At 30.6% G+C, this 55,226-nt stretch overlaps 6 protein-coding genes across 7 annotated transcripts; 4 read left to right on the top strand and 2 right to left on the bottom strand.

The window, feature by feature from the left end:
• The first annotated feature begins 5,483 nt into the window (after positions 1–5,483).
• On the top strand, positions 5,484–11,291 carry LOC126839124 (zinc transporter ZIP1-like). Its single transcript, XM_050574188.1, has 2 exons — positions 5,484–6,856; positions 10,311–11,291. The coding sequence occupies exons 1-2, from the start codon at positions 6,170–6,172 to the stop codon at positions 10,680–10,682; spliced, it is 1,059 nt and encodes a 352-aa protein (XP_050430145.1). The 5' UTR covers positions 5,484–6,169; the 3' UTR covers positions 10,683–11,291.
• Positions 11,292–13,366: 2,075 nt separating this feature from the next.
• Positions 13,367–17,114, top strand: LOC126839119 (menin). The gene is made up of 6 exons (XM_050574182.1): positions 13,367–14,309; positions 14,392–14,544; positions 14,624–14,869; positions 14,949–15,156; positions 15,363–15,648; positions 15,704–17,114. Exons 1-6 carry the CDS (start codon positions 13,865–13,867, stop codon positions 16,196–16,198), a joined length of 1,833 nt encoding a protein of 610 aa, XP_050430139.1. The 5' UTR covers positions 13,367–13,864; the 3' UTR covers positions 16,199–17,114.
• Positions 17,115–20,035: 2,921 nt separating this feature from the next.
• On the bottom strand, positions 20,036–22,455 carry LOC126839127 (metaxin-2-like). Of its 2 annotated transcripts, none has more exons than XM_050574193.1 (6): positions 22,185–22,455; positions 21,595–21,670; positions 20,852–21,099; positions 20,685–20,777; positions 20,362–20,603; positions 20,036–20,287 (listed from the first exon to the last, which is right to left on the bottom strand). In XM_050574193.1, the coding sequence occupies exons 2-6, from the start codon at positions 21,656–21,658 to the stop codon at positions 20,128–20,130; spliced, it is 807 nt and encodes a 268-aa protein (XP_050430150.1). In that variant the 5' UTR covers positions 21,659–21,670; positions 22,185–22,455; the 3' UTR covers positions 20,036–20,127. The 2 variants fall into 2 exon arrangements, with proteins under 2 accessions (XP_050430150.1, XP_050430149.1); XM_050574192.1 differs by having other exon boundaries at positions 22,199–22,454.
• A 2,718-nt stretch (positions 22,456–25,173) lies between these two features.
• Positions 25,174–27,087, top strand: LOC126839136 (eukaryotic translation initiation factor 3 subunit K). The gene is made up of 4 exons (XM_050574218.1): positions 25,174–25,394; positions 25,485–25,701; positions 26,518–26,737; positions 26,811–27,087. The coding sequence occupies exons 1-4, from the start codon at positions 25,342–25,344 to the stop codon at positions 26,966–26,968; spliced, it is 648 nt and encodes a 215-aa protein (XP_050430175.1). The 5' UTR covers positions 25,174–25,341; the 3' UTR covers positions 26,969–27,087.
• LOC126839120 (phosphopentomutase) lies at positions 27,002–30,487 on the bottom strand. Its single transcript, XM_050574183.1, has 10 exons — positions 30,141–30,487; positions 29,546–29,805; positions 29,289–29,481; positions 28,916–29,185; positions 28,632–28,813; positions 28,323–28,506; positions 28,023–28,246; positions 27,859–27,952; positions 27,525–27,754; positions 27,002–27,430 (listed from the first exon to the last, which is right to left on the bottom strand). Exons 1-10 carry the CDS (start codon positions 30,204–30,206, stop codon positions 27,328–27,330), a joined length of 1,806 nt encoding a protein of 601 aa, XP_050430140.1. The 5' UTR covers positions 30,207–30,487; the 3' UTR covers positions 27,002–27,327.
• Positions 30,488–30,736: 249 nt separating this feature from the next.
• LOC126839137 (39S ribosomal protein L18, mitochondrial) lies at positions 30,737–32,042 on the top strand. The gene is made up of 4 exons (XM_050574219.1): positions 30,737–31,022; positions 31,099–31,212; positions 31,300–31,411; positions 31,800–32,042. The coding sequence occupies exons 1-4, from the start codon at positions 30,814–30,816 to the stop codon at positions 31,917–31,919; spliced, it is 555 nt and encodes a 184-aa protein (XP_050430176.1). The 5' UTR covers positions 30,737–30,813; the 3' UTR covers positions 31,920–32,042.
• Positions 32,043–55,226: the final 23,184 nt, after the last annotated feature.

Below are 55,226 nucleotides of genomic sequence, written 5' to 3'. Positions count from 1 at the left end.
AATTGAAGTTACCGTTTTCCGCCATCTTTGTGGGTATTCGAATCTTATCACACGTTTACAACTGTTATCACTGATTATAAGTTAAGTTGATAGCACAGAATCACAGATATACATATATAGACACACATAAATCTCACAAAAATGGCCGACGTCGACTTTGATCCTTATCACTAGACACTAGTTAGCAATCCAGTTTATTATGTATACATATTATATTGTCTGTGTATAATATAGATTTCAGACACGTCCAAGTCGAACGTAAGTAACTGAATAATAATCGTTATTTATTTTGTAAACAACCAACTACTAGTGTTTGAATTTGCCGTATTAAATGTTAATGACCCCGACTTGGTGACATTTGGCTAAAGTCAAACGATAATAATTTTGTATTCAACGCGAGGGCGTCGGCCAAAACTGTGTCAGAGAGCGGCAAATCTTCTAAAATTAACCGTTTAACTCGACTGTGTGTCCGCTGGGGTCGATCTTGCAAGAACAACGTGTAACAGAAAAATAATTAATTTCGAAAATAGCGTCTTGAGCAGTTACACAGTCAGTCGGGCGTGGAGACTCAAAACCGAAATCTGTGATTACATATGTGGTTACATATGTGTGATTTATCGATAATCAGAACCATAAGGCATAGGTAACATAGGTTAGTACTAATTTAATAATAAGTGAAAACATCACTTGCCCATGTGGCCTGACCACGGGCGCCCAACTCTAAGCAGATTTTTTAATATCGACGTATTAATTATACATTTAGCTGTTACACAACAGATTAAAAAAAAAAACATCTGAATTAAACGCCTTTCACATTTTTTAGTTTTTTCGTTCGTTGACCCCACGGCGCGTACACAAATCATAAAAAATTACCTATTAAAAATCGTTATCAACAAACAACAACTGTCGTTTTTTAACATCAAGAAGCGTACGTAGCAAGAAGTATACATTAGAAAAAAATAGAAATCACACCTTAAAAGTACTTTATTGGCCCAAGAAAACAAACTACTGTTTTCCTGTTGTATTCATATTGTAACAAGTGATATATTTACTAAGGTTGGAAGTAGGAACAAAGACTTAGATTTCCGTCCAAGTAAACTGGTTCAATATGTAGACAGGTTTTATTTGTTGACATTACATTATGGCATTTACATAGTTCCTTTATTATATCATGTGTTTTTTAAGGCTTATGTTGGAAAACTTCTTTTTCCTTATTACATAGCGACCATTCACACTGAGTTAACGAATTGTTTTTGTTGGGATTTAATTTCACTTCAAACAAATGAAGATTTGAAATTTAAATAAATGGTTTGTCGTAGCCATATAGCAAGTGAACTTTTAACAACTTTTTTATTAAGTATTTTTTAAACAAATAATTTAAAAATTAGTTTAGTTTACATTTATCTTTATAATAACTTTTTTTTGTACAAAAATAGATCTTACGTGCGTAATAAAAGTTGAAAAAAAAAATATAAAATTAAATACTTCTTTCCTATGGTAATAAGTATGTATACAAATGTTTGCTTAATGTTAAGTTTTAGCAAATAATTGCCTATACAATGCGCCTTAATAAATGCTAGTGTAGAGGTCCCTTAAGATTTATTCTATCCTAACAACCCTCTCAAAACGTTTTTTTTAAAAGTTTTATAATTTTGTTGTTTACATTAGGTTAAAGTTTAAAAACAAAAAAAAATATACAGTTATAACACAAATATTGGCTTGATTTTTCAAATAACCCAAAAAATCTTGGAAAGCGCTCATTTAAAGTTCTTATTTATTATATTTTGGTAAAACTGCTCTTACAAAATATAAAAGTGCTATTATTTCAGAAAAACGAATTCTAAATACTTTACTAATAAATATGTATTATAATTTAACTCTAGATTTAATTATTTGTAGTAAGCAATTGAAGTAAGAAATAAAATAAAATAAAAAATAATTGAAAATATAAGTATTAAAATTCAACAATTTGATTGTAAAATTATACTCAATATCAAGTACTACTGGCATGCTTTCCATAATAGATTACCAATTACTATTCTAGAATCTAGAAGCAAAACAGTGTTTTCAAACCACTCTCATGCGATTATACTAATCCAAAAACTTATTTAGGTGTATACAATTATTATGAGTTTAACAAGACAAAAACAGATTAAATTGCATGTTTTATAAATATGTAATCACCTATAAAACACACCAATTAAACTTTAAAAATAAGTAGGTATTACATACTTATAAGTTGGGTAATTAAGATAGTCTGATGAATAACATGCGTTGCAAATAAGGTTGCAATAATTTCGATTTTGCAACATTTAATGTTTATACGTCATGTTATTTAGTATTAACTACTTAGCGGTGTATCAATCAGTATGATGGTTATGTTTACCAGGGATGGGCAAATACTTAAAATTTATATTGTATTGTCTTTTGTTTTTAACGATGAAATAATATGTGAAATTTATCGTTCGAAAGTTAAAATTTGTTTTATCTTTTTGACTTATTCTCTATGTTTGTGGATGAATTATATATAGCTGTATAATTTTATAGCCAGACTTAAACGCTTTAGATCTTATAACTATAAAATGTCATAAAAAATTACAGCCTAAATTAAAAAATTCTTCACTAAGCATGTCGTCTAAGATCTATATCTCCATGCTAAACGGATGTGTATCATAAAATTAAAAATTATGCCCATATTTTTTTTTTTCTATTTGCAATTATTATTGATGTCAATTGATATGGTAATTTTCAAAAAAAAGTTTACTGTATGAACAGTTGTGTACTGCGACATCAGTAGTAAAACTGTTTTTAAGCAAATCCGGTTGAACAGCTGTTGTTGTTGGCATCGATTACTTTTTTTTTTTGTAAAATCATTGTATTGAATTTTACTCGTTTTGAGTTTGTAAAATCAAACTATCATATTAATATTGTGTTACCCGTCGCCAATATTTTGTTACCGTGTATTGAACATACCTAAAATGTGAACGGTATAATCGAATAAGTACTTGAATACTTTTAAAAAGTCTTCTGACAATTTAATGGTTGTCTAGTAACCGTTTTGAAGCAATTATTGTTTTATTTTAGTCATTGATTAAAGTCTAGTTGATGCCACTTCTCCTCCACTTCTGCTCCTTTGTTGCTCCAATTCTAATTATTAGGCTCTCCTTTTCTATTGAAAATTATGAACTTATCAGCTTTATCCTATGTCCTACTAGAAGGATTGAAAACAGTCGGTTTTTTAGACGTAAACGCCTTACAAAACTAAAATAGATACGGGTCGCATGTAAACTCCGCCAGAAATAAAAACCAGGTAAATTTGAGTATATTATATGCCCAGATGTTAAGACCATATTGGTGTTATTTTTAATAATCATATTTTAAAAAGTATGTAAAATATGCAAATATGTGTGTAGAACAAAATATGTATGTGCAACAAAAATAAAAATTAGTGCCCGTTTCTTGTACCACCAAAATGGCTTTTGCAAATAATCCTGAAAATACATTGACACGGTCGAAAAGCCCTTGTTTTTTTGAATATTGCCTATATAAAACCCCTTAGGTATAATAAACGTTTTAAAATTGCAGATTTTTAGTAAATATATTGTTAAAAAAAAACAGAGAACCAAGACGGGTTAAGATACCCTGACCGTCTTGGCTTTGCCAAGGGTATATCTGTTGCTGATGGAAAAAATTTGATTTTGTAATTATATTTGTGTTTTTTTTTTCGTTTTCATCCAAGTATAATAATATACTATTTAAATTGATCTTAGATTTTAGCATATTAAAAGTCATTTGTTAATCTTTAGGTGTAAAATATTTGTGTTTTTTTTTTTTTTTAAATAAGTTTAATATCAAATTAATGTATGTTTTTCATAGTTATACCATTGATTATAAATATTTATAATCAATGGTTATACATACTCTCTTGTCCCCTCGGAGCTTATTTTACTATACATTCGATTTTTAAGTACACCAATAGGAATTTTGCAAAATCATCAATGGACGACAACAACAATAAGAGATAATATTATTTTGGAAAACCAAGTCATTTGGTCGGCTTGTCTGACGTTTATAGTACTTTGCCCGAGCAATTTGTCGACCGTTTATCATTATTTTTCTTGTTTGTTTGTTTTTTTTCTTTCTTAAGAATCACTTATCTATGTATGTCTGCTTGTTTATCGCCAGAGTACACCAACAGTGAATTCATTCAGACAGCTACATTTCATCAATCGTCTCGTTTGTACATCAAACTACGACGAATGCTAAAAATTAAAATATTATTTGATTAGTGTGGAATCGTGGCCTAGAAAGAGCTACCTGGTCGATATCATTGTCGATGACAGTTATGGCAACGTTTTTTATTTTTATCGTCCACGTTCTAAGATAACAATTATCTATCATGAAAAAAACATACCTACTCGAAAAACAAACTGCAAAAGACGCCGCCGACTCATACTAATAACTGAAATACCTTACCTAAAGGGATAAATCAAGTCTTATTATTTTGGGAAATAAAGACAGGCACTCTACTAAATAATATCCAATTTATTTGTCTGATACCTTCTTATTTGAAAGTACAAGTGGTTATTACTCAAAATGGACCGCTAAATCTCTTAAAAATATGTCAACAAAGATTTTGTCTCCAATTCACCAATTGCGAATAAAATATGATTTTACCAACAATATAATATTATGTTGCTGGTTTGCCTTATAGTAAAAATAGCAACGAATTACAAGGATAGGCAGATATAATATAACAGTAGATTAGTAGGATTGAGTGCTACTCTAAAAGCACAACAACCCTCAACTATAATTTATAACATATAATATTAGTTATATAGTCTTGAGTAGTCTGTAATAAATCGGTGTAGCGGTTAAAAAATGATCACTTTATTATAAAAACAAGCAAAAAAACACATATCACTATAAAATCAACACCTTCTCAGAAAAATTGTTGTGAAGTGGAGATAAAGGTGTTAATTAAAATTATCAGAACTTTTCGTACAATAAAAAAAAAACAAAAAAAATTCACTAAAAACCTTCAATCTTCCCTTCAGCTGTATTTGTGCATCTGCCCTTAGGAAATTAAAGTTCAAACATACCCAAAATGTTTGCTTTAGACACAATGTACAGTAAGTGTATAGTTTTATAGTACTGAAATAGAACGATGGACATAAAACGTCTACTTTGTTGCGCATTCATTTTAAAATCGCTGTCAAAGATGCTGCCAAAAAAAGAGTCCTAATAATTTAACACATAACAGTTTAACCGTTAAATTAAGATTTTGCTAAAAAAATACCTACACTTTACTGATGATATTATTTCAACAAGTTTTAACTTGAAAGTTACATGTAAAAAGGAAAGGTCGTACATAAAAAAGAACATTATCGATTTTTGGTAACGCGGTCAAACAATAATGATAACGTATGATTGTTATCACAATCGACGGCCGATAAACGGTTTATTCAACTTAAAGGCCATTCGTACACGTTCCGTCGATTAAAATTCCGTCGACTCTCGGCCGGTGCCCGGTATACCCGCATTGTGTATATAATATATTGTGTGCGTTTAGTTTTTAGGCTTTTTGTCATTGGTTTTTTACTGTTTCAAGTCTAATGGTTTATAGTGTGTTCGACTAATCGCGTGCGTTTCTCAACGTTAATATGAGTAATAAAAACAATATCAATACCAAGTAGGATACGCGATCGTGACAAAACGTTACAAAGAAAACGTCGTTTGTGCGTGTGTGTATGTTCCGATCCAATGTCTCCGACGGACGGCATCGAAAGGCGAAAAAAATCCACGTCCAACGAGTCGACCGTCGACGACAGCGGTCCGACCGACACGGGCGATCAGATCAGACGCGGCATACGTAGCATGATGTATACTATACATATGTGTAGGTATTCCGCGGGCCTCGTACACGCGTCGTCATTAATGTAATATATATTGTATAATAATAGGTAAAACAAATTATTATCACAGCCGTAGCGAACGAAAATCTATCTACTCGCTGTCGCTATCTGCACGGGTTTTTTGTTTTTTCGTTTTCGAGTGTTCGTCGTCGTGTTTGTTCAACACTCGACACCGTACGGGCGACGCGCGGTAAAAGCGCGGCGACGGCGTCGCGAGCCCGGCAGAAGCGCCGGCGGCTTGGTTCGTTACTGACATGGCGTTAGACGCGACGACAGACATGACGGCCGGCGACGGGGCCCTGCGGTCCAAGTTCTTGGCCATGCTGTTTTTGGGCGCGTCCTCGCTGATCGCCGGCAGCGTGCCCGTGTGCGTGTTCGACCGGTTGGTGGGCCGCGGCCGGCCGCGCGTCAGCGGCGCCCTGGTCGATTCCGTGCTCCGGGTGGTGCTCAACTTTGGCGGTGGAGTGCTGCTGTGCACCACGTTCCTGCACCTGTTGCCCGAGGTCCGGGAGGGCGTCGAGCAGCTGGCCCGGCAGAACATACTCGACGCCGGCCAACACAGCACCGAAATGCTGGCCGAGCTCATCATGTGCGTGGGTTTCTTTTTCATATACTCCGTCGAAGAGCTGGTGCACGCGTTCGCCGACGGCCACCATCACGGCCACAGCCTGCACGGGTCGTTCGCCAGCGCCGGCATCGCCAACCCCGCCTACGAGAGGAACGGCGAGAGCCGCGCCAGCCCGGCGTCCACCGCCGGCAAGATGTCCAACTACAATTCGTTCGCGCCGGCCACCGGGCCGCCGCCGCCCAGGAAGCCCCGGACGCCGGCCTTGCAGACGGGCGGCGCGTCGTTCTTCAGAGGACTGCTGATCGTGGGCGCCCTGAGCATTCACGAGCTGTTCGAAGGGTTGGCCGTCGGCTTGGAGAAAAACGCCACCCAGGTCAGTGTAAATAGTATTAATTAATTAATACAATTGTATTAATATAATACTTGAGGAGCAATAATAAACATGTTGCATTTTTGCTATAATTGGCATCGAAGGGTTAAGCAATTTATATAAATGTTAGTCCAATTAATTAAAGATTTTTCGGCTTGTGGATCTTTGAAATATATTTGATAATACATAATTTGGCTGTGTTAACATTTTAAAATATTACACATATTAATTTTATAAAAAAAAAATTCCTTCACCCTTTAAAACGCTCAGCAGTGTCATGACGGTTTCTTCTGACATTTAAAAATGGTGTGCTTATTTTACAATAATTATGCAGACAACTATCGATTAATAAATACATGGTGTACAAAGTGTACAGTTCATCACTGCATTAGTTTTGAAACATAAATTATAATATACATGAGTAGGTATTAGGTATATTGGGTAATACCTGCAGACTTCAATTATAATGTAAACAATGATAACACGTTCAATAAATAAACACAGTTTTTAATTAGAGACAATAGAACAACCGATTTTTATACAATACACAATTTTTTGCATGATAAAACTGCATTCAGACAGATTTTTTCTGTATACCCTATAGTTTAATCCTTAATAAATGGTCGGGTCCTCGTTTTTTCGACGATTGCCTGAAAAAATATTGATTACTTAGAACGGCCCAAATTTAATTCTGTAAAGACAAGACGGGTTTTTTTTTTACTACTTAACTGGGTTAGGTTGAAAACGGACTTTTAACTATTTTGATGTAAAATAATTAAATTTTAATATTGTAAAATGTTCAGGCATGCAATTCTTATTTACAAAAAAAAAACAGAATTTCGGTTTCGAACTCAACTCGGAAATAGGCTAACAATTAATGTTGATATCTTTTTTACAAAATTAAAATTGGACCAGCCAAGGTCTTACAATTTTTTAAAAGCATTTGTTTACCACAAAAATGGCTTTTACTAGTATAAAATATTGTACAAAGCTCGAATCTTATGGAAATTAACCTGAAAACAAGTTGACATGGTAGAAATTAATTAAAACCAATTTTTTCTTAAATATTGCATTCAATCGCCATAAAGATACAATAATATTGTAATTTACCTTTTGGCACAAACAATGAGAGTTATCTGTTTTGAAAACGGTTCGTTTAACGGTTGGCTTTGTTTACACAAGTGTGAACTTAGTTTTTGTTTTTCTGCTCCAAATCTTACCATATATTTCTTTTTTTTGTGTATATAAAGTCTCAAAAGTCGATGACGAATTTACGAACACATGTAAAATAGTCCAAACACTTTTTGGTTTGATAATAATAATATATAAATCATGGCAATATCGATCATCTTTATAAATCTGCGATCCTGGCCATAAGTTGTTGAAATAGATCTTTAACCGTCTTTAAATGTAGTATCTTACTACACTAGTATATTTTTTGTACAGTGTCATTCCTATTGATAATTTAAAAAAAAAAAATTGTTTTATTGTAATATCCCAACTATAGTAATCAGTAGGGGTTGGTAGTCATAACTCGTATAACTGTATAATACTTGGATTTTCAACTCTATAGTCTCATTCACAAGTATACCTATTATTAATCATACATGTAATAAACATAAGTAAACGAGAAGGTTTCAGCCAAAAACCGCACACAAATGATTTCAACCCCAAAAAGGCCGGTAGGCAAAAACCACACACGCTTTATCGGTTGCCAGACAGGTACATTATGTAGCCAAATACCGCACACTTATATTGGGTAAAAATAGGTAGGTACGTCATTATAAAATGTGCGGTTTTTGGAGTCGACGGTAAACGAGAAACCATAAGATAACCATTTTTGTACATCATTTTGGTTTGAGTAAATTTAAGTCGCAGAGTAATAATATAAAGAGATGATCAGCTAACATGTACTAGCTTGTATGCAAGAGCGAAGTAGGACTAAAACCAGTATGACCACATAAAGGCAAAAAAAGTCTTTATTGTTGAACAAATAAAACAACTAGGCATTGTTGTTAATTAATACAAATAAATAGCTAAAATGTATATAACTTATGTACAAATTAATAATAATAAATTTAATATATTTTATCGAATTTAAAAACATTATTTTTTCAAAATACTGTTATCATTGATGGACTTTAGCAATTCTTTTTGCAACACGTTAAAACTACTATAGCCATCCGCTGATACTAAAAAACTGATCAAGCCTTTTCATTCAAGCATATCAATCGGCATTTTTTTTTTTTTGCATGTACTACTAGATTCTATTGCCTGCCCTCTTACGATCGAAATTTAATTGGATATTCGATTAGTCGACCATATTATACAAATTCAATCATTCATCAGTCACTAAAACACATCGTTCATAACAATTATTCATAAAAGTTATTCGAATGATTTTTAAACATATCATTTAAAAAGACTTTTTACTATTTACTACAATTTTTATTGCCTAAGCACGTATACAATACTTTTATAGTGGGAATAAAAACATTATCATTGTGTTTACATGGTTTACATGGCAAAACGGTTAAGCGCGTGACACGACTCGTTCGAATGTGACAAAACGTTTGCATAAGAACGTTATAAATATAAAAAAAAAAAAGTTTTATCATTTCAATGAAAAGTACAAAAGTCGATTTTATTAGGTCAATCCGATCCATTGATTTGTCTGTCGATTGCCGTCATCCGTTATACTTATTTACTATTATTATTATTATTATTATTATTATCAGTCTACATGTACTTTATATGGAACGTTTGAATATGTATATAATATATAGCTGCTATGAAATGTGTTATTTGCATTACCCAGATGAAACCACGTGAAGATTAGTCTCCCAAAAAATTATCTAGGCCGTTTATTTTTGGTGTATATACCAGAAGCAGAAGTAAATGATATTTTAACAAAAGAGAGATTTAAAACGATTATGAACCTGTTAGTGTATAATAAATAATAATATGTCTGTTATGAATGCATTCAACGATGGTCGTGTGCATTTGTTCGGTCCACGTGAAAAGATGAAATTTATAGATTTATATTATCTCGAGCACTTTACCGTTAAGCAACAAGCTGTATAGTAGATTATGCACATAAGAAATAATATTATTATGTCTTGAGTTTCAACAATTATTCTGCAATCAACATATAATTTTTTATTGATACAAAAATAATAAATCAATAAAGTTAAATAATTAAACGGTTAATATTCTTAAATGACTATTTATTATTTATACCTACCTCAAAAGTTATTTTAAAAAAGTAGAGATTACATTTTTAAGCATTATACAGTGAAATACACATTTCTTTTTTAAATTCAAAATCTGAGTTTACCATAATAAACAGATTCATATTGTACTACTTAGTTTTATTTAAAAAAAAAAAAAAAACTGTTTTTGGTTTTTGATTTATTTGCAAACAACTGTAAAGTATCGGTAGTATTTTCTTTTTTAGGTATGGTCGCTGGCCGTGGCCGTGGCCTGTCACAAGATCGTGATCGCGTTCTACGTGGGCCTGCAGATCATTTCGGACAACACGAAAGCGTGGTTGGCCCACGGAATGGTGTTCGTGTTCGCCGTCGCCTCGCCACTGGGCATAGGCGCCGGCGCCCTGATCTCCAACCTCGACAGCACCAACGAGATGGTGGTCATGTCCGTGCTGCTGCAGGGCCTGGCCACCGGCACCCTTACCTACGTGGTGTTCTTCGAGGTGCTCAAGCCGTCTCCGGGCCACCTGGGCGTCGGCCACAGGCTACTGAAACTGTTCTCGGTCGCCGTCGGTTTCGTCACAATGTTGGCCGTCATGCTCACCATGTCCGCCGAATAAAACCAATACTATGTACCTACTCACCTTTATGTATTACTATTGCAAACACATTTTGAACATGTCATAACACTTTTTTTTAAAACCGATTGCTTTTGAGTAGGATAATAACAATTATTGACTTTTATTTCGGCTGTTTTTCTTTATTGTCTGTAAAGAAAGTATGAACTTGATGAAAAATTGTAAAAAAAAAAATGATATTTCGACCAAAAAACAGCGACAGTAGATACACTGTGATATTATGATTGTCTTTAGGGCGTGCGTGATCGTCGAATCGTATTAATTTATGTGTGTTTAAGAATAATAACAATTTAATTTTTACCAAACCAGAATGTATATGTGTTTTTTTTTCTATATCGACCAACGATGATACGAGGGAGAGTATTTTGTTTATATTATTATTAATTATCAGTATTAATAAGAAATTCATACTGTAAGTATACATAATATAGCCGTTAAATTGGTATTCGACACATATTATCATCCTGAGTGTGTAAAACGTGAATAATTATTTATTCTTTATATATATTATGATTTTTGTCAATTGTCACCCATATATTATACATACTATGTTTTTATGATTTGTAATTGACGATATTTTATTATTAAAAAAAAAAAAAAATGATAATAATAAAGGACATAACCTGTTGTTTTTTGTGAAAATGTGTGATTTTTTAATAGCGCATTGTATTATGCGCTGTTAAGTTCCTAAAAAATGACTCTCGAGAGAAGAAAAAACTGCATTCCGTTAGTGAAACAATTAAACGAAACCGATTTTAATAATATAGGATTTAATATATGAAGATAAAACATAATAATCTACTTAATAGTAAATATTATATTAATTGTATTCGACTACATACTTTAAGAAAATTACTCCAACGCGAATAATAGAGATAATTTTTGAAGAAGTATAGGTACTTGTGAAAAAATAAAACTGCAAATCATAAACCATATTAGACCATATTGTTTGTGCTTGTTAATATGTGTAATTGTTTTTTATCAAAAGTCCTCGAACGAATGGCAAATGGCCATCATTCACTTAACGTTTGTATTTAAAATTGTGATGCAAATGTTTATTTTTTTTAGAGTTTTTTGTATTGCCAGACCCTAAACCCATTGCATGGTCTCATTTAAATTATAGACCATATTATTACAACGTGAGTAATGCCAATATAAATATGAACGCTGTGGTTTACTTGTACCTATAACCAACATGTAGCTTACGTGTTGTACCATGTTGTAACCTTTCTGAAAAGAGCAATATTTTCGTATAAGTGTTAAAATTTCAATTTTTCAAATAAGTCCACTCGAATCGCGTTCGAAAAGGATTAACTCCGTTTGAAAAGATAACACAAAACAAATAAAAAAAAAAAAAGGCCAGAAGATTAGGTGTATTGGTCTATTAAATTTAATGATAATTACTTCAAGTGTCAAACTTAACGACTTAATCACTTTACACTACTACAAAGCAGTGATATTGCTTACATCATAAATAGTTTAAATAAATCAAAAGGACGTTGTCTCAAAAACTTATTTTTTATACTCAGGGCACTCATAACGGACTTTAACGGTTGTCACTTGTCTGAATAATTCAACAAAATTGGAATATTTTCAATTATCAAGTTTAAAGTTTAAAAAAAAAAAAAAAAAAGGTTTATTACCTACTGTTGTAATTATAATAGTTTCATACAGCCGTTAAAATATATATTATTGAACTCAAAATACCATTTTTTAGTCTCGTCAATGGTTTTTTTTTTTAATAAATAGTTTTTAGAGAAAGTAAACAAAAAAAAACTGATGCTAAAAAATAAATGGGCGTTTAGATAGATGCGGATAAGAGTACTTTGAATTTTCAGCGCAGAGGAATGTGTACTTAACTACCGTTTACCCCAAATAAAACATATCCTTTATAAAATATACTATTTATTTACATATGATAAAATATTTGGATTTATCTTTTTTCTTTTTTCACACATATATTATAGTTGTAGGCAAGACCCAAGCCCCATTTATTTCTGATAAATATACACTTTTTAGTTTTAACTTGAAACTAGATTTTGCATAGAAATAATAGAATAGATGTACAACTAAATTCGAGCTTCTAGATGAGTATTTGTTTTTCCATAACATATAACTAGGTTTGATCAATTTGTACCGTGTTCTTTATTTTATTTGTTCATGGCCGCTTGAACAGCCTTTGCATAAAAAACATTATATTTGGACAAATAGAGGTATGTGTAGTGTGTTATTGAGATGAAAAATAAATAAACCACATAAAAGCCATTGCAAAGGATGTAAACATTTATTTTTCTTTGCATTTTTCGTGCGTCATCAACAGTCTTCATTGGCTTAATATGTATTTTTCTGTGTATTTTACATTATTGAACAATATTTAGGAGAGGCGAACAGCAGGCTTCAGCAGACACTGATAAAAATTAACACGGTAAGAATACTGGCAAAACATCTTTGGGGGGTGGGATGCCCTTCTCAAAAATCAACACCTCCCCAAAATCATTTCTCCCTGTTTATTTACTATTTTGTCACTACCAATTTTTTTTTTTTAAAGCACAGAGCCACTTAAAATTCAAAAAACATATTAACAACCAGCTGTGGGGATTTTTTACACTTATTTTCTTCTTAACCTAATTCATTCAGCCTTCTCGGTCGTGAATCGGTATAATCAATAATGTTGAATCTACACGTTAGTAGATATTATTATAATTATTATTACGGATTTTGTTTACGCTGGAAGTGACCCTTCCGTTTTGATCTATTCCGTGTTGCTGCTCCAGACGTCGTGACGAACAACAACACTCAACGGCACGCGGTCAGCGGACAACAATGGAACCGATGCGCAACGCTACCCGAAACGTTGCGCGACAATCGAATACGTTGCGGTCCGGTGTTATTGTCATGTTATAGCCGATTGTACTTGCCTATTATTGTGCGGCCGCGGCTCGGATGGTAAAACGCGGTAAAATCACAACAACAACAACAACCACCACAACAACGACGACGGCGGTCAAGTCCTTTCGGTCGTCCTGCTGCAAAGTGGCGGCCCGACCGTTACTGAACGATTGACCGGCGAAGCGGCTGACCGAAGCCAGCGGCAAAGTTGTGTTTTGTTTTTTTTATTTTCTTTATTTTCCGCTGCACTGTACGCGTGTGCCCCGGACGACGCCATGCCGCTAAAGGTGTTCAAGGAACACTCCGAGTCGTTTCCCATTGGCGACATACCCGCCGTGGTGGACGTGTTCCGGCGGGAACTGGCCAAGCGCGAGCCGGATCTGTTGCTGTTGTCGCTGGTGGCCGGCGCCATCGAGAACACCATGACCTGCGTCCGGCCGAGCATCGAAGTGCCGGCGGTGGCCACGGTCGAGACCAGCTTCGACCTGGAGCGGACGCCGCTCAGGCTGCCCGACATCGAGCTGCACGTCATCCAAGCGCTGTACACCAAGTTCTACTCGGTCATCAAAGGCAACGTCGACCCGTTGCAGTTCGACGAGCGCGACGGCTACGCTACGCGCGAGCTGGTCAAAAAGGTGTCGGACGTCATTTGGAACACGTTGACCAGGAGCTACTACAAAGACAGAGCTCACCTGCAGACCATGTACAGCTACTTAACAGGTCGGTTCAACTGTTTCGCCGAGGTGTCGTTCGTGTTGTCGTTACCTTTGATTTTTTTGGTGACTCTCTTTGCGTTTTCCAGGTTCAAAACTGGACTGTTTCGGTGTCGCGTTTGCCGTAGTCGCGGGCTGCCAAATACTCGGCTATAACGATGTTCATTTGGCGTTATCTGAAGATCATGCTTGGGTTGTTTTTGGCCCTAATGGCAATGATAACGCTGAAGTTACGTGGCATGGTAAATTATTATCGACACTCATCCGACCATCCAAGTTATAAATGTTGTTTTTTTATAATAAACAACCATTCGTTTACAGGAAAAGGCAATGAAGATAAACGAGGGCAGAAAATTAAAGAATCTGAACCGGGACACGGGTCTTGGCTTTATGTCAATGGCCACCCGGTAATTTGTAATAGACACATGGAAGTTTCTGCACTAGTCAGTTCTATTAACCCTAGTATTAATCAAGCCAATGATGCTTTAGAAGTTGCTACACTTCAAAAAAACCTTTTATGGTTACTTTACGATGAAGGTCATTTATCGAAATTCCCGTTAGCTCTAGGTATATTATATACTATACCCACCATAACATTAGTGTACGTTAATAATGTATGTTATTTTTATTCGAAATATCTTTAAAGGTAATCTAGGTGACTTGGAAGAACTCAGTGCAACACCAGGACGACCACCTTGTACAGCTTTGTTTGAAGAAGCTATATTAGCAGCACAAACATATTATAACGATATGTTTGTATATCCATACACTTATCAAGGTGGCTATTTTTACAGGCATAACATGATAAAAGATGCTTTTTCCAGTTGGGCTAAAGCCAGTCAAGTTATAAGCAAGTAAGAATTTCTGTACAATATAATAAATAGTATATTTAATATTATGTATCCAGAAAACAAATTTTCTCGTCCATTTGCTCGCACAATACTTCTTTCATTCAAAAGTTTCATTTAAATATTTACCTCTACATATCAATCCTGTTTGTGATATCGACCATATATTTTTTGACTGCTCTCTGTAAAATACCATTTATTTGTGGTTTTAGGTACAGTTTTAGTAAAGACGACGAAGAGCTTTACAAAGAAATGATGGACATTGCCTATGAATTAATTCCATATTCATTAAAAGAAATGACTTGTGGTAAAAGTAGATCAATACTGAACAATCCGCAATGTTATGCTTATGTTCTATCAATTTACGATGGTCTTTGCCTTTGGGAAGAAGACGGAATGACGCCCGTGTTGCACATTAAATGGGCAAAACACTTTATTAATTCCATATCTAAATTTGACGATAGCGTGAGGACAAGACTTATCATCTTAGAACCAAATGTAAGACCATTACATGTCTGTTAGAATTGTTGTTAATGTTAAACATACGTTTTAGGACTTGGAAAATGACACAGATTCAAAACGAAATTACCATGACGCCAACATCAATAATAACAATCAACCTATGTCCAAGGACGTAGCAAACAACACTGCGGTGCTCGGTGCCGACGACGAAGTGAAATCGGAACTTCATCCGGGCATTAAAGCGTTAACAGCGGCTTGTAGTGAACGAATCTTGAATAGAGATTTTTTGCTGCAAGGAGGTGGAGAACCGTTTGTGGGCAATACGGACGCAATACTTCCGTCCGTTGTCGATACTCCATTACTACCGCACGCCATCGAACCGACATTGGTCGACGATGAGCCTGAAACCTCGATTGTATTGAAAAGCAAAAAAATGCGCGGCATGAAGGACTTGCTAGTGGCAAAGAAGTTGAATACGCAAGCAATCAGCTTACAAATGAGTGCTCAGTCGCAAGGAGGAAAACGACACGCGCCCAGAGATGCTTCGGAACCAGTGTCTAGGAGAAGTAGAAGAAGTATCAACTAAACAAATGTATACTCTATTTATACATTGAACGTAAGTGCAATTTTTTGTTTTTTTTTTTCAAATTATCTTTTCTGTTTTATTTAACATAACTCATGGTATGTTACTTACTTGTTAGTAATTTAAGATGATTATTAGATAGATCTTAAATTAGAATTATATATATTATGTGACATAGAATCTCTTTTTCGAGATGTTCAATATGTATGGGTGATGGTAGCTAACATTGATTTAGTTAACATCTCAATAGTATTTATAAATAATTTTTTTTTTTGAAGAATAAGAAAATTCTATATAAAAACTATTAATGTATAATTATTTGTTTTATCGTCTTAACACACAATACATAAAATATAGTTCCTTTATTTTATTTTAAAAAATATTATCGACAATGCCGTTTTATTACTAGAATTGGTAATAATAATTAACAAGTCAGCAATTGTTCTTATTTATTGTATCTTTTGCAATATTTAATTAATTTTGCTTTATACTATTATCGTATACGAGATTTTTGTTACTAGTATGCAGGTTCTTTAAGTATGAATATATATTTTTCTAAATAATCAACACAAAGCTTTACTGTTTAAGATGATAAATAAAGAAATGTTGGCATTTTAATGCTTATAAAGATTTGTCAGTATAAAATCCATTATATCATATTGTTTTCTTCTTTTTAACAGACTGCCCGATTATGTGTATTATTTTTAATATAAAGGCGCTCTTAAGACTAGGCTTTATTGCCGACAACATCCATACAACCATATAACTAATATAAATTAAATGTTTTATTATTACACTATATGAAACTTGATAATGATATTTGGTCTATTTTCAAAAATCAATAATTTGTATTTGAGTTTGAAAAAAAAAATATATAGATGTATAATATATATAAAAATATATTAGAGTTATAGAAACTGATTCCATTGATTATTGATGATTATAATATATTTATATAATACCTAAATATTCTGTTAAAAAGTTATCTTTAAATTTTAATATAATCAAATATTTTAATATTAATTTGTTAAAGTTGTTAAAGTGATTAATTAGTGTTACCATTTTTTTTTTTTTTAAATATTACGAATATACTAAATTTGTGATTTAAAATTTAGCAGTTTTTTTTTTTTTTACCTCAATCATTGCATCTTTGTGCTGTTATAAAGTAAAATTTAAGTGTCATAATGTTAATATTATATTACATTACTTAAATGTGTAATTTCCCGATAATTATCAATAACGTTGAAAAAGCTATTATGTTTATGTAGATTTTTTTGTAAGAAATATATGTTGCTACGGTTATTACCAACCGATATTTTTATTCTTGTGAATAGTAACACGGTTATTAAAGAAAATAATATACTAATAATTTTAGTGTTTATATCCCATTTTTTTTTTTTTTATCATAGATACTTATGTGAATAAAATCTAAATCGTTTCTCTTTTTCTCAATAACCAAATTTATATTACCAAATTGTTTGTGTCATTGTCAGTGTACTATTTTTGCATTGTAGTAGAAATACGTAATTATTTGTTAAGCAACTCTTTAATCGTTTACCATTTTAAGTATTACCTTTTAAAAAACAATGTAATAATTTGTTTCGTAAACATTCGATCATTCCAAATAAGTATTATTAAATGTATAATGTATTGATAGAAATGTGTAATATTGCGAATAGCGTTTTTTTTTTTTAAGTAACCGATTAAAAATGAATAGGTGCTACTTAAAACTCGTTAATTTTTACAGTTTATGTTAGCAGCTATTAGATTTTTTTTCCCCAAATCGGCTAACTTTAAATATTATCATTATAATTACAGGGTCGACGTTGCCATATTACTAAATGTTAATATTAAATAAGTAATCTACTTCTCAGTATTGTTGTATACTAAATTTTATGTATAGGACACGTTTGAAAAAAATAAAATCATTTGGCAATAATAAAAAAAAATCCTGTTCATCATATAGAGGTCAATGTCTTTAATAAAGTTTTATTAGAAATTTGTGATACTGTTAATGATATAATAATTTGTATTTAACAAATTAATATATTAATTTAATAACTGATAATAAACTATACTATTAACGTTTTAATGTTAGTGTACATAATTTTAATTTATATCACGTATGTCGTCGTATATTATTTTTTTTAATCTTTATTATTATACAAACAGTTATAGTTGTTACGATAGTGGTTTTTTTTTTTTTAATTTGATCGATCTATAATAAACTATGTATCATTCAACTTATATTGGACAATACTCGTAATGTATCGATATGTATTTTTTTTTTCAAAATAGTTTTACCGCTATGTTGTACGGACATTCTAATGACAATATAATGTTACGACCGATACAAAAGTGTCGCTGATTTTAAATATTCTATTTGTGTTAATACGTAATAGTATTTTTTCATTATTCTATCAAAACATGTTCATTTTTATGGAAAATAATTAAAAACTATAATAATAGTGAATATAAAAATGTTTTATGAAATGTTTACTATAGTTTTACTTACAAAAAAGCCTTATTATTATTAACATATTAGAATACAGTTTATTTTCTAATAGACAATGATTTACCACATTAAAATTGATAATTTTTGAAAAAATTTATATTCTCTTTTTAAGGATCAATAATTAATTAAAAGTAATCAAGGGCTTTTATAACTATAATAAGCATCAAATGTTTTATATTAAGTTACGAAATAAATTTGATTATCATTTTTATCGTTACAATTTTTGAATTTTACGATATTGTTGGACAAATGGTTTGTTACTTTTGACTTTGCATAACATGATAAAATTATTAATTAGTATATTTATTACAATCGGACACTATATCTTTGAATTCAATAAAACCTATTAATATGTGTTAAGAAAAAACAAACTTAAAAGCTAAGTTAAAGAGTAATTATAATTCCGTTACGGTCAAAACATTATTAAATATTGTAATTCAATTGAACAAAATAATATGTACTTGCTTTAACTATTATTATCGTAATTTTTTTTTTATCAATTTATTGTATTACAATTTATTCATTTTCAAATAGCAAAACATTTTTATCCTAAAATAATGGTACGATAAAGTACTTTGGTCGTCAATTCTATTGACCAATAAAGCGTTGTTATATTTCAAATTAAAATCATCTTCCTTTGGTAATAATAAAATCATTTTTTTATTTTAAACATAACCAAAACAATAATAGCTTCTACTTATTTATTTACTCTTGTTTATGTATATCTAATAAGAAATTCAATTAAACGGAAACGATTTTGAAATATTTTGTTTAGAAAAAAAAAAAAGAAATCTTAATGATGTTATGTTTTTTTAGTTGTATGTACACATCACAGAATACCACCTTATTAATTTATTTAAGCCTTTTATTAGTTGTAAGAGTATAAAAATATAATTCAGACGTATTTGGAAAGTATTAAAGTATTTTGTTTCAGTGCGTTTTTATTATGTTTAAAAATTGCATTACTGCACTTGTTTAATTGGGTGCGAGTAATTATTTTTAACCTGTTCTATTTTTCAACTATGTTAAAGTATGATTCAATTATGAATGTTAAATTTTGTTAGTTATAAATATTTATCAAAGTTAAAATAAATGCAATGCTTTTAATTAGTACTACACTTGTATGTTTAATTATTATTTGCCCTCTGCCGCTGATATTATTGAATAGCTTGTCGATAACAAACTGGTATCCTTAGCCCAAACTAGCCAATGCTTCCAGTCATCTAATAATGAATGTGGAGCTTGCCCTTTAAAATATACTATAATTCACTCACAGTGTCGAGTAATTTGAAATTATAATAACTTCTAAATGTAAAACGCTAAACTTCCATACAATACTTCTGTTCTCTTTTTTTATTTTACAAATTCGGTACTCGAAAAATAACAATTGTATTCTAAGCAAACTATAATATTATTATTACAAAGTTCTAGACTGAAAAAATTCTGTTTCAATACGAACACACAGTTTCACTAAATTATCGTAATTTCTTACAGTAGTGGCGAAACGGTTGTTCAATAACGGTGTTGTAATGATTGTAAACAAATGTCCAAACACTAATGCGTCTAATTCAGTCGGTCTGCAAAAACGATCAAGACGAAAAAAGATTTGAAATTTCATAATGCAATAAATTAATATATAATATTTTCATACTTTTCGTCGAAAAAGTACTTCTTATTTCCCAAAACGCTCGACAATGACTCGCAAATTTTGTCTACGTCTTTGAACACTTCGTCTAATGTTTTCTTTTTCCAATTTAAAACTTCCAAAAGCGATAGCATGGACTGTCGTTTATAGTACGTAGCTAAATGGTTCAAGGGAAATGGATAAACTGAACTATACCTCTGCTTTGTTATTTCTTTATAAGTTGACTCGTGATTCCATGTTACATAAATCTATATATATAAAAAAAAAATGATAATTTAAAAACGCTGTATAATTAACGACACGAGTAAATCTGTGTAATAATAAATTACCTCGGCATTTAGAAGAATGTTGTATACTAGTGACATGTAAACCCGCAAATCCCACTTTTGGGTTTCACTTAAGTGAGTAGACAGCGAATAACCCTATAGATAAATGTGTAATATTAAATACTATTAATAAAAAAAATATACATCAAAGTATAAACAATAATTTTTACTTTGGTTTGGGCAAAGTTAACAATTGGCTCGAAACCAGCAATTAAAAATTGGCCAGCTTTAATGAACGGTACTTTGCCTCGATGTGGTGACATATATTCGGCATTTTCTCTGGCCTCCACGATAAAATCCAAATTTAACATTTTTAAAAACGTTTTCACCGCCAGACATTCGGAACTCTCGGGCATCAATATTTGTTCTGTTTCGTAGGGCTGATATAATACAGTATTTTTTGGCCATTCACCTTCACCTTAAAAATACATTTTTATTTTATTTTATAATTAGGTACACGAAATTATATACGTGTATAGAAAACTGTGCGTCCCAGTTCTCGGCTCTATAAAAAAAGAGGCTGATTTACCAGATTAGCTGATTTATCAAATTCACTAGAAAAAATCTTTAAAAGGCAAAACAATAATTAATAGTTAAAACTAAATATACTATGTATTGGTAAAATATTCATTTTGAAACCAGTCAGATTTAGGTGCTTCTAAAAAAAGTAAAAATATCCCTTTCAGCATCGTCTAATTAACACGTTAACAGTGGGATGACATCAATTGGCGACAATTAGCATATTTAAAAATATGATAGTCAGTGAACGTGTTAACTTCTCTGATAAAAATAATAGAAAATTTAGATTATTTTATCAACGACAAGAACAGAGGCACAGTTAACCAGAAAATAGGTTGTGTAAGAGATGAAGATGAGTGTTATGTTGGTTATAATATTAATAATTAAATATTACCACAAATCTGAGTTCTCAGGCATTCTCTTGTCAGTATTCCGGTTGCATTTTCGAAATTTGTCATTTTTATTATTATCTAAACAACACAAATGTTATTATCCATAGTAACAAAAATAGAAGTAGTTTTTACTTTAGTCTAAATATAATAACAACCTAAATATTACAAATTTTTATAAAACAATTAAATAAAATATAAAATGTAGACTTTTAATTAATTGCTCTAACATCTACTAATTTTTTTAAATTATGAAGGACAGTACATTAAATTTTAAAAAGTTTATAAGACTTGTAAAAAAAATTAGTGAAAATGAAAATTAAATAATGCATGCCAATGTAAAATAATATAAATTCATATATAGGTATCCATAGAGTAAAAAAATCATACCATTTCAGTTTTTTTTATAGATAATTATTACCATAGATATTAATCATTTGGTTCAAAAATTTAAAAAATAACACTACACATTATCAAAATAAAAAACTATTGAATAATAGTATTCGATTATAATAAAATATTATTATTATAAACGTTTTTGCCGAGTTTATTGATAAAGCCTCGATTGAACTTACTATTAAATGAATATACGTACATGGGTTTACTTACTTATTTTTTATAACTCAGCAATCAATAAATTTAATTTAAATAAATAAATTTAATCAAATTAAACGAAGAAAATGTTTATATATAAATCACTAAATATTGATACACTGCATAACTGCATAGGTAATACAAAATAAACCTTTAACTTTAAAAAAAGTCAACTTCACAATTATTTAAAATATTATTTATCGTTTTTGATCATCTATTATTCATTAAAATATTTTTAAAAAAAACTATTATTTTAAAGTCTAAAGTAAACTTGCAAAACATTGTATTGAAAAAATTAAAGTAATATTATGTTATCACCAAGAAGACTGTTCACTGTTATCATCATTATGCAGTGCTTATCACCTTGGTTTTTTTTGTGATAAGGAAGGGGGGGGAGTTAATTAAGTAATGCCGAATACGTTTATAGACTAGTCTGTGTACTTATAATTGGAAAAGAAGCCCTAGTCCCTACAGTTTTATTGCAATTTCATAAACGTTCTATTTTGGTAGTTGGCACAAAATGTCAATCGTTAATATTATTTTCGACATCGTTGTGCAAATCCAAGGGGGATTTTAAAAATTACAGCGCTCTATAACTTTTTTTTTGAAAATAGTAGAATTAGTTCCAAATTTGTATGGAATATTCTTTAATCATAGTACTATCGATAAACGTTGACAAACCAAACATTTAAACCTTTTCCCCCTAGAACGGGTAGAAACTTTATTTATTTCACTTTTCCATTCCCACTATGCCCCGACCCCACTGTACTGGCTTTATTGTTATTTACATATAATAGACTATACTCTATTATAGATAGGGTATAGTAAATTTAATCTAAGCCCGATATTAGATATTTTTCTGTGTACCGTCTAGGTTTTAATTTGTTTAGATTTAAACAACTGTCAACTGTTAGTATGCAATCGCTCGTGGTCCAATTTATGCAATGTAGTATACAGGCGATTCGTTAAGGACAAGGCACTGATTTTCTTTGAAAATAATTACAGTTTTTTCATTTTAAATATTTTTGTTATATTTTACAATAATTTAAATTTACTAAATATATTTTACCTACTTTTTTTTAGAACTCTAAACTTTTCAAACTTTAACCGTAACGTATATATATAATTAACTTTTTGAATTAAGAATAATTTGCTGAAAATGTTGATCACTGGTCGATAATCAGTTTTGTCAGTTACTGTTTAAGTTTTTAAAGTTTAAAATTTAGAAAGACAGGTTGAGTGCGGTAGAGTAATGCGCGCAAATAAAAGTAATGCTTAATTTTTACCTCTAAAAGTAATTATCCGAAATTGGTTATTTAGTTAAGCTAGTTTAATAGAATACTATACGTTTCCATTTAAGTTGCTAGCGGATCGAAAAAATACAAATTTGAAAGTAAATTTTAGCTAAACCTATATAAAAAAAGCCAGTGGTCATTTTCAGACCTAAGTCCTTAAAAAATTTGCTTGGAAATAATGAAATAAACAAAAAATGTCTATCCCTTCTAGGGAAAGGGCTTAGAATTTTTTTATTATTCCTGCATTTTCATAAGGGTTGTATGTTATCTTTAAATTATGGGAAATTGCTTTATTTGCTACTGAGGTATACCTACTTCAATTTTAGCCACATTTTTATAGTTGTTATAATTATTTACGATGGCTTTGATACACGACTGACCATCTTATTTTTACAGTTTCCGTGTCAATCGGTCGGATATTCTATTAAATAATATGTATTTGTTATTAAAATAAAATTACATTTGAAACATAAACATGTATTATTGTATTGTTGTTGTCGGTCGTTACTTTTTTTCGAAGATCAGTTGTAGACATATACAGCATTCGAGAATGTACCTATTGACTAAAATGTTTTTTAATTGTCAGTTAACACATTTATCCATTCCCCATTCTTCATTCATTGAAATATACTTATATTTTTAATAGTTTTTACCATGCACAATTTCGCATACCTAGAATCGTTTTTTTGAAAATAGTTTTTATCTCTTACAGTTTATAATAATTCCAAACGACTTATGACTTGAAATTCCCTACTATATGCACCGATCCAGCTGTGCTGGTTTTTTTTGTTTTATACACTATAAATAATAATTATACTGAACTTCATTGTGCGAAACTATTAATAATATACATAGTTATTAAGTTCAAATTAACTATCAAATAATTCTATTCGGAAGATAGGGGTAGAGGTAGAGAGAACCATGTAGGTATTTTTTAAATGCTATTATTATTATAATATAATTTGTTACAGATCTGTTTGTATAGTTACAAACGCTTAAAGGTACTTAACAACTTTCAAGAACGTGTCTTTGCAGCATTTTGAGTTGGCTTGATAATTTTTCGATAATAATAAATATTTCACTAACGTTGAAAAAAAAAAATATATATACAATTTTAATTTTTAATCACTTATGAATATCAGACAATAGACAACACTAGAATAGCAGAAATGTATAACTTCTATGATACATGTACGTGCTGTATGTATATATATATATATATACATTACATGTACACATAATATGTTTAATAATAGTTTTTATTAAAAAAAAGAAAGTTCAATATTTATAATTAAATATTAATGTATTTTTGGACATAAGCTAGTTATGTACTCGTTTAAAGACATATTTGAATTTCATATCTTAACCGTTTAAATTTAAATTAACCGCTAAATTAAAATTTTTTACTCCATGTTTTTTCAATTTTTATTCAATTAGATTTCCAGCCTTTCTGTCTAAAAATACCAACGCTTTCTTTTAGCTTTCTTTTTCTATATTTATCGTTTTTTAATAATAATTGTCGCCAGCCGTCTAGGAGCATGCGTTTATCAATTTATTATCAGTTTTGTCCACAGTGTAGGTAAGTTAGGAAAATCTGTATTTATTTCATATTTTTGGAAATTATGTTGGCTGCTCTGATCGGACGACATTTTCTTATCGGTATTCGGCACTCGGCGTGTAAAATAACAATACAATAAATTATATTATATCTTGAATCGTGTCGTGTTATAAACTACATCCACACCGCACACGATTGTAACTACATAATATTACAAGTTACCATTTATTACTGTTCAATTGTTGTCGTTAGATTGATATATTTTACTTAAATTAATATTTATAATTTAATATTAATTAACAACTATGGCCGAAGCTATGAGACAAACCGTGGCATCGTTGTTGCAAGGAATTGAGAGGTAATGTTATGTCGCTTGTTTTCGGTGTACCTACGTGTGGACAGTTAATAATAATCTTGACGTATTCAACGTTATTTTTATTTTGTTTAGATACAATCCTCAGCATTTATCTACACTCGAACACTACGTCGAAGTACAGTCTCAAGAAAATGCATACGATCTGGAGGCTAATTTGGCTGTGCTTAAAATTTATCAGTTTAATCATGATTACAACTTGGACATAACTGTTCAAATCATGTTGAAAGCGATTACTAATTTCCCGCATTCTGATTTTGTCCTGTGCAAGTGTTTGTTAAACGAAAAATTGGTAAGAATTAATAGCACGTTCTTAACTTTTTTAAGAAATACCAAAGACCATTATTATACTCTATTCGGTTTAAGATTGAACCGCTCGGCTGAAGATAACTCGTCACCACTACGTATCCCTCCGTCTCTAGACGACCCACGCCTACGACTAGACGGCTGTCGTCGGTGATTGACGACCAGTCACTGAACGTATAGCGCATCATGCTTTCTATTTATTCTTAAATGACAGTTCTTAATGTCCTAGTCATAACCTTTCTTTACCTTCAAGTCTTTGGGTGTTTGAAAGTTTAACTATCGTTCACGTGGCGGCATTTGTACCGCTCTCTGTTTTGTAAGAGAGACTTTGGCAATTTTTTATTTTTATACGATTATAAAGATATTATTTAGAATGGTCAAGACTTAAGATTGAAATTATTTTAAATGAAATTTTACTATCAACTAATTAATTAATTTAATAATATATTAATACTAATAATATAATCACTAGATTCATATTAAGACCTTGAATTTTTTGGCCATGTTTACAACAGAGTACTATTTCAGAAAAAATCTGAGTATAGTATTATTTTTACTGCAATTTAATTGTGTATGCGTTTCATTAAAATTGTTCCCCTTTGTAATTAAAAACATCTAAACTATAAAGAGGTTCTTTACTATTGAAAGATAGAAAAAATGTACTATTTTTGTGGATTTTCTCATAGATGCTACTCTCGATCGTTATTCGAGAACTTGTACCTAATAATAATTTAAGCGACAGTATATATTTTAGTGTGCATGGACATTTTTTCTTAATTTTTTTTTTTTTTTGTTCTCTTAGTGTCAAGAAGCTCCATTAAGTCAAGTGCTGTTTTTAGCAGATCTACTAGAAAATTGCAATTTTAAAGAATTTTGGTATCACGTTCATTCTATGCCTGAATTATATGCCAAAGTGACTGGATTTTTGGATTCCGTACGAAAGTTTGTCTGCCACGTAATTGGAATTACATTTCAATCTGTTGAAAAACACTTCCTCATGGAGTTGCTCGGAGGTCTTGATGGTATGTAGTAGCATTTGAAAGTAAATCATATCCCACCTTTATGTTGTTTTTTAATATTTAATTTTCCGTTAAGATGCTGCGCTGAAGCATTGGATTCAGAAATACAATTGGAAAGAACTTGACAACAAGTACGTGTTTATTGCAAACCAAGACGAAAATATCAAAACAAAAAATATTACAGAAAAAATTGATTACGAAAACATTTTAGGAGTTATGGCAAGTTGCCGTTAATCTTTTTACAATTTGATTGAAAGGAAAAAAAAATAAACTTTAATCTGATTTATTATATACTTTATTTTTTGTGTAGTATATAATAATAAATAATTCAACGATACTTTTGTAAAATTAATTAGTTTTACATTGCCACGGTGTTGGAAATAAACACCTTAATAAAAAAAATGTTTTCTTTTACACTTTTTTTAAATAACAACTGGTTGCTAATGATTTACCTCAATTTTTTTATCACAAAAAACTTCTATTAAATGGCAGCGTACGAGAAATATGACTAGACAATATAAGTACAAAAGATGTATAGATTACTTTCTAGTTTCTTAGTATGATTTTAAGAGTAAAGAGTAGTAAAGTTTTGACTATGTGCTTCGATAAATAAGCGAGTTTTTTTGTGGTTTCAAAAATTCTTCAATAATTGCTTCGACCATCTCTTTTAAAATAGTCTTCAGTTTATCTATGTCGCTGTAAAAGAAATGATTAAGAGTAAAAAATACGCAAATAAGATTAATAATATTAATTATTAAAATAGAATTAAATTTGATTAATTAATACTAACACACAATCTTTAGGATCAGTACATAATTCGGCATAGTACTTTATTTTGGGTTCCGTTCCACTTGTGCGCAATGTGGCTTTCAATCCATTATCAAAGTTGAACGTAATCATTTGAGTTGACTTCGAAACTGGTAACAGAGGTTTGTGATCGTCTGTCTCCGAGTCGTAGCCGACAGTTAAGTCACGTACGGATTTTATTGAATAACGGCCATTCATTATACTTTTTGGATACTGAAAAGTCATAGCTGATTATTTAAATTTGAAAATTGTCCAGTTTAGATATTGCAAGCAAAGGTTAAGATATATAATTGGAATAATTCACTGTGAAATCTTACGTTGTAATCATGTCTTAATGATTCGAATATATTTTTTATTGTAAGACTGTCGTTGCATATAAAATATGAGTTTACAGATAAATGCCAACCATAACTAAAAAATAATATTGAGTTAAAATTATTTTTATAAATAAAAAAAATGTCGATTTCTATGAATTCTATACCGGTTATAAATAGTTTCCAAAGCGGAAGATAGTGTGGAATTTTCTTTCTCTAAATAAATAGCCATTTCTGCTATCTTAATAGCTGCTGATATTCCATCTTTATCCAACACGGCCGTGCCACACATGTAACCAATTGATTCTTCAAATGCATATAGAACTTCATAACCTTCTGCGGCTAACTGATGTGCACGGTTGCCCATCCATTTAAACCCCGTTAGCGTTTCCTAAAAATATAATACTAATTATACACGTCTTGTACTTACACACACACCTAGTAACAAATATCGATCGATAACTCACTTCAAACAGAACACCTTCTACTTTAGCAATAGATTTTAAGACCGCTGAAGACACCGTACTCGAAAGCATAACTAATTTAGGATGTGCTTGGCCGTGTATTTTTTTATATGAATCGATCATCCACCAACCCAACAGAGCTCCAAGTTCGTTTCCGGTAAATACTTTCCAGCCTTCACTGCCTATACTGTGTAATATACTATTTGTTATTATTAATATATAGGTTGATATTATTTTTTTTTAGAAATTAGACAAATACATTTTATTACGATTATATTTTATAGATGTTATTTAAATATAAAATGAACTTACGGATGTTCTGCTACTGCTAATCTATCAGCGTCTGGATCGTTAGCCAGTATAATTCTACTACCATTATTTTCAGCCGTTTCGATAGCTAATTTTAATGCACTCTTGCCTTCTTCTGGATTTGGAAACGGTACGGTTGGAAAATCTGGATCGGGATGCTTTTGCTGTTCTACTGCTACGACAGGCTAAGTATAAATTCAAAAAAATCCATTTAATATAAATTTAGACATAATGTGTCATTTTGTCGTTAAAATTGTATTATCCCATCCCTATTTAGAATTACTTACGTTGAAATTTGCTTTTTCAAATGCATTTCTTATGTAAGAATACCCGACACCGTGCATTGGCGTATAAGTAAAAATAATATTTGTTGATTTTTTATCTAAGCCGGGGATCAGCATTTCATTGACACAAGAATAGTATTTCTTTTGTAGATCGTCCAGCGGATCTACTAACAAAGGATTACTGTATATTTTTTCCACGTCCCATACGCCTTCTTCTGGCTCCAAATGTTCTAAAATATAGTTCTGAATATTTTTATCATGTGGAGTGATCACCTAGAAATTTATTCATCGGGAATAAAAAAATGTTATACAATTCTGTAAATATATGTGAAATAATATTTTAGTTTGAAGATACAATTTCTTCAAATTTACTAACTTGAGTACCATTATTCCAGTAGACCTTGTACCCATTGTCTTCTTTAGGATTGTGTGAAGCAGTCACCATTACTCCGCCACAGCATTTATACTCCTTTACGCCAAACGCTACAAACGGAGTTGGACATACTGTCCTTATTAAATAGACTTTAACGGAATGTCTTAGAAACACACTAGCCGACAACTCGGCAAACCTACAAAAAAAAAAAACGTAATTATATTAAAATGTAAAAAAAAAAAAAAATACACGTCACTAACCTTTTGCTGTTATAACGTCCGTCGTATCCAAGAAATATTCCCGCGGACTTTAACGCTTCACCAAATACACTAATCATATAGTACAACAATCCTTGTGCACTTTGTATAACGACCAGTTCATTAATGCGCTTGAAGCCTGGAGCCATTGCAGACCTAAGGCCGGCAGTGCCAAACGACAAACGACCATCAAACATGTCTCTGATTTTATTAACATCTTTTGCCATCAGTATTCTTTCAAGTTCTATAGCATATTGTTGCGACTGAATAAAATAAAAAATACATTAAAAAAGTAATATTATCCAAAACATATGAAGGACTGCGGAGAAAGACTATTACAGTCACGCGTCAATTTTTTTTCTCTAAAATTTACATTAATAAATTTGATTATTTTGTAATTAAATGACTTATAGTCATTAGAAAAAAAAAATATATTACTTTATCTGCGTTACATTATACTTTATCTACCAGTGTCTTTTAAGAGTTCTCAAACTTTAAAACTGCAACACTGAAAACTGAGTGTATTGACTTTGGTCATTTTTCTCCACAGCCCTTCATATAATATATAAATATATAATACAATTATTAACTATTTTACCTTGTTCCAACATATCCAGTTTTTTACAAGCAATTCAAGTTGTTCGGGCAAAAAAGATGTGTCCATTTCTCAATAAAGGTAGGATTATTTCAATGCATGTAAACAAAAACGTTTCTTATTCAGACGTTCAACAAGATACAATATACATTTCCCAATTATAAAGAGTATATTAAACCAATAATAAGCTATTTTTTAATGTACAAGGAATGTATGAAGTGAAACAATTTTTACTGAACTCAATATAATATTATTACTATAATACATAGGCGTATGGAGTTCAGTGAATATTAAACAAATCCAAAATCCAAATAATTGATCTTCGTGTAAAATATACCCTACTCTTATCACAGATTAGTTATCTCATTCGTTTATCAGCTAATCTGTGACCTTACCATTCTTGCCATTTATCTCCACAGAGTAGATAAAAGCTGAAGGGTCACTTTCAATGTAAAAAAGCGGGGTCGAATGAAACCTCTTTGAAAAATGTTCCTCTATGAAGTACCTTCCCCGTGTTAATTCTTATCAGTGTCCGGGGCCTGTTATCACCATAGATAATACAAATTGTTCAATATTTATCACCGACTTGCTTATCAATTTTATCATTCTAAAATATTATACAAATTGGAATATATATTCTAAATTTTTTTCCGGTTAATTTATTTTAACGAACAAAATGATTAGCCTACAAACTTTTAAAGTAAGCTGTTTTCCAAATATTGCCGGAAACAATGTTAAAAATTGCGGTTCGTTCGCTAAAATGAATTACCTCCCGTTCTCCAAGTTTGTCTACAATAGAAACCCGAGAAATTTGGAAAAGTTACGGATTGCGTATAAGCCGGCTGGTTACCATTTAGAAAAACCAGGACGCGAGTTTTGGAACAAGTAAGTGAATTGAACAATTAAGCAATATTTTATACTTCTATGTTCTTTTTACTCTATTGTGGTTTTTTTTATCCAGATTGCAAATAAGCACGAGTAAACGGCATGTGACTGCTAGTGTTTTACATCATACCGGTGCAATACCTATATTGGCGTCTACTGCTGAATGGGCAATACGTAAACAGCTCTACAGGTATGTAATGCGTACAAATTTCAAATATGACATTATTCAAATTTGCAAAAAAAAAAAATGTTGATTATACATTTTTATTGTTAATAGTACTCTGGATAAGACGGCGTATGCAACTATCGGCAAAGTTTTAGCACAGCGTTGTTTAGAGAGTGGAATTTTTGAAGTATTAAACACTTATGAACCTGTTCCAGAAGGCAAAGTATGTATAGTTGTAGATATTTTTTTTTTTTATTCTTCATCTTGTTGTAAATCACTGGAGCGCGGCAGAATTCAAATACCTCTAATCATTCCAGTCAATAGTCACTATAGTTCCATCATTGCCTTTGTTTTGATTTGTTAGCTTAAATTTGTCTACAATAATCGCTATGCATAATATGCTTAAGTCTTAACGTTAGTTGCGCGATTTTTGGTCAAACTTAAATAAAATAGGAGAACGATCTTGTCTCAAAATGTTGTCAGAATTTAGTGCAAAATTTGGAATAACCAATAACTCAAAATTTTAAAAGCGTTATTTAGTTAGGACCTGTCTTGTTAGTGGCACTAAAACTAGTAAATTGTAAATATTTAAATACAACTTTGAATTACAGGTTGATACATTGCTACAAAACTTATTGGACGGAGGAGTACAACTAGGAGAAAGTCCAAGGTATAAAGCACCTCAGCCATGGGATCGAGAAAGACCGGAGAAACCCTGGGAACATTATTAATATTAATTTATGTTGCCATTTATCATATAGGTATATCTTATATGTATATATATTGTTACAACATTTCTTTATTTTGTATTTATAGTAAAAAGTAATAATTAATAAATGTCAATTAAAAAGTTCCATTTTATTAACTTGCTACTGCTAAAAAAAAAAGCCAGTACGGTGTAGAAGACGGAACATGAATTAGTACCCCTGAAAGTGATAAAATCCTTTTTAAATAAACACTTTGATGCGAATCTGTAGTGTTAGAAATATAAATATCAATTAAAGCATTGTACAGAAATGAGAAGCTATTAGCTATCGCGTCGAGGCTAAATTCAAACTTTAAGTAATGCTTTTCCATTGACAGTATCCATATTGTTATTATAATTATTCATTAACAATCACTCCTCCTTCACCTATTTGTTCATAAGCGGCTTTTACCGTACAAAAGAACACATTAATTACTATCCCTAATATGCGGAGGGCTATATCTAGCGGCAGACCACTACACCATACCCAATAAAAATAAAAAATAAAATCCCTGCCATATAACCGATACATGATTATAAAAATGCCGGACACTTCAGTCATACGACAATCTTTCGAGCGCAGTTCAGAACGAACTTCTAAACTGCGGACCCATCAAACCACACATAACGGCATCGCAAGCCCCAATTCAACATCAGGACAAACAACGCAACAAGGTAATAAAATTGTAATCATTTCTGACAGTGTACAGAATAAAATTAAAAGAGCATCATGAAAACGAAAAAGACATAATAAACGCCGCAAGTCTAGACCAAATCATAAAAAAAAAAAATAAATAATAATAAACACACCCTAATGACACACGGCACACCCTAAATATACACAATTTTTTTATTAAAATTTTTTTTCTTCTCTCTACACTAAAACATTGATTTTTTTTTTTCTGAACCACACCACATTATTCAAATTATATACCATTTAACCTGTTACGTCTATTGCCACGGGCACGTGGCAAATAAAAAAAACTGTGGTGCATTTTGTAATATATAAAATTATACCTGCAATGTAGTTATAATTTGTAATCTATAATATTATTATTATTATTTTAATAAACGTTAAACACACACACACACACTGATATCCCCTCTTAAAGATCTATTATAACCATTCACTGTCATCCACAACCAATCTCAACTTCAAGGAAAGTAGGTAATCATACAACTATTCAGAAAAATAATAGCAGCGATAAAGAAATTTAAATAAATATAAAGAGTTAAATAGTAAAATCGTTCTTGACCAGATGTGGAAATTTGTGCCCCGAGACAAATTGCAGCAAGGGATGGAAATAAAATACATATATAACACATATTATGTATCTACATTGAATATGTTTAACATAAAATAAAAAATCAATGGCTGAGTATAAATTCGAAAAAAGATTTCATTGCAAAACCAACATAATACTTTTGAAAGATCTTGTAAACGTTATGGATTTATCAAGTTTTTGTACAAAATAGACCCCGTAAGCGTTATAATAGTTTAATAAAAAACAATTAAATATCAAAATATATCCTTCTTTATTTGTGAGTATAAATTATGTTTTCAAATAAAGTTTAACAGATAAAGTTTTCTAGAAGTCTTAAAATGTATTTTTTCCGCCATACAATTATAAAACTAAATTCGGAATACCTAAAATTGTCCTGTTTTTATAACTTATAATTTATTCTGTAATAATAATCAAAATCTTTTTAACATTAGAGACTTTAAATAATAGTACAACTAGGTCGAATTTAAAGACGTTGTTTTTGTTTTTGGATACACTTCTTATTTAGAGCATTGGTGTACGACTAACAAACACAGTTTGGTAGAGCCCGGATATAGTCGGCATGAAGTTTTTCATACACTGATAGGTTTATTAAAAATATGTAGCTTAATAATTAGTAATTTTTAAAATCTAATCTCGACAAATTATTCGATAAAACGAAATTATAGTATTTATTTGAATTAGTTCGATCTTTAAGAATGCGACATTCGATCAATAACAAATTAATCAATTGAAAGTAAGTCTTGACATTTCAATAAAAAAATCTTAAGCAAAAAATCGAATATTTCATAAAAATGTTTGGTTTTTATACTTTAAGAAATAGAGCACTAAGTATGTCAAAAATGGGTAAATTCATAAAAACTGTATGGCAAAAAAAAAAAATATCTTGTATAATTAATATGGGAAAGTAGTATAGATTGAATGTAGAATAAAAAAGACAAAAAATACCAAATAAAATAAATTTTTTTCCTAAAGTGAGAGGAATATTTTCTTTATTTGTTTTTTATTTTACTATAGTTTTTGGAATTAAAATTAGACTTAAAGTAGATGCAACTAAAGTAAACTGCATAGTGTAAATGTAATGTAATGTAAAATTGGTTTTTTATATTTTATTCTATCAGAAAAATAATTTTCAGAGACAAAAAAATTATGTGAAATCTTGGAAACAACACTATGCACAATGTCAACAAAATGAATGGTAGTAAATCGACATTGATCAATTGTTTTTCAGTGAAATATTTTCACATTCGAAAAATGTGTACAAATAAGAAAAATACAACAACAACTGCAAAAAAAAAAAACAAGAAAACAATTTCGTTTTAAAAGAAAATTAATAGATGTTCAATTCAAACCAACGCGTGGATGATAAAATATCTGTTTATACTTCATATTGCAAATTGAGAAATATTTACAACAATACCGGCTATAGTATACGGTTTTGATGGTAAAAACCGATATCCAAGTTCAAGAAATCAAAAAAATTATAACCAAATATTGTTATTTAATGTTTCTGTTAAAATGTAATCGATACAGCCTGTTAAATAATAATTGCCAAAATATAAATAATTATGTTCACGGCTATTATCATATTTGCAAGATTTGGGGAAATAACATACTATGCAAAAGTCTTTTTACTATATTCGCATGCATGTATCGAGTGTTTTCATACTGTAAGCTAGTATTGACACATTTCCTAGCGTGGCATAACCTAACCGCAGGTATAATACACAGTGTAGTTTATAAGACATATTATTTCAAAACGGTAAACGTCGTGTAGACTTTGTCAAGAATTGAAAACACCTTAACCTAACCGAGGGCCTCTTAAACATCTAAATAGGTATTTGGGCTACACGGTCTAAGCGCGGCGTGTCTTAGGGGTGGCAAAATATTTAAGCAAAATTAATTAAAAAATCACTGAATTGAATATCACATACATGTTGCCGTGTAGTTTTGTATGCATGTAACATAATTCGTGAGGTTACTAAATAATTTAAAAGGAGATACAGCCACAGGTTTTGACAAATTATCGGTGAAACTATTGAAAAGTATATCACTGTTTGTTATACAGATCCATTAACTTATATATATATATATATATAATATATTGTTTAAAAAAAAGGCATATTTCCATCGCAGTTTACAACAACTATTGTTAAACCACTTTTTAAAAACGGGGATAAACAAACAATAAATAATTACAGACCAATATCGTTGATCAATTATGTCGCAACGATCCTTGAAAAAGTTGTAAAGTCAACAATAATAACATTTATAATTGTTCAAATTTTCCATTTCAATATTTAAAAGTTTATACTTGTTATGATAAAATATATAATCCAAGCTACTCTACAATAAACAAAGTATATTTTATTGTATTAATGTGTACCTAAAAATATTGTTCAAAATATTAATATACCCCGAGAAAATGGGTGCCTTATCCATAATGAATCACCCTGTACATCAAATATGAAAAAACATCATAAAACTTCAAGGTATTTTATATACCAACACATTTGAAAAATCTGGGTACAACTACCATTGTGGAGCTTTTATTATGTGTAAAAAGTGTATTACTCATACATATGTTTTTTCATACCGAGTGTAGTTTACGCGTTTTATCGATTTTTTACAATACACTAGCGCATGAAATCGAGAGCACAAAATCAAACCTTACACATTATGGTATGGTAACGAAAATTTAGGCCTCTGGTGAATAAAACCTGCAAACGTTAGAAAATAGATGTCTGATTCAATGTATATTTAATATAGCGATAATGTTTAATCGTTCATCGGTCATTCTCGACCGCAAGTAACTTTTAACGCACTAAAGTCTGAAGAGTAGTTTGATACGAGACAACACGAATACATTCAACATACCTAAATCCCTAACATTTTGCTATGAAAAGGAAAAATGTTATCCTTTTTATTGGAAACGGTTTAAATTTCAAACAAATTTTCGAATTAATTCGACGTGTATGTTCTTAAATCTTAAATTTTGTGCCAAACAATTTGTAAGACTTTCAGATTTTTTCCCGGGAGGAGGGGGGGGGTTGTCGAAATTTCTGGTTTTTCCATGTGCGATTTTGTCGATGGCACTTGTGCACACATAAGATTGTTTTATAGCATATCTTTTTTGCCATCGATTAATGTTCGTTACTTGAGTTGGACCAAGCTGATTGAATATGATAAAATCACTTTAAAAAAATTTAATTCAAACCTTAAACTAGTACTTGAGCACTCAAAAATTACTGGGGCCACTCTAAACAGTATCCATAAAAATATTGGTCATGACTTGATCATTTTTTTTTTAAGATTTAACATCCGCGAAAAACACAGTTTTCCGGCAATTAAAAAACAAACTGTAGTCTAGATGTTTTTCTTTGTTCAACGTGTTAGGTATACATAAGAGTTCTAACTCCAGACAAATTTTTCACTAAAAGATCCTAAAATTACGGCTAAAAAACGCCAAAAACTTGCATCCCCCTGTGAGGGGGTGGGAAATGGGTAGTCCTTAAGATTTTCCACTCGATTCGACTATTTTTTTCGAAATTATAACCAGTAAAAGTAAAAACTTTAAAACTAGTAGGGTTTTTTTTTCAAATTTTAACTTTGACGAAGTGAACTTTTGCAACTTTTATTCGCCCAAAATTTCCAGCTATATAAAACATGTAACCATTTTTAATATCAATTATATAATCATATAGACATACATATTATATACATATATTATTAATTTAACTGTACTCATTCCATCTTTAAACTATGACGAAAACATTTGGTGGAAAATTTTCAAAAAACTAGGGGTCTCGCGTTTAAGGCCAATTGATTGACCAGTTGATGATAAGACCATGAAATAGGTGTATATATTATTTTAATAATTGTCAGAGAGTGAGGTTTTTGTATAATTTCGCACATTGGCGCATGTGTTTCAAAAGTTACATCGGGTTCAAATGTAAACAAAGATTTGGATATATTATTTTTTATGGAAGTATTATTTATCGAATTCTCGCCTAACCGTTAACTCGAAAACACAATTTTTTTTACTACAGAAAATCATTTGGGTTGTTCGATGTGCGTTCCCATTTCCACTGTTTACATAAATGGAAATATACGAATCGACAAATTCAAGGTCTTAAGAAATTCATGGCCAACCCGACTTCTTGACGATTTTCTAGAATTACATAAAAAACAACCTTTGACGATCATTTTTGTATTTTTTTTTGTAATACAATGTTATTTCAAGGTCATTGTGATTTTCATCCGAACCAACTCGTTTACAACCTCGCTACTAGAATTCAAGTCTCTACCGGACATTTTGGTCTTCGCCGAAATTGGATCCGCTTCAGTAATACAAAATCAAAGAAAGGTTTAACTGTAGGACTTTTCCCTCGAGAAACGTCACTGTTTTTGAGGATGAATGAGTTGACTTTTTCTACTCTTGACCCACCAAATTACCAATCACATACCATTTCGGATCTATAGAGGTGCTACTCAAGTAAATCGGCTCATAGGAAAAAAGTTATCGTGTCTACAGAAACTAATATAGTTATACTTAATGCATCGCATAACGTAAAGGCTGGGACACGCCCTTAGTCATTTAGGTACCTCCATAAAAGTGTTCTGTTTTTATGGCTATTTTAAAACAACCAAAAGCTCACACTATTTACTTCCTGGCCATTTCCCCCCTCCCCTTTTTATTTTATTTAAAACAATTACTTTGTTTTGCATATATTAAAGTTTGAGCAATTGAAGATATTTTATTGGCTATTCGAGTTTTACATTCAACGGGTTGTTATTTGGCAACACGCCAGTAGAGACTATAAGCCCCGAGTGTATTTAGAAAGAGATTCAACCTCATTTGATCTAGCTGACCAACTTATATTTGGTAATTTTTTTTTCTGTTTTGTGTCTGTTTGGTACAAGTTGAAAATGATTTAAAAGCAGTACTAAATAAAAGTAACAGATGTACATATATTATGTGCTTGTCGTTGGATTTCCAAATGAAAGTGTTATTTTGTTTTTCATAGTTTAAACATTTACCTTTTTCTTTGAACTTAATAATATAATTTATTGGTGCTTACCAACCAGTGTATGCGGACTCTTGCCCATGCTGCTATTACAGCAAACACAGTCGTACATGTATACCTGAATACAGATTGTAAGTCAGATTGTATTTTTATGGTAAACAATGCATATTAAGTAAATGTAATTTAATTTCTTAATGGTTAGTCATAAAATCGCAAGACCTTACACCCCTGTTAAGGCCATTCCCTCCTTTTTATTTTATTTTTTTTCCATCACAACCCATTCGGTAATGTATTTCTAAACGAAACATCGCTATTGGACTCTCAGTCCTCAGAACAAAACCTAACCTAACCAGGCATTCAGAACTGAGAAAACCTCTCCCCCCATAACTACATAAAAACGACTGGAGACTACGACTGGCAAAATTAAGGAATAAGATACCAGGGAGATATTTTAAGCGGGGTTATCCCAATTTCGCAATGAAACAGTAAAGCACCAGACACTAATGAATGACAATAAATAACTGATATTCTGCTAAACATTTTAGAAAACATATTGGAACCCAGAGATTCATAGTCTTGCTATTTGATGGCATGAAAGTTTGGTGTTTATGCAATACACAGTATCTGACCTATTTTCTGTAAAATTTAAAAAAATACACTTACACCTTTTCGTTGAAACATCAATGTGTTGGTATGGGTTTTTTACAACAAATATACTCGTGTACTTATTTACATATTTCTGAAAATATGTAATTTAAATAATAATGCAAAGTCTAAAAAATTCAGTAGATATCTTATTTTATATATTTATATACTTGTAGAATTTTGGTTTTTTTTTTAAATTTTTATATAAAACAGGCGTTCAAAGACGGTAAAATTCATTCGGTTTTTCTCGTAGTTTAACTTCAGATAATACACTATAGACTAACACAATGTTTTTAAAGTTCTCTCTTTCGTTTCTGTTTTTTATCTTAGCGGTTAACTGTATAATTACGGACCCGCCAAGAGCAATAGATTCAGAATGGAAAACTGAACCTGAACAGAAAGGCGAACAGGAGGATTTTACGGTAGTATGTACTGTTATTTTAAAACTATTAGGTTTTTTTCAATATTTTTTCGAATCACTTATAGTATGAAGGAAAAAGTTTCCCTATATAGCCATTCTTATCTAGGGAACTATTATTATTTTAGCTTAAAGACTTACAAACATAATTCTTGTCATAAATATAATCAAAAAAAGTTCTGAATATTGTTTTTTAAAAAAAGAATAAGATTAAAGTTAGAGTCGTAACTTAATCATTCGAGTAAAATTCGTTAAATATAATAAATGTTTATCTACAAAAATGTATACATTTTACTTTGTAAAATACTATGTAATATTAAGTCTTATCACTCTTTGGTAAATTTTATGTTGTATAAAAAATAATGAAATAATGTCTAGATTAATTTTTATATAATTTTTTATTTGGTTATTAAAACATTAAAGCATAAAATAATAATTTGTTTTTTAACAAATAAAGGATATTAGATTTATGTCTTTAAAAAATTCTTAATTATTCTTATTTTTTATTTTAAATATGTTTGCTATATTATGTTACAAACGTTGTATTGATTTTCTGAATTTTTATATCATTATTATAACATGATTACAACATCAATCAATAAAATAATGTTAATACTAGGAATACCAGTTACTAAAATTAAAATATTTTTTATATCTATTAAAAAAAACAACAATTTTTAGGTTAATTTTTTTTTTTAATTCGAGTAATAAACATTTTATTTTATTAGTAAAAAAATACAAAAATTAAAAACTTACACCCCCCCCCCCCAAAAAAAAAACAAATCAAACTTACACTTTTATTTTTATTAAATTAATAAAAAAAAATATATTTTATTGATTTTTAATAATCATGTATTTATTTAAGTCAACGCCTATTTCAATTTTATAATCAGTTTTTTTATGGAATTAAACTTTGTGTTGATTAACAATTTTCAGATTATTGATAAGGCGTTCATAAATGCTAAAAAATGGGTAGGCTTCGACGACAAAGTGACAAGAGAACGTCTTTCAATTCTTCAATATTACTCGTACATGGGTGACAAAGCAGAAGATTGGGATCTTATAACATCGTACATAGACAACTATAAACAAGAAAATCTAAGAGAATATTGTAAAAATTATTTATACACTTTACATATCATTTAATAAGATTTTGTTTATCTTCGATGCAAAACTGTAGAGCAGTAATTGGTTTTATCAAATAGTTTTCATTAAAAAATACCATATAATATTTAATATACTATTAAGTGCGGTGAGAACCAAAGATATGTTCAAAAAAAGTAAAATTAAAAACAAAATTACCGCTCCGGACACGAATTTAGACAAATAATCGCACACCATTATAAAAACAATATATTTTCAGCTGCACATCAAAGCTAAAATAAATTATGTCATCGACAACTGCAAAATATCATGTCCCTATATGCAACATATATTATACATGTTTAAATTGAAAATTTATTTTTGTTTTAGATTGGATAGATTCAGTAGAATTTAAGGATCTATTTATAATGCATTGTCAAAATAAAACAATGCGCGTTGAAGAATTGGCTAACAAAAGAAAAGCGGTAACAGACAGAAAGAAAGTATATGGAGAGAAATTGGATAAATACCTTTTTGATGTCGCTGGCAGAAAAAGAAAGAGACAGAGATTTTCTGTGTGAATAATGTATTAATATGTCTAATAATGTTAATTTTTTTTTAAAAATCTCTTTAAGTGTTATTAAAAAAATGTTTCAAAATACATTACGTCGTGACGACTTTTATAAATCCAAAATCGCTGTTGCTTTTCAAATAAACACTTATTAGTTACATTTTGTGCAATATTTTTTATAGCAATAAATTTTTAAACCATGCAGCATCCCGATTTAAGTCTTCTTGAAGTTTTAAACAATCGTGATGTGTACATACTCGCATATAAAGTTTAATATCGTCAGCAAAACAGAGTATGTGACAGTGATTTAAAAGACAATGAACACTGTTAATAAAAAGTGAAAACAATAAAGGAGACAAATGTCCCCTTGCGGGACACCAGATGACGCCAGATACAAGTTAGACTTGACCGGCTAAAAATCTTATTAGAATACTATTACGGAGGATACTTTTTTTAACAGGTTTAAGACACTTATTTTCTGGGAAAATGATTACAATTTTTTTAATATTTTCCAAAGCGAATTAACTACTGTAACTTAAGTGGTATCTTACCCATACTAATGTAAAGATATTTACGGCGCAGAGAATAACAGCACTCTATTTTAAAAATGCATAATAGTTTTTTTAAGATAGTTAAAATTCAATGGAGTACGTTTAGAATAGAACGACTATTGTCGCTGAAGTCAAAATAACAGTAAAATAAGTATATTTTTCGTGTCTTTTATAGTTATATGGACTTAGTGAGTGATAAAATTTATTAAATCTTGTGTTTTCTATCTGATTATGCACACAATGTACATTCCCTGCTAAGGTGGAGATGTTTACAATGGTACATTTTTCCTTCTTCTGTTTTTCGGTTATTGTAACATTTTATTTAAATACAATTAGTAGACACATCAGTATGTTGAAAATAGATAATACGTTTTATGAAATTGATCGCATCATTTTCAACTTAATGATAAATTATTGTGGTATGATGTCGGACTGATCAGCTAAATCTCTCTCTATATATATATATATAACCAGTATAGCAACTAAATAGTCGTCTCGGGATCAAATACAAAAGTTTTTCAGCCGAGTCTGCAACCACGAAAGAGCATTTTCATGTCTCGTTGAAGTACCGAATAAATTTAGAGTGGTGGTGGAATTATAGATAATGATATAGTATATTAAGAAGGAGTAACAAGCTATAACATCAAGTTTCTGGCTAATATTGTTGTGTTTAATATCTGGCTTAAAACAATTCATAGAGAATTTGGGCCCTTAAACAATTTTGAATTTATCATTTAGTTCTAATTTAAACGTTGAACATATCTTTCATCTTTTATCTCCTACATCTTACCTCTATTTCCTACCCCCTATCTCCTACCTCTATCTCATATCTCTTACCCTTACCCCCAGTCCCAACCCTACCTCCAACCCCATTCCCACCCCCATTATTAATTTTTGGTAATACTTTTTTCGGTTATGTGCCAGAGCTAATTCCCACCCAACCCCATTTCAACCCCCATCCTTATTCCCACCCTCATCCACATCTCCATCCCAACCCCATCTCCGTGTCCTAACGCTTTTTTCGTTATTAATTTTTGGTAACACTTTTTGACATTTTCATGTCTTAGTTCTGGCACATAACAGAAAAAGCGTAACGAAAAAAGTGTTACCAAAAAATAAATGGGGTTGAAGATGAGGTTGGGGGTGGGAATGGGTATGGGGTGGAATTAGCTGTGGCAAATGACCGAAAAAAGCATAACGAAAAAAGTGTTACCAAAAAACTGTTACGCTGTTATCTGCTATGAGATATGAGATAGGGGTAGGATATAGGAGATAAGAGATATGTTATATGTTATACGTTCAACGTTCAAATTAGAACTAAATAATAAATTCAAAATAGTTTAATTCTCTATGTTAAGTTACTTTTGGCCAGATAATAAACACTACAATTTTAGCCAGAAAATTGATTGTACATAATTTTTTAATCTCCTTGGCTTATGCTGTAACTGGAAGCTCCATGTAATTTTTTTTATAAATTATATTCCACAACTAATCTAAATTTATTCGGTACTTCAACGAGACATGAAAATGCTCTTTCGTGGTTGCAGACTCGGCTGAAAAACTTTTTTTCGGTTATGTGTCAGTGCTAAGACATGAAAATGTCAAAAATGTACTATTGAATAAGATAAAACAACTGTTGATTTCCAAGCTGAGAAAGCTTAATAAAAAAGCCAGTACAGTGGGTGTCTAATCGACCGCCCGCATGTCCTTTTACGCGGGTTGGGTCCAATTATTCGCGTGGTTCAATTCAAACGGCCTGAAGTTTTCTAGAACTTACATTTTATAGGAGCTGATATGTAGTTTTTTAGGAAAATATTTTAAATGGGACACCTGAAAGGAAAAAAAAACAACTTTAAGTATTCGAGAAAAGCATTTAGGTATAGAATATTTTAAAAATATTATTTTTATCGAACTGTTTGATTATATATTATTATCACGACGAATCGACAATAGCACTACAACAGTATGTGTTTTTGTTTTTTTGCCTGTAAGAAAAAATTAAACGACGAATAACACCTAAGAAAACAATTATTGCGCTTAATGTACTAAATTTTTCTAAAAAATATAGGTACAAAAAACTTATGCATACTCCTATAACAGAGTGACACTTGCAATGACAATTGGTGCTTAAAACTATATTTTTGGTAATAGGGTGGATGCGAGATTACTATGTTATAGTCCCACCTTAGATATCACCCTAGTTTTCAGACTTTAAGCTCTAAAAAAGTGAAATTAAGAAGTTTCCGTCCCTTTTTGGGGAAAGAGTTAAAAATATATTATGTTGGTTCAATAAAGAACTTTTCAAGTAAGAGATCTGATCTACTGTCTTGCGAATAATTGAAGAAAGCTGTTAAACGGTTTGAAACATGTGTTGAAAGTGTTAAATTAAAAAATTAAGCCGGGTTGGCCATGGTTTTCTTAAGACCATGAATTTGTTATCGTCTATAGAACGAGTAAGAAACGATTCGTATATTTTCATTTATGTAAACAGTGGAAATGGAAACGCACATCAAGTCACCAAAGTGTTTTTCTAACGTAAAAACAAATTGTGTTTTCGAGTGAACGATTAGGCGAGAATTCGATAATTAATACTTGCATAGAAAATAATATTTTTCAATCTTTATTTACTTTTAACTAGGTGTAACTTTTGAAACACATGCGACAATGTGCAAAATTATACAAAAACCTCACTGTCTAACAAATCGAAAAATGTATACCCATATTGGTTCGGATTGGCCTAAAATTCGACCCATAATTTTTTGAAAATTGTCCACTAACTGTCAAATATTTCCAAATTGAGTGGACTAAAAAGCACTGGGCATTTTTTAAATTGATAAAACTTTACTTCATTTGACAATGAACCAAAAATATGTTAAAGATGCCCATGGTTGCTTGGTTACAGAGGAATCAAATATAGTTGAACAATTCCGGAATCATTTCGAAGAATTACTGAGTAACACTAACGAGGATGGCAACCCGGAGGAAGATCAAGAACATACCACTTACTACTCTGTGCAGCCAGAACTACCAGAACCAGAATATGAAGAAATAACACGGATAATTAAATCACTAAAAAACAATAAGGCACCGGGGGAGAACGATATTAATGCTGAATTAATTAAAGCAGCTAACCCAAAATTAATATCGAAGATATGGATTTTGATCAAAGAAATATGGAAAAGTAGGAAAGTCCCGAACGATTGGAAAACAGCGATAATTTGCCCGATTTATAAAAAAGGAGATCCGATGGAAACAACTAACTATAGAAGAATTTCACTTTTAGACACCTGCTATAAAGTTCTGTCGATGGCAATCCTGCGAAGGCTGGAAGTCTATGCTAACGATATAATTGGAGACTACCAAAGCGGCTTTATGAGAGGGAAATCTACCACATACCCCATTTTTATTATCAGACAATTGTTAGAAAAGTACTATGAGTATGTTAGAGAAGTGCATCTTTGCTTCGTGGACTTTAAACAGGCGTACGACAGTATTATAAGGGAAAAATTATGGGTAGCACTGGAAGAATTTGGTATACCAACCAAATTAATTCAGCTGATAAAAGAGTGCAATACCGAAACATACTGTAAAGTAAACTTTGCGAATAAACTGTCAGAAAGTTTTGAAGTTAGAGCTGGCCTAAGACAGGGAGATGCGCTTTCTCCCGTACTTTTCAATCTGGCGTTAGAAAAAGTAATTAGATCTCCCCCCGCTAGACAAAGTATGGAAATTCTGGGACAGAACACTATCTTGGTGTACGCAGATGATATTGTTATAATTGGTAGTTCCCGAAACGAAGTGAAAATGAGGACCGCAGACCTAATTAAAGCAGTGGAACCGTTTGGATTAAAAGTTAATCAAGAAAAGACTAAATACCTAGTAGTATTAGCGAGAACACAAGCTGATTTGCTAGTGGATGGATATGTCTTCCAACAAGTAACAGATTTTAGGTACTTAGGAACTAATATAAACAACGGAAACAATATGCACAACGAAATTAAATTGAGAATTGCATCAGGGAACAAGGGATATTATGCACTTGCGAAATTATTTAAATCCAAACTACTGTCCAGGAAATCTAAAGCATATCTATACTCCAGCTTTTTACGACCGGTTTTGACGTATGGGTGTGAAACCTGGTCAGTGACTAAGGGAGATAAGGAGAAGATAAACATTTTTGAAAGAAAAGTACTACGTAGAATATATTGCCCTGTAATGGAGAGTGGTGAATATAGAAGAAGAACTAACCAAGAATTGTACCAAATGTTTAATAAGCCCATTATTAGTTCGTTTCTAAAAAGTAAAAGGTTACAATGGGCGGGTCATATTTGGAGGTCGGAAGGTATGGCAAAAAACCTGTTTACTGGAAGACTAAACGGTAAAAGACCCAGGGGTCAACCAAGACAGAGATGGGCGGACAGGGTGAAAACGGATCTCACGGAAATTTCAGAAGAAATAAGGATTGAAGATAGCGAAGACAGAGGTAGGTGGAGAGGAGTGGTCGAGTCAGCGAAGGTCCTAAATGGACTGTAAAAGCTGGAGAAGAAGAAGAATACTATTTATTTTAATGTTTGTGACATAAGCCGTAGATTAATTACCAACTAGAATCAAGTGTGTTTTATTTTGCTTAACTTAAAAATATCAATGTTCAATTGTTTTATTATAATTAAGTAGTTTTTTTTTGTCTTTACAAAGTATGTTATTTGACTGATTAGTACGCTGTACTGTATTGGCAACCCGACTAATGGGCAGTTTGCTTTATGTTATTTTATTAATGAAATTGTTTATTTATATTAAAAGATTGAATTTGAATTTTGATGGCATGGCATTTAAATATTTTATGCTAAATATATAGCAATTCACAGTTACTGACTTTTTCTCTGTAATATGTAAAAAATAACACTTACACACGTCACTAAAGACATCGGTATGTTAGTAGGGATTTTATGCAACAAGTTATCTGTAAACTTAATTACATATTTGTGCAAATATGCAATTTTGTGTAAATAAAGCCACGTCCAAAAAATTCAATAGATATCATATTTTTATGTGCTATGTACTCGAATAATTTCAGTTTTTTTCTGATACCATATAAAACAGACATTCAAAGACGATAAATTTCATTAATTTCGTCTCGCAGTTTAACTTCAAATAATACTTTATAAAAAATAACACAATGTTTTTAAAGTGCTCTATTTCGTTTTTATTTTTTATTCTAACGGTTAGTTGTATGTTTACAGACCATAAGCGTAAACTTACAGATCCAGCTGCACCAGTACTGAAAACTAAGTCCGAACTAGCTGCTGATGCGGTAATTTATACTATTATTTATAAAAATTAGGTTTTAGTTTATAATTTTCTGAATAATTTACATTATAATGGGAAAGATTTGCTAAAAAGACATTCTTATCTAGAAAACTACTACAAATAAAATTCTTGTCATAAATATTTGTTTATAAAAAATGTTTTGATGTTTTCATATAAAATAAAGTTAAAAATAACTTAATCATTAGAGTTAATTCATTCATTATAATAAATATTCAACCCAAAAAATGTGTAATTTTTACTAGTTTGTAAATTACAAAATATTAAGTTCTTACACTTAATTTAATAATTCAATATTGGGAGCTGTAAATCCGAATGTAATAAATAATTTGGTCTAAATTAAGCAATTTGTTTTTTAATTTAAAGTATACAAGGGACGTATACTTTAAATTGTATAAAAAATTATGAAATAGTGTTTGGATTATTTTGTATAAAACATGTTTTATTTGGTTACTAAAAAATGTCTGCCAAGCGTACAAGTTATAATAATATATGTTTTAATAGCTCAAGTATATTTAAGTTATTATATAGCAATCAATAATATGCCAATAAGGGTTATATTTGGAATACCAGCTACTAAATTTTAATTATTTTCTAAATTTATAAAAAAAAAAATATCTACTATTTTTTATTGATTATCTTTTTTTTTTAAATTCGAGTAATAAATATTTTTTTTTATTAGTAAAAAAATTAACATAAATTACATTCTCCCTTCCCTCACAAAAAAATACATAAATTAAATTTTTACTTTTATTTATATTAAAATATAATATTTTTAATTGGTTCGTAGTTATCACATAGGTATTTAAGTCTATGCATATTTAATTAAAACAATTTATGGAACTAAATTTTGTGTTGACTTTACAATTTTCAGACTATAGAAAAGGCGTTCACGAATTGTAAAAAATGGAGAGGCTTAGACGACAACTCGACACAGGGACGTATTTCAACTTTTGTATATTACTCGTACATGGGTGACAACGAAGAAGATTGGAATTTTATAGGATCGTACTTAGACGACTATAAACGAAATGAGCGATCAGGTTTTTGTAAGAATAATTTATACACTTAACATATCATTTAATAATATTTTTCTTATCTTCGATGCAAAACTGTAGAACAGTTATTGGTTTTAAGAATTTTTTTCAATTAGAAATACCTAATAATATGTAATATACTAATAAATTTGGTGTAACCCAAAATTAATGTTAAAAAAAAGTAAAATATATAACACAATTACCGCTTCTTTGTCTGGACACAAATTTAGACAAACAAAAACATACTAATAAAAAACAATACACTTTCAGCTGCACATAGAAGTAAAAAATTATGTTATCGACATCTGCAACATATCATGTCCCTCTATGCAACATATATTATACATATTTAAATTGAATATTTCTTTTTGTTTTAGATTGGATAGATTCAGGAGAATTTATTGATCTATTTAACATGCATTGCGACAAAAAAAAAGTGACTGTTGACGAATTGGCTAACTATAGAAAAGCGGTAACGGATGGAAAGACAGTAGATACAGATAAATTGGATGACTTCTTCATTAAAAGACAAAGATAAAGAAACCTAGCTGTTCTAGACGATGATTTTATGTGAGAATAATATGTTAATATGTCTAATAATGTTACAATTTTTTTTTTAAATCTCTTAAATTGTTATTAAAAATAAAATGTTTCAAAATACAATAAATCAAAACGACTTAAATAATTCCAAAATCTTTGTTTCTTTTCAAATAAACCCTTATTACTTACCATTTGTGTAATATTATTATTATTTGTAAGAAAAAATAAAATGACTATATTTTGTGTAGTAATTTGTAAAGGAACAAATTTGTACAAAATTTCAACAGGTATAGCATTATTAAGTAGAGCATCTACATCATGGTTAATACATTGCACTACGATACTTTTTTTTTTAAATTATCAGCCAGCTAAAAGTTTGATTCTTTCTACTCTGCCTCAAATTGTACGGAATATAATCTACTCATTTCCAAATCATAATAAAATGAAGCAACTCATTTGTATATAGTATTGGAGTAGAATATAATATAAAGTGAGGTAAGTTATTACAATTTTAATATTATTAATAGTTTAATTTAACTGAGAGTGTTGATATTTTAGTATATTATAATATATTAATATATTTTAATGTCTAATAATGTTATAATCTTTTTTAAAATCTCTTAAATTACTATTCAAAAAAAATGTTTCAAAATACAATATGTATGTCATAACGACTTTAATGATTCCAAAATCTTCTTTCTAATAATTAATAAAGTTTCTTTTCTAATAAACTCTTATTACTTATTATTTGTGTAATATTATTATTATTTGTTTTTTTTAATTGTCGAAAAACTGTCTTTTTGTTCAATCTTTAAACAAAAAATTATCAAATCTTCCCAATATTTTTACGGATACTATTTAGAATGGTCCCAGTAATTTTTGAGTGCTCAAATACCAATTTTAACTAATTTTTTTAAGGTGATTTTATCATAGTCAGCGAGCTCGGTAAACTCAAGTCCCAACCCCAATTGTAATTACTTTTTACTTTGTAAATATCTGTCGATAGCCATACTTAAGGTTAGATAATATTTGTTTTACGGACTACTAAAGGCAGTTGTTTAAAAAGTATCTATGTGCGCAAATCGTATGTAAATAGTATATCCGATTCGATACCATTTTCAAGTTGTGACAATTAGCCATGCCCTTCGAATATTCAACGTAAAAAGTAACACTAAGATGTGCACAAAAAAATAAAATGTGAAATTCAAAAACATTGACAATTTTATGTATTGTTTTTGTCGTTAGATCGACGTATTTTTCTGCTTGGAATTTATGAATATTTATCGATGGCATAGATTATATACTAAAACGTTCTCATATCTGCACAAGTGCCAAACTTGTAAGTTTTTCGATTTATCATCAACAAAATTGCACATGGAAAAAAACCCGAAAATTCGACAACCCACCAGGAGAAAGGCTGAAAATTTTTAAAATTTTTGTTTGGCACAATTTTAAGATTTAAGAACTGAAAATTAGTTCAAAGATAGGTCTAACAAACACAATATAACATGTGTAGAAAAAAAAATATCGATACCTAAACCTTATCAGTGTATCTTAAATAGGAAGTTTACTTTTTAATTTTGTAATTCGATTTGAGTTTTTTTTGTGGGTCAAAGTAAGACAAAGAATGATACGAATTTTGGTTGTATATAATGGTAAACCATGTGTCCATCCTTAGTAATTGGATAAACTATAGATAATTAGGGACACGTATATAGTTAAATATTTCAATCATAATAACGCAAAGATTTCTAGTAATTTCAAACCAACAAAAACACTTTGTTAACTCAGTGTAAATGGTCGCTAAGGAAACAAAAAAAATAAGTGTTTCAACATAAGCCTTAAAATACGTGATATAATATAAGAACTAAGTAAATAACATAATGTAATATATTTATTTTACATCGTTGTTAACAAATAAAATCAGTCAACATATAATACCAGTCATGAAATAATCGAAATTTAATTTACTTGACCGGAAGTCGTAAGTCTGTTTTCCTACTTCCTATATAGTAATATAGCACTTGTTATAATAGGGACATAGTAGGAAAACTATAGCAGCGAAAAATTCAACTTCCACACTTCCAACATGCCAGTGTATCTTTACACGAACCAATTCATCTAAAGTTTCCTCTTAAGTTAAGATTTTGAAATTTGAAACATAGATTAATCTCGAGTAGCTTAAGATACTGTAAAAAATTGAGCTCTTAATAGGAAGCTATTTCAAAAGGGGAGAATTGCAAAGTTATTATTTTTGTTAGTGACTCACTCACTCACTCACTCATCATCAAAATTACAAAACACTTCCTGTATAGATAGAAACGTTAAATTTGGTATAAAGGTTGGCACAAATGTAGATATTATATTTTATTTGAACTGAGATCAATTACTACCTATCCACTTTGGCTTCTCTTTAGAAGATCGCTTGATGAAGGTCTTTTTCCGTCTATGTTTAAGTTCAGTTCAGTTCACTGATAATTATATTTACGAATCTTTCCAGTGTCGGCAACAAGTTGATGTAGTCTATATCGATTTCCAAAAAGCTTTCGACTCTGTCAATCATATGGCTCTCATACAGATTCTTGAAAAATCTGTCTTTGGCGATCCACTTTTGTCATGGTTCAGATCCTTTATTAGTGACAGATACCAATGTGTTAAAGTTTTTAATATTAAGTCTAATTTATTTCTTGTTTCCTCGGCGGTGTCCCTCAAGGGAGCCATCTGTCGCCAATTTTGTTCTCTTTATTTATTAGCAGCCTCCCTCTTGTATTACACCATTGTCACTTTCTTTGCTTTGCTGATGACTTCAAAATGTATTTGCGCGTAGGCAAGCTTGATGATTGCGCAAAACTCTAATTGGATTTAAATCGTTTTTCTGATTGGTTTAATACCTTGGGTCTATCACTTAATCTTTCGAAATACAAAATTATGACCTTCACTCGATCTCGATTTTCATTTATGTCCCCATACTTCCTTAGTGTTAATGCTGTCTCTCGGGCTGTCGATTATGTCATAGATCTGCGTTTCAAGCTTAGCTACAACCTCGACCCGAGTGCTCACATTGAATGTGTATGTTGCAAGGCTTTCAAAACTCTTGGTCTAGTCATGCGTTTGCCTAAGGACTTTCGGCTTGAAGTATCGCTGAAAACTCTTTTCTGTGCACTTGTGCGCCCCATTTTAGAGTATGGAGCCGTAGTCTGGGATCCTTATACTGCCGATAATTCAAGACAGCTTGAGCGTGTGCAACGTAGATTCTTACGCTTTGCTAGCTTTCTTCTTAATATACCTTGCTCGCCTCATAATTGTACGCCGATTGCTACCCACCTTGGACTGTATTCCCTAGCTGAGCGCCGTCGTTTCGTTGGCCTTAAATTCCTCGCAGGGTTATTGAACCATAACATCGATTCACCCGTCCTACTCTCTCTAATCTGTTTCAGAGTTCCACCTCGTTCATCCCGTTCCTCCGCCCAAATCTATGTCCCGCATGCCACTACAAATTATATGGCTAATGAGCCTTTAAGACGTCTAATGTCGGCCGCCAATGCGGATCACCCCTTAAATGATTTATTATTCATTTAATTTTGTATAAACTATAATTTCTATATTGTATTGTATCTATATTTCAATTTGTATTGTATTATGTGTTATCTCAATTGTTATATCTAAAAGGGCCCAGTCCGTATAATCTAATAATAAATAAATATTATAGTGTAACTAAAGGGGAAAATCTGAAAGTTGAAATTTTCTCAAAATTATTGACAATATGAATGAAGCATAAAACATCATTATCAAATGTACTCACTTGAAAGTTACGGGGATGATAGGAAGGAGATAACTCAGAAGAAAAGAAAAAGGAGGTGGTCGGGAACTTGACTTCTACAATTAATTTGATGTCTTTGAATTAAAAAAAAAAAAGGCAGAAAGATGCGGATATTTCTTTTTTTTAATTTATTTAAGGAGATACTTAATTTATCAATAGTTAGTAAAATGATGCTCGTCAAGGCACGACAGAAAACAAAATTACCTTTATCCCAAAACATAATACAAGTTATAGCTCTAATATATGTGTAAAGTAATAAAAAATCGTATAAATGTAAGAAACATATTTTCCTTTATCATGCTTAAAAATATTGAAGAATAATTATTTCCTAAATGATGGGGCTAATAGAAAACAATATATTAAATACTCTTTTATATGTTAACTAAGATATTTTATTTGAAACATTTTGGTTATTTTTTACAATGTACCATACTTCTTATAATTTTAATGATTTCTTATTGTTTAATATTTGGTTTTTATTATTAAAACCGTATATTATAGCCAGCATTTTAGTAAAATTTTCTCAAAAAGTATAAACAGATATTTTATTGACTCGTAGGGTTGAATTAAAATTGTATTCGTTTGCTGCTAAAACGAAATTGTTCTTGTGTTTCTGCTGTTGTTGTCATTATTATTTGTTCAAAACTTTTCGAATGCGAAAATATTTCACCGAAAAACCATTTATTTTTGTTCGATACAAGTCGATATACTACTATTTGTTTTTGTCGTATTACGCATATTATGGTTTTCATGTAACAGAATTTCTTAATCCTATACATTTTTTTTCTCTTAGTATGTAAATTACAATATATAAACCCAATTTTACATGTAATAGATTTACCCTAAACTTTACGTACATCTACTTTAGGTTTAATTTGAATTCTAAAAACTACGGTTACAAAAACAAATAGGTAAAGAATATTTTTGCGCCATTTTTAGGAAAAAAAAAAATGAATTCATTCCATTTTTTTCCAAAACTAATATGATTAACTTAAAAGTTAAATCAATATATTACGCGTCATCACTTAGTTATCAAAATTTAATTTATAAAATATAACTAAAAGAAAAAAACGCTATCATAGTCAGGTCGGAGCATAGTTGGGGTATGGGGGGGGGGTGTGGGCGGGGAATCACAGGTCTTCTAGAATTGTTATAATTGAACGTCGTAAATCACTATCAAATACATTTCAATTATCATTAAAGTTTTTTTGTCTCTTTTATTTTACACCAAACCAACACTACTTTCGCATATAAATTGCACAAGTTAACAATTTTTTTTTTTTTTGTCATAAAAGTAGTATAAGGTCACCCGTTGTAGGCGGTATTTGGGTATTTTTTCTTTCAAAAACGATATCAGTTAGCTTAAGTTTTTTTAGTAATTATCATATTGCCAACAACATGTTAGATTAGGTTATGTTGTGTGTCTGCCCCGCCTGGACACCGCAGAGACGGTGTTTTATAAACCTATGTAGATAGATGGCTCCAGATTATTTGTATACAGTATATAGTTGATCGCATAAGATACCTACGTCGTATTTTGTTGTTCCCTTTTTTATTTAGCACAGCTAGTGAAAACATTGTGCCATTGTGTACACTGCGCTGTATAGCTGTGCCTCGACAACCAAAACGACGCCTAACTTAACACAGAACTAAAATTGCTGGCGAATATTATTCGACCAAAATTTGCGTTATAGCAAAAAAAAAAAAATATATTAGATTTAATTTTCTTATACTTTCGATAGACATCAATCAGATATAGCCTTCGGTAACTTTTTAAATTTTTTCAGGGACCTCTGAGAGTCTGAAGTTTCCTAGAACTCCTCCCGTCCGGAAATATAACACCTAAGAAAACAATTATAGCCCTTTCCGAAATGTGAAATTTAAGTTTTATAAATATTACCGAAAGAAGCCCTAATATTGGGCTATAGCATGTACAATATTCTCAACAAACTGTAGTCAAACTTTATTTTTATTAAAGAAGACCCTCTAAAAAGAGAGAAAAATTGCGCTTTGACTAAAGTCAATTTCTAGGTTGCTATGTGTGAGCGAGTCAATAGTAAACAGCCAATGAAGATATTTTCATTATATTGTTACCTTATGGGTTACTATATCGCAATACATTTATAAATATAGACCATCAACCCTAATCATATCTACCTAACATCTACAAATTTCTTTATCCAGAGGCCCAAATTTAGGTTTCCAATTGATAATGTTTCAGATTTTATTTTGTACTCTTAATTGTCGCTGTATGAAATGTGATAGTAAATTAAAAAAAATAGTAAAGAGTCTAAACAACACACGGTTTTCTATAATATTATACTATTTATTTTAATGTTTGTGATATAAACTGTAGATAAATTGCTTACTAGAATCAAGTGTGTCCCTACATCGGTACGTTAGTAGGGATTTTATGCAACAAATATACTTGTAAACTTATTTACATATTTGTGCAAATATGCAATTTTCTGTAAATAAAGCCACATATAAAAAATTCAATAGATATCATATTTGATATGCTTATGTACTGGAATAATTTCAGTTATTTTCAGATACCATATAAAACAGGCATTCAAAGACGGTAAAAATCATTCAATTTCTCTCGCAGCTTAACTTCAAATAATACTTTATACAAAATAACACAATGTTTTTAAAGTTCTCTATTTCGGTTTTATTTTTTATCCTAACGGTTAGCTGTATGGATTCAGGCCGTAATAAGCGTAAATCTACAGGACCATCTGCACCAGTACTGAAAACTGAACAAGAGCTGTATGAAGATACGGTAATTTGTACTATTATTTATAAAATGTTAGGTTTTTGTCAATATTTTTCTGAATCTTTTATAATACAATGGAAAGGTTTTCCTAAAAAGACATTCTTATTTAGAAAATTACTACAAATAAAATTATTGTAATCAAAATAATTGTCCTATATTGTTTGTTAAAAAATTGTTTTGAAATTTTATATTCAATTCAAGTCAAAAATAACTTAAT

The sequence above is a fragment of the Adelges cooleyi genome, unplaced genomic scaffold (assembly GCF_023614345.1).
Source record: "Adelges cooleyi isolate 19-005CV unplaced genomic scaffold, UGA_ACOO_1.1 ACOO_flye_CR_arks_rails_tigmint_CR_PRNA_30, whole genome shotgun sequence".
In the NCBI taxonomy this organism is placed as follows: Eukaryota; Metazoa; Arthropoda; class Insecta; order Hemiptera; family Adelgidae; genus Adelges; species Adelges cooleyi.
The sequence above is the reverse complement of the archived record's forward strand: the minus strand, read 5'-3'. Positions and strand labels throughout refer to the sequence as shown.

Excerpts from the sequence above, each read along its gene's own strand:
- LOC126839127 (XM_050574193.1), bottom strand. The coding sequence starts at position 21,658 with ATGACAAATTTCGAAAATGCAACCGGAATACTGACAAGAGAATGCCTG. Across the intron at positions 20,604-20,684 it reads ACATTCTTCTAAATGCCGAG|ATTTATGTAACATGGAATCA; the intron begins GTAATTTATTAT and ends TTATATATATAG. Across the intron at positions 20,288-20,361 it reads AAGTACTTTTTCGACGAAAA|ACCGACTGAATTAGACGCAT; the intron begins GTATGAAAATAT and ends TCGTTTTTGCAG.
- LOC126839119 (XM_050574182.1), top strand. The coding sequence starts at position 13,865 with ATGCCGCTAAAGGTGTTCAAGGAACACTCCGAGTCGTTTCCCATTGGC. Across the intron at positions 14,870-14,948 it reads GAAATTCCCGTTAGCTCTAG|GTAATCTAGGTGACTTGGAA; the intron begins GTATATTATATA and ends ATATCTTTAAAG. Across the intron at positions 15,157-15,362 it reads GCCAGTCAAGTTATAAGCAA|GTACAGTTTTAGTAAAGACG; the intron begins GTAAGAATTTCT and ends TTGTGGTTTTAG.
- LOC126839124 (XM_050574188.1), top strand. The coding sequence starts at position 6,170 with ATGGCGTTAGACGCGACGACAGACATGACGGCCGGCGACGGGGCCCTG. Across the intron at positions 6,857-10,310 it reads TGGAGAAAAACGCCACCCAG|GTATGGTCGCTGGCCGTGGC; the intron begins GTCAGTGTAAAT and ends TTTCTTTTTTAG.
- LOC126839120 (XM_050574183.1), bottom strand. The coding sequence starts at position 30,206 with ATGGACACATCTTTTTTGCCCGAACAACTTGAATTGCTTGTAAAAAAC. Across the intron at positions 29,482-29,545 it reads GGACGTTATAACAGCAAAAG|GTTTGCCGAGTTGTCGGCTA; the intron begins GTTAGTGACGTG and ends TTTTTTTTGTAG. Across the intron at positions 27,953-28,022 it reads TTGGAAACTATTTATAACCG|TTATGGTTGGCATTTATCTG; the intron begins GTATAGAATTCA and ends ATTATTTTTTAG.
- LOC126839136 (XM_050574218.1), top strand. The coding sequence starts at position 25,342 with ATGGCCGAAGCTATGAGACAAACCGTGGCATCGTTGTTGCAAGGAATT. Across the intron at positions 25,395-25,484 it reads TTGTTGCAAGGAATTGAGAG|ATACAATCCTCAGCATTTAT; the intron begins GTAATGTTATGT and ends TATTTTGTTTAG. Across the intron at positions 26,738-26,810 it reads GTTGCTCGGAGGTCTTGATG|ATGCTGCGCTGAAGCATTGG; the intron begins GTATGTAGTAGC and ends TTTTCCGTTAAG.
- LOC126839137 (XM_050574219.1), top strand. The coding sequence starts at position 30,814 with ATGATTAGCCTACAAACTTTTAAAGTAAGCTGTTTTCCAAATATTGCC. Across the intron at positions 31,023-31,098 it reads GGACGCGAGTTTTGGAACAA|ATTGCAAATAAGCACGAGTA; the intron begins GTAAGTGAATTG and ends TTTTTTATCCAG. Across the intron at positions 31,213-31,299 it reads ATACGTAAACAGCTCTACAG|TACTCTGGATAAGACGGCGT; the intron begins GTATGTAATGCG and ends TATTGTTAATAG.